The sequence below is a fragment of the Narcine bancroftii genome, chromosome 6 (genome assembly GCF_036971445.1).
Source record: "Narcine bancroftii isolate sNarBan1 chromosome 6, sNarBan1.hap1, whole genome shotgun sequence".
NCBI lineage: Eukaryota > Metazoa > Chordata > Chondrichthyes > Torpediniformes > Narcinidae > Narcine > Narcine bancroftii.
In genome coordinates, this window is record NC_091474.1 from 214,716,685 (window position 1) to 214,788,773 (window position 72,089).

The following is a 72,089-nucleotide window of genomic DNA, read 5'->3' on the forward strand; positions in this document are numbered from 1 at the left end:
GAGATAGCAGTGGCTTAAATTGGATAGGTTCCAAAAGGAATTCCAAAAAATAATGATTATACCAATTTGGCTCAATGCAGGCAGAGAACTAACAATTGGGTTGGAGCTGCCCATTGGTCCTATTGTGATCACACAGACCCCCCCTCTGAGAATCTACTTATCCCAATATTTCAGCTCTTTCCCAATACCCAAATTTTAAAGGGCTCTTTCTGCCACGCTTCTCGTCAGAGGAGTTCAGAATGTTATCACTTTCTGCAGATTATAATTCTCCCACGCATCATCTGAATATCATAGGGGCTGCCATCCTGGATGCTGCCATTGACAGGAACTAGCAGCGCTACATGCAAGTCGTGTGTACCGCCATTTTGGCCATCTTCTTTGGAACTCAGCAGCACTGCATGCAGCTGCCAACTTCTGAATCAGCATGCGACCTCTCTGCCAAAGAGACAAGCAATGTTCCAACACTGGCCTCCATCACACTTGATCTTTTGCTTATCACTTTGAATCCAACATTTCCTCACAATATTGGAGATGGCCATCCAGTCCAAATCCTACCAACGTTCAGATCAAAAACTCCAAAAGACTGAAGTTGAATGAACTGATAGGCTTTTATTAGCTTGAGAACAAAAGCACATCCATGCTGCTCAACTATTATTGATGGTGCCTCAATTTTATTAGCTTTAGTTTTATAATGGAGCAGGTCCTGAAGAGAGAGAAGCTGGAACTTGACCCTCATTCACCTGAGGCATCTACCAACTTCAAACTCTGGCTGTGCTGTTTTGAGGCATTCCTGCAGCCATTTTCAGTCACTGTGTGGTCAGAGACTGACAAATTACAGGTACTGCTCTCTCGAGTTGGCACCTTGGTATACTCAATGATCAGGGATGCCATGTTGTATCAGGAAGCTTTGGACATTGTAAAGGGCCAAAAGCTACAAAAGATTAACGAAATCTATGCCAAGCATCCTCTGGTGACCCGAAAGCAGCAACCGAAGGAGTCAAACGCCGAGTTCCTCCGGGACCTGTGAATCCTTGGAAGGGCCTTTGAATGCAGGGCCATGACGACTGTGGAGTACACAGAGGACCTGATCAGGGATGCCTATGTTGCAGGGATCAGGTTGAACTACACTCGCTAAAGATTATTGGAACAATTGGAGCTCAGTCTGGGGAGCACAGTTAAGCTGGCAGGTATGCTGGAAATCTCCCTCCAGAATATGGAGGCCTACTCAGTCAACAATGTGGCCATCTCATGGTTTCCCCGGGAGCCACCATCTTGGGATATGCCGCCACCCCCTTGCCCAACCATGACGGCAATACTTCACAAATGCCTTCAATCGCCATCCCCAGGTGGAGTCAGCGACCCAACCATAGCCACTGTTCTCTGGGAGCACCCAACTGTGCAAGCACCAATGGAAATGCTGCCCAGCAAAAGACACTGTCTGCTCCAGCTGTGGGAAGAAGGGGCACTATGCCAAGGGGTGTCGATCTAAACCCCTTCCCAGAAGCGTTGTGTGAATATCATGGGGGCTGCCATCCTAGATGCTGCCATCGAGGGGAACTAGCAGCACCACATGCGAGTTGTGGGTACCACCATTTTGGCCACCTTCTTTGGAATTCAGCAGTACCGCATGCAGTTGCCAACTTCTGAATTAGCATGCGACCTCTCTGACAAACAATGTTCCAACACTGGCCTCCATCACACTTGACCAGGACAGCCCACATCAGATCAGCTCGCCAGGTCAATGATGGGCATTCAGATAAACAGCCAGGTGATGAGTTGCCTATTCAATAGCACGAGCACAGAGAATTTCAATCATACCGACATGGTGCAGCGCTGCTCCCTCTTGGTATGGCCAGTAAATCAAAAGATCTCCTTGGCCTGAAGGTCACATACAGCAGATGTCCGTGGCTACTGCGTCGTGTCTGTGACCATGCTGGGTACAGACTATAAAGACTTTAAACTTTTGGTGATGTTGCACCTCTGCACTGCTGTACTACTAGGACTTAATTTTCAATATCACATTAAAAGCATGGCAATGGAGTTCATCCACACCTCACTGTAACTAGCAGTTCTCAAATTGCCCACTATGTTTTCCCTTCTCTTCAGCCTTCTTCCCCCATCGCACACAGCCAGTAGCCCAGTCATTCATGGTCCACGCTCAAAATCACCCATCCACCGTTGTTCTCCAATCTCACCCCCGACTATAAACCCGTCACCACCAAAAGTAGGAGATACAGTGCTGGGGTCATGGCCTTTATTTGGGCAGAGGTGCAGCGGTTACTTAATGAGGGAATCATTGAGCCCAGCACCAGTGGTGTTAGTGAGGAATGGGGAGGAGAACAGGACAGTCATCGACTACAGTCACATCATTATTAGGTACACAAAACTTGAAACATTCTCCCTCCCTGGTAATATCCAATATGATGAACCAATTCACACAATATTGGGTCTTTTCTTTAAACCATCAACCAGAAATCCTCATATCATCAGCTCCCTATCTGCCAAGAGGACTAGCAATACACTGGGTTCAAGGTGGGTGGCCATCTCTATCACTTCTTGCAGGTCCCCTTCGGTGTCTCCAATGGAATCTCAGTCTTCCAGTGGGAGATGGGGCCCCTTGGTAGATAAGTACATGCTTCAGGCCACATTAGACAATGTCACCACCTGCTGCCATGACCCGCAGGATCATGATTCCAACCTTCAAAAATTCCTCTAAATAGCCAAGCTCCTCTATCTCACACGCAATAAGGCCAAATGTGTATTTCGCTCAACCCAACTTGCCATCCTTGTCTGCGTTGTTGAGAACAGAGTCATTGGTCCAGACCCTGACCACATGCTCCCAGTCCTAAAACTTCTCCTTTCCCATAGCCTAAGGCCCTAATAAGGTGCCTGGGCCTTTTTTCTTATTTATGCCCAGTGGGTCCCTAACTATGAAGACCCACCCACTAACTATAAGGCCCACCCCTTATTCAAACCCATTTCTTTCCCTCTGATGCCAAAGGCCCATACAGCCTTAAGCCGCATCAAGACAGATATTGCCAAGGCCACAATGCATGCGGTGGATCCATCCCATTCCAGGTAGAAAGTATTGCATTAGTTTTCATTCTGTCTGCTACCCTTAACCAGGCAGGCAGACCTGTTGCTTTCTTTTCCCGTACCCTCCAAGCCCCCGAAATTCAACACTCCTCTGTCGAGAAGGAGGCTCAAGCCATTGTCGAGGCAGTGCGGCACTGGAGACACTAGCTGGCCAGTAAACGATTCACCCTGCTAACTGACCAAAGGGCCTTTGCGTTCACGTTCAATAATCAGCAGAGGGGTAAAATCAAGAACGACAAGATATTGAGGTGGAGAATTGAACAGTTCACCTACAATTACAATATCCTGTACCAGCCCCATGAAATTCTGACGCCCTATCTCGCAGGACCTGTGCCAGTGCAGATTGACCGCTTACAAGCCTTTCCCTTCACAATGATCACTGTCACTCCGGAGTTACCAGGTTCTTCCACTACTTCAAAGCTCACAACCTGCCATACTCCATTGAAGAGATCAGGTCAATGACCAAAAGCTGCCAGATCTGCATGGAGAGCAAATTACACTTATCCCGGGCACTCAGAGTTCAGATGATAAAGGCCACTCACCCCTTTGAACACCCGAGTGTCGACTTCAAAGGGCCCCTGCCCTCCACGGACTGCAATGTGTACTTCCTCAATGTTATTGATGAGTATCCCCATTTTCTGTTTGCCATTCCCTGCTCTGACATGACAGTTGCCACAGTCAGCAAGGTCCTGCATAGTTTCTTCACTCCATTCAGCTTTCCCAGCTATGTTCATGGCAACCAGAGGTCCTCTTTAAGTACTGCTGGCAAGAGATTCTCCACTCCACTAGGTCTCTCCTATGTGCTGCCATGAATGCCTCACCGCATGAACACGTTTTCCTTTCCTAAGAAATCTGAGACTGGGACTACGCTGCCAGCATGGCTGACATCCCCGGGGATGGTCCTACTCCAGACACATGTGAGGAACCATAAATCCAACCCTTTGGTTGAAAGGGTCCACCTCCATGCAAACCTCTAATATGTCTACGTGGCATACCCTGATGGGGATGAGGACACTGTCTCTGTTAAGGATTTGACACTCTCAGAGCCCCTGGATCACTCCACACCACTCTTGCCCCTACCCACTCATGATGCACCAGGACCAAAGCATATAACCTCATCCTCAACAGAGGACATGCCAGACTCGTCACCGTGTACCCAACAGCCCAATGCTGACGGTTGCACACAAGCACCCTAGATTGCCCAGGTCCCCATCACTACGCTGCAACTGCAACCCTAATTACGACGGTCACAGCGATAAACCAGACTACCTAAAAGACTTGATTTCCAACTGCGTCATCACCACTTAACCCCACCAAATTCTTTTTTTTTAAAAAAGCAAGGAGTAAATGTGGTAAAACACTTCATGTATGTTTGTCTGTTTGAGCACATCCATTGGCTGATTGTGCCTGTGGCTGCTCCCACAGGCTCCAGAATGTTCCACAGCACCTGCCCAGTGCAAAATAGTCGAGCAACATGGATGTGCTTTTTTTCTAAAGCTAATAAAATCCTATAATTTCATTCAACTTCAGTATCACCCTGTGACCTGTTTTCTCTCTCTCTCTCTCTCAGAATAAATTCATCAATTAACCCATTAGCACATCTTTTTGATCTGGGAGGAAATCCAAGCACCCAGAAGAAACCTGCATAGCCGAAAATGTGCAAACTACACGTCAAGAGTAAACCCATGCTGCTGGAACAGTAACCGAAGGTGGTGGTGGGAGGTGGTGTGGGGGGGGGGGGTGCGGGTGTGCAGTATAGCTCTTTGCTGGATCACTGTGGCATCACATGTGCTCCTGGCCTTCGAACACTCCACTCATGATTACATCTGCTGTCAACTTACAGTATCTGAATGTCTCAATAATCACACTCTCAAAAGGCAGTAGAATAAAATTGCTGTGTCCAAAGTGGCGTTTTAAAGACCTCAATTCAATAGCAGATGTCCAGTGATTGTCTAAATTATCAAAAAACACATTCCATCAACTGTACCACCACAGCCAGACACTACCAATGCAATCACCACCACCACTTTAATCCTATTCTCAAAAGATGTTTCATGGCCTCTTTTTTTGCCCTCCTGTTTCCTTTATACTCCCCAAAGAAATCATTCCCTGAAAGGAGAAGTTGGACAAACTTGAATTGCTTTCTTATTTGTGGAGTGTTCAATGGTAATAGAGGTTAATAAAATTATGGGAGGCATAGATAAGTTAGGCAGAATTTATTTCCCAGGATGCAAGTGTCAGTACTAGGAGGTATATATTTCATATAAGAAAGGAAAAATTAAAGGGATTTATGAGGCTTTTTTTTTAAACACAGTAATACACACTGCCAGGGAAGATGGTGGGAGCAGATATGATCGCAAAGGTTGTGCGGCATTTAGACAAGCACATGATCAGGAAGGAATAGTGGGATATGGGTAAATGGACTGCTCTTTCTGGATATGGTGGACTGAAGGGCCTATTCTTGAGCTGTGAGGTACTTGCTCCACTTTCTATGTTCAATGTCATGCTGCAGCCAAAGACCATTCTCCTTGCTATTACAACAACAAATTCTGTGTCTTTTAAAAACTTATTGATCATACCTCTTGAATTCACATCAAAGTCACGAACATCAAGGTCCCACTTTGGTTTCTTTTGGGTGGTACACCACTGGTCACAGATTTCAAACCAAGAAGGCAAACCTCCACCTCCACTCTCTGCAGTAATGCCTGAGGCATCTCACTGTTCACGTTGCCAAGTTGACAATGGTCTGTGCTTTCTGTCTCTGTTTTCCATCTATGAACCAATCCTCAAACCATACCTCTATATTGGCACAATTTCTCATTTAGTTTCTTGTGTGTCAAGGCCTTCTAAAGTTCCAAATATATCACATTGTGTAGTGTGCCCTTATCTACTCAGCTAAATAAAAACTCTAAAATAATCTTACAGATATGACAATAACTACTGTACTTTTTGTTATTCCATGTTAATTCTGACTAACCTTATTATGTTTGGAGAGGTTTGGTATGACACCAGAAATCCTGGTAAATTTCTACAGATATGTGGTGGAATGTGTTCATCATGATCTGGTATGGGGACATTAATATACCTGAGCATAAAGCCCTCCAAAAGGTAGTGGACACAGCCCAGGCCAACACAAGAAAAACTCTCCTCAATGTTAAGTAGATCTACAGGGAATTACTGTTTTCGGAGTACAGCAGCAATCATCAAAGACCCACACCACCCAACACCCACTCTGTTCCCACTGCTCTCATCAGGAAAGAGGTATAGGTGCCACAAGGGTCAGAAACAGCTCCTCAATAACAAACTCAATCAGAGACTCATTTAAGGATTCTTACTAGTGTACTTTATTGATTTTCTTTTTATTCTCTCTTTATCGCACAGTTTACATTCATCCTATGTTTCACATGTATACACTCTGTACAGTACATTTTGCACTACCAATTCTTGTGTGCCTTCAGGTAAAAAAAATCTCAGGGTTGTATGTGTTGTCATGTATGTACTCTGACATTAAATCAGAAATCTGATTTTCTAAGTGTACAATACTACTGGTTTGATCATTGATTTGGGCAATTTTTCCCATGGCTTTCAGGGAATTAGCATAATTAAGATAATTGTTTTGCACCAAGAGGGTAATGGAGGACAGGAAATCAATGTATAAAAGACACATTGAGGCAAATCAGTATAATTAAGAAGTACCCACCTGTGTATTTAAGGAGCCTTTCGCTCCAGGACTATGTTCCCGCTGCTTGAATTTAATGCTGATAAGTGTGAGGTGCTTCATTTTGGTAAGAAGAATCAGAACAGGACATACGTGGTAAATGGGAGAGCATTGATGAATGCAGAAGAGCAGAAAGATTTAGGAGTAACGGTACATCGTTCCCTGAAGGTAGAAACTCACGTGAATAGGGTGGTGAAGAAGGCTTTTAGTATGCTGGCCTTTATCAATCATTGAATGGAATATAGGAGTTGGGAGGTAATGTTGAGATTGTATAAGACGTTGGTGCGGCCTAATTTGGAGTTCTGTGTGCAGTTCTGGTCGCCTAATTATAGGAAGGATATAAACAGAGTGGAGAGAGTGCAGAGAAGGTTTACCAGAATGTTACCTGGGTTTAAGGATCTAGAGTATAGGGAGAGATTGGACAGATTAGGTCTTTATTCTTTGGAGCGTAGAAGGTTGAGAGGGGATTTGATAGAAGTATTTAAGATTATGAAAGGGATAGACAGAGTGGATGTGGATAGACTATTTCCGTTAAAAGGAGGAAAGATTAAAACAAGAGGACATGAGTTAAGAATTAAGGGCAGAGGTTTAGAGGTAACATGAGGGGGAACTTCTTTACTCAGAGAGTGGTAGCCGTGTGGAATGAGCTTCCGGGAGAAATAGTGGCAGCGGAGTCAATAGTATTATTTAAGAAAAGGTTGGACAGGTATATGGATGAGAAGAAGATGGAGGGTTATGGGCATTGTGCAGGGAAGTGGGACTAGAGAGGGGTGTTTGGTTTGGTGCGGACTAGAAGGGCCTAATGGCCTGTTTCCGTGCTGTAATTGTTATGTTGAAAGTGGGATTAGGCCCAGCTCAATCTATTTCCAGCAGGACAGACATAATGGGCTAAAAGGTCACCTCCTGATTTATTTTTCTCGGATTCTGATCCGTTCTGGCCTATGTGGATATTCTGGCAGACAACCTTTTTGGTCTGAACCAAGTGATCTTTTAGAATTTGCAATTCAGAAAATAAATGAGCAATTCTACGAATTAATGTTGTTATATATTACTCAGTTTCCAATTCGTATGAATTTGCTGTCTTCTACTGGTTATTAGTGGCTGTTCGTCTGCATTCACAATTATTTATTTGTATAAAGCGAAGATTACCAAGATATTATATTTAGAGCCTGACCTCCTACTACTACATAATAGAGAGGCAGACTTTAAATGAACATGGATCTGATATGATGAGAAACCCAATCTGAAATGCATAGTTTCTTAGTGAGGACATTCAATCAAAAATGGAAAGGTTTCAGGAAAGGACCTGATAGCATGACTCAGGAGAGAATCTTGCTTCTGAACATTTTTTTCTATCCTACAGTCATGCCTCAGTCTGTGCCACCATTTTACTTTTCAAATTATTGGAGATTAATTTGGAACAAATCTGTTTCTGCATTACTTTAATTTTTAGGAAACCCTGCATGTAGTGAAGGTTAGATAACATATTGCACAAGCTTGACCTTACTTCTTGTGTCCTTTTCCTGGATTTTTTATGGAACTGTAAAACAGTTAAAATCAGTTGCTGCACTGCAGGGACATCTAATTCACTGGTCCATTTGGGTGAATTTTTGGGCAAAAGGATGACCTCTCCATCGATTCCCATGCTGAGAAAGGCATCAGCACCATTCAACTTTGAGTGTTATGGTCAACTGTCACTGAAACACGTGGCAAATGCGAAGTGAACTTGTTTCTGCCTGGCTGAGAGATTTCAATGTGTCCCATGGCCTTTCTCTAGCTTCTTCAGTTAGATTGTCAATTTGGTGGAAAATTATGGATTTTATTTTTGTGTGGACCATTCTCAGTTCAGTTTCACTCAATCATTTAATTTAAGGCACTCACAGCTGCCAGACAAAAGATACTTTCATTTATTTGCAGTTGGTGTCACCATCAAGTACTCTTGGGTCAACTACATTACAGCAAACTGCAGAAGGGAAGCTCCCTCCACTTCATCCTTGCATAAATGTCAAAGGAAGAACCACGGATACGTGCATTGGCATTACTTGTTTAACTCAGTGTAGGAGAAGACACCTCGCCAATCATTTTCCAGCTGCTGGCTCTCTGCAGTGAATGTCAGCCACAGAAAGCATACATTAGAAATTTCAGTACACAAGCCAAAACAGCCATGAAACGAGATCTGTCAATAAACAAAGAGATGATACCTGTTCTTACTATAGCTGGCCTGCACCTCAGCAGCACATTGTCACTTTTCTTCACCACTGAACGGTAAGCATTTTAACATGCACGGCAAGAGGCAGAGCAAGTCTGAGGCTACATCTGATAAGGAGCAAAGCTGCTTTTGACCTTTGGCCCCTCATTTCTGCTCTGCCGTTAAAATAAGATCATGTCTGATCATTTACTTCAATGTCACTTGCCTGCAGTAAAACCCCAAATTCCTTGCTCTCTGCAGTAACTCACAATATATCAATATCTTCCTTGAATGCACCAAGACACTGAGCCTTCATCACTTCTAAAGAACATAAAAGAGTACAGCTCAGTGCAGCCCCTTCGGCCCATGATGTTGTGCCGACCTACATACATCTATTCCACCATAATGGCTCTCTATGTTTTTCATAATCTCATACATTACCATTATGTTGGCTCTCACCCTTCGTCACTCAAAAGAGAGAAGTCCAAGCTTGAATAAACTTTCTTCATAAGAGATGTTCTCCAATCCAGGCAACATCACGGTAAATTCTCTTCTCAAAAGCTTCCACATCCCTCTTATAATGAGGCAACCAGAACTGAATCAGAACTTATTGCCATGAACAAGTCATGGGATTTGGTGTTTTGTGGCAACATCATGGTGCAAACATTCATATAAATCACCTTACAACAGGGAATAGTGCACAAAAAGTAAGGCAGTGTCTTTGGTTCATTGATTATTCAGGAATCCGATGGCAGCGGGGAACAAGCTGTCCTTGTGCCACTGAGTGTTGTTCTTTAGGCTCCTGTACTTTTTCCCCAATAGTAGCAGAGTTAACAGGGCATGGCTTGGGTGATGGGATCTTTGAGGATAGAGGCTGCTTTTTTTTTTAAGACACCACCTCTTGTAGATGTCCTCGATTGAGTGAAGTCTGGTTCCTGTGACATTGCAGGCTGAGTTAACAAACCTCTGGAGTTTTTTTAATTATCCTGAGAGTTGGTGCCAGACAGTGATTCAACCAGCCAGAATGTTCTCCACGCTTCACCTACCGAATCTCCTCCTGAAGTCCACAATCATCTCATTGGTTTTGCAGATGTTGAGTGCAAGGTTGTTGGTGTGACACCACTCAATGAGCTGATCTATCTCCCTCCTGTATGGGTCCTCATTGCCGTTTATGATTCTGCCAACAACTGTGGTGTCGTCAGCTAACTTGAAGATACCATTGAATTGTTCCTGGCCACGCAAATCACAGATGCATAATAAGTAGAGGAGTGGGGTGCACCTGTGTTGATAATCAGTGAGGAGGAGAAGTTGTTTCCAATTTGTACTGTCTGTGGTCTTCTGATAAGAAAGTCAAGGATCCAGTTGCAGAAAGGGGGAGCAGAGGTCCAAAGTTTGTAGCTTCTTTACCAGCACTGAGGGAATAATGGTGTTGAAGGCTGAGCTGTAGTTGATGAAGAGCAGCCGTATGTATGAGTTGCTGTTTTTGAGGTGATCCGGGGCTGAGGGGAGAACCAGCGATATTGCATCTGCTGTGGAGCAATGTTGATGATAGGCAAATTGAGTGGGTCCTGACCTTTGCTTAGGTACGTGTTAATTCTGGCCATTACCAACTTATCAAAGCATTTCATCACAGTAGTAGAATACAATACTCTTAAGTAGTCTACTATTGGACAGAAAATTCCACAGAATCCTTGCCATCTGGTTAAAGAATGCATCCTAATTTTAAGACGATGTTCTCTAGTTTTTGATTATCCAAGCCAAGGGAAACATAAATTACACATAATCTATTCACCCCAATAAGATTTATGACCAACCATCTTCAACCTGAAAATTTCACTCAATTTCTATTTCCACAGATGCTAACTGGCCTTCTGGATGTTTTCAACATTCTGTGCTTTTCATAACCATATAACCATTTACAGAGTGGAAACAGGCCATGTTGGCCTTTCGAGTCCACACCAGTTCACTGATTTCAGTTCACTTCAGGCATTGGTCCCGGTAGATCTTCATTCAATAACGATGGACGAATTCAATGCAGGTGGAATCAGTCGTAGAAATGTTTGTGAAACATGCAGTTCAATACTTCATAGCTACTCTTCGAAAATTGAATATTCTGGTCCTTCCCCCATTTCACCTGCCACCTGGCTCTCTGCCTCACAGACAATCCTGAGTTCATCCAACTCCAGCTCCAAATCCTTAAAACGCTGCAGCTGAAAAAGTTGCCCACAAGTGTAGTATCCAGAAAAGGATTCTATATTTTTCAGTGTGATTTGCTTCCCATCATTCGCCAAACCTGTCATCCCCAGAATCAGGCTGATCAATTCTCACTGTTCTACATCTATTAAGGATGTATCATTACTTAGGTGGGAGGACTAGACCTGTGCACAATAGTCCAGGTATTGTCTTAACAAAGCCTTATACAATTTAAATGAAATGTCTTTGCTCTGGTACTTAAATATTCCAAAGAAGGTCTTCCCAATTGCTTGAGTAGCTTCATGTTAACTCTCAGTGATTTGTCTATCAGTAGTGGTCCAGAAAACAGTAACTCATACATACAGAGCTGTGGTCATCCCTTCTCTCCTATATGGACGTGAGACCTGAACTCTGTACTGATGTCACATCAAACAACTGGAGAAATTCTTCGATCCATCCTTGGCATTCATTGGCAATACCGTGTCTCCACCCTGAGGGTCTTGGGTTGCACAAAGTCCACTAGCATTGAGTGCCTGATTAGAGCTCAGATGCAGTGGGTGGACACGTCATCAGAACAGGCGACCACCCTATATCTTGTCAGCTGCTCTATAGTGAACTGAAGACCAGACGGAGACCTCAATTTCATCTATGAAGCACTATAAAGATGCTGTGAAGAAATTCTTACACCACTGTAACATTCAGCCTGGCGAACGAGAAACGCGGCTCCTGACAGATCCCATTGGCACTGCCAGAAAAGTAGCAGAAAATTGTGAATGGCACCACAAAGCAGCAGCCACATTTATTACAAAAACGGTCATCCAGTGCTCCCATTGTGCTAAACTCTGTGCTTCCACACTGGGACTGCAAAGTCACCTTCACATCCACAGATGAACTGCACAACAACGTGTCTTCTTCAAGCTGAAGGACTACCAATAGGGTGCAGAGAGTAGATATGCTGTCTCACAGCTCTAGCAACTTTGATTCATTCCTAATTTCCCATGCTGCTTGCATGGTTTGTATATTTGCCTTGTGGCTGTATAGGTTTTCACTACTGCTCCAGTTTCCTTCCACATCCCAAAGGCATGTGGCTTGGTAGGTTAATCAACCAATAGAAAAGGTAAAAGTGGGTGATAAAATCTGCAGCGTAGGAAACCATGGTAGCAGAACAGGCAGCAGCTTGGGTCTCCATGGCTGAAGGTCTCACACTAGGCCACAGGCTACTGCCAACCAGCCTCAGGCACTGACGGCCTCCTAACACTTCTAGGGTTTGAAACTAATGGTTAAGGAGAGGCAACCTACATACCTGGAGCTTGGGTTCAGCATTAGAAAGGACAAGAGCCCTTGTGGTTGCGACAATGGTGGGGGCATAGGAGGTAGCACCATCAAAAGAGGCCAAAGGATCCATGAACACAATATCTCTGAAGGAACTCACTTTTGCTTCTCTTTCTTGTTTTGGTAATGGAGCTACATTAATAGTGCCTCTTGTGTGCCTTCATAGGGGAAACAAAGTAACGGTTTTTTTGTATTTTGTGTATATATCAATGAAAGACTAGCAACAGTGATGAAGTGTTTTGAAAGGCTGGTGGTAAAGGATTTCAGCTCCTGTTTGAGCTGCAACCTTTCATATCAATGGTGGACGCCATCATACCTGCTCTACACAAAGACATGGAACACGTGGACAGCAAAGATGCATACACAAGGATGCTCTTTATCGAATGCAGTTCAGCATTTAATACCATCATCCCCTCAAAACTGATATGCAAACTCCAAATCATGAAATTCAACACCCCACTGTGTAATTGGATCCTTCATTTCCTCACCTAATGAGAAATGGTAAGAAATGGTACTCCACAATCACCCTTAGAAATAGACTACTCGTTCTACACAAGGATACATGATTCACTTTCAAAGATTAATCTATTTGTAATGTTTGCCCAGTTACAAAGAAGAGTGGTAAAAACAGAGTATTTGGCAAGACTTCACTTGCCGTTAACTATTACAATAATGGAAAAGCAAAAAGGTATATATAGATTGCACCTTAATGCTACATTATTAAAGAGGAATGATTATTGTGAATTTATTAAGAGACAGATAGAAATATTTTGTGAAAACTATCTTCCTTCCACTGACAAAGGTTTACTAATATGGGATACACTTAAAGCTTATTTGAGGGGACAAATTATTTCTTATACTAAAAATCTTGAGAGAATATGGAAGAGATTTAAAAGGGTGAGAGAAGGATATTAAAAAAATTGGAAAAGGATATCAGATATTAGGAACGCAAGAAAAATATAGATTATTACAATACACCACAAACATACAAAATAGAAAAAAAATGATTTTAAAAATTAAACAAAAATATTATGAACTAGGGGAATGGGCACACAATGTGTAATCTTGGCAGGTTAAAGCAGAGGAGTCATTCAGAATGATAAATGCCATAGAAACTGAAGCTGACACTATAACATAAAATCAAAAAGACATAAATAATACAGATTATAATGATATAAATAATACTATATAAATCAGATTTAGTAGGAGATGAAAACAAGATAGAAGAATTTTTAACAAATGCTGAACTTTCTAAAGTAGAAGAGAGAGAAAGAGATTACTTAGATGCACCATCTACAAGAAACAGAGAAATCTCTGAGTACTTTACAAAGTAATAAGTCCCCAGGGGAAGATAGGTTCCCTCCAGTGTTCTATAGACAATTTAAAGATTTGTTTATGCCTCTGTTGGAGACACAACCCCTCCCAGACACTTTTTCAACTGCCATAATTACAGTGTTACTGAAGAAAGGAAGAGAGCCATTGAAAAACCTTATCATACAGACCAATATCACTTCTGAATGCTAACTACAAAATTCTAGCAGACACTAGCCAACATACTGGATGAGTATTTACCAAAATTATACATCCAGATCAGATGGAATTTGTTAAAGGATCAAATAGTCTAGGTAGATTATTCAATATAATATACATGGCAAAATCAAGGTTGAATCCAAACATAATTAATTATTTATATGCAGAAAAGGCATTTTACCGACTAGAATGATTTTTCTTATATAAAACAGTGGAAAAATTTGATATAGGTAGAAAATTTATAAATTGGAATAAAACTCTATCATAAGCCACAAACTAAAATTATAACTAATAACCAAATGTCATCTACTTTTCCCTTGAGTAGATCAAGTAGAACATGGGTGTCCTTTATCATCAATATTCTTCATCCTAGCTATTGAACCTCTGGTAGAGATTATAAGAAGAGATCTGGATATTAAGGGCTTCAAAGTTGGACAGGAAGAACATAAAATATATTTATTTTCTGTTGATGTGCTATTATATATGTCTGACTCAGCTAAATCATTGATAAGATTCCAAACAATATGAGAAAAATATGGAAGAATATTGGGATATAAAATAAATATGGATAAAAGTGAAATAATTATGAAATATACCAAAAAGGTAGTAGATTTAAATGGACAAAATTTAATTAAATACTTAGGAATAATGACAGATAATAATTTGCAGAATTTATATAAGCTTATTTATACCCCTCTATTAGAAAAAATAGCAAATGATTTACAGAACTGGGAAGATCTGCCAATTACAATAATAGGAAAGGTAAATTGTATGAAAATGAAGGTAATACCAAGACTACAAAATTTCTTTCAATCGTTGCCTATTGCATTAAAATTTTCTTTAATTTATTACTTAATTGTATAAGACGATTCCTATGAAATAACAAAGTAGCAGGAATTGGACTGGAAAAGTTAACATGGTACTATAAATTGGGAGGTCTTAGACTCCAAGATTTTATATCAGAACAAGCAAGATTTCTATCATCTTTCTCAAAGAAAATAATCCTCCTTTGTGGATTCAAATGGGATAGAATTTGATCAAAGAAGAGGCTATGAAGAACTATTTATAGGTAGAATGCTGTCAATAACAAAAAAAAAGACAATCCTATATTAATACACATGATTAGAATATGGCAAGGAATAAATGAAGGTATTGGGGGAAAAAAAAGCAGGATTGTCACTGAAAACACCATTAGGTAAAATGTACTACTGCTTATTAATCAGGGTAACAAAATATTGAATTGATGAAATGACAAAGGAAAAAGATACATTGGTTTTGTGATTATGGAAGGATCTCGTGTCTTTTGAACAATTAAGAAATAAGTATAGAGTAACTAATGGGACATTCTTTTGCTTTCTCTAGTTAATATTGTTAAGGGAATGATGGAGACCAAGCTTGGCCCCACCTGAAATTAATGAGATGGAATGAATGATTTGGCTGGGGAACACACCTGAATTTATATCTAAGATGTATATTGCTCTCCAAAATGAAAGTGCAAAACCAGGTTTACAGAGATTGAGAGAGAGAGACGGGAGTCAGCTTTAGGAGTTATAATAATGGAAATATGCTAGTATGATTGGTGTTTGGATAGCATGGCGTCAATTATAAATGCAAGATTAATGCAATATAATTTTCTACACCAATTATACCTCACACCACAGAAATTAAATAAATCAAAATCGGAGATGTGTTTTAGATGTGAAATAGAAATTGGAACTTTTGTACATGCTTCATGGTCATGCATTAAAATGAGACTTTCTACCCAATTGGGTCCACAGAGTCGCGTGATTTTAGGTGTCTGTGGAACCGCTCCACCAGGCTGTTTGACAGGGTGTGGTATGCAGTTGTTTGGTGTAGCTGGGTTGTTAGGAGCTGGGCCATCATGAACCACAGTGTAGAGGTGAACTGCACACCGCTGTCTGAAATGATGTATGCAGGGAGGCTAAATCTCGACACCTAGGTTGTGATCAGAGTCCTGGCACATGTCTCTTATTGCCATGTCACTGATGGGAATAGCTTCCACCATCTTGTGAATCTGTCCACCATCGGTACATCACCCCTCTTGAAAAAAGGTAGTGAGCCAACAATGTCCACTTGTGCACATGCTTGAACTTTTTGTGCATTAGCTGGAAGGGTGGCAGTGCCTCTAGACATTAGAGGTTTGGCAGTGTGTGTACATCCTGGCCCAATGCCCGACCTATTGGCATGAAACACTCCATGATTAGTTGGGTGGTCAACCGGATAGAAGTGTTGGCCAAACCATAAGGCATTGAAAACTTGATGCTTCCAGATAGTTGGTAATGATGGATCGTGGTTTCCCTGTGGAGGTGTTGCAGAGGATTTTGCTACTGTTGGGTATGTCCTTGAGGTGGAGGCCAGTGAGTGTGGTTCTGTATGCCGGTATTTTACTGTCCTCCAGCTAGCAGTTCGAAATCCACTCCTGGGGCCAGGGCTTGCACCAAATGGATGGATGTTCTTGACAGTGCATCCGCCAACACATTGTTCTTCCCTGAGACATGTGGTGGTGAATTCGGACACATAGGGCAGGTGGCGCTCTTGGCAGGCTGACCAAGGGTAGGACACTTTTGAAAATGCTAAGGTGAGGGGCTTGTGATCTGTGAAGATCGTGAACTCTCTCCCTTCTAGGAAATACCTGAATGCCACACTGCCAGGTACAGGGCTAGTAGTTCCTTGTCGATCGCATTGTAATTGACTTCCAGAGGCCGCAGGTGTCAACTGAAGAAGGTGAGTGACTTCCATTGTTTTTCAATTAATTGCATGAGTACACCATCAACTGCCATTTCAGAGGTGTCTACTGTGAGGGCCATAACGGCATCCATACGGGGGTGGACTAGGAATACGTCCTTGGCCTGGTTAAACACCACTGTCAGCTCTTCTATCCAACCAACTTCTTTGGCTTTACTGGCCATCAATCCAAAAAGTGGGCACATATTCAGACCATTGAGGGAATGAACCAGTGGTAGAAGTTAACCAGCCCAACAAATTCTTGCAGTCCTCCACTTTCCCTGGCAGGGGAACAGCTCTTTGACAGTTGATCTGGTGTCCCAAGAAGTCAATGGTGGACAGGCAGAACTGGCATTTGGTGAGGTTGACTGCCAATCCATAGTCTCTGAGGCAGCGGCAGAGGATGTTCATATGGCCCAGATGCTCCTGGCGGGAGTGGCTGGCTACCAGGATATCATCCAAGTAGATGAAAAGAAAATCCAAGTCATGCCCCACCACGTCAAAGAGGCAAACGCCATCCTCAGGAATTCAAACAGGCTGAACAGAGTTACGAAGGCCATCTTCGGGATGGACTGGGACCTGGTGATACCCACACACCAGATCTATCTTGGAGAAGATGCACATTAGCTGTGAAGTCTTGGATGCGTGGGACTGGGTATCTATTGGAGACAGTTGCATCATTCAACCTCATAACATCACCACACGGCCTTAATCCTCCCATATACTTTGGCACTAAATGGAGCAGGCAGGCCCATGGGCTGTCTGAGCACTGTATGATCCCCATCTCCTCTATCTTGTTAAACTCCTATCTCATGAGCCAGAGTTTGTCTGGTGGCAGGCCCTGGATTGCAGGGAGTATCCTTGTGTGAGGATGTGGTGTGTCATGTTATGTTTGGGGACTGCCGTAGAAAACTGCGGCACAATAACACTCTGGAGAACTCATCTGAGCATGTGATGTAGTCAAGGTGCGGAGCTGACAATTTTGCTTCCCTAAGGGGGAAGGTTTGGAAAGTCATGGCATCGACTCCATCCCTTCGGGTCCACCAGCAAACCATGCACTTGGAGGAAGTTTGCCCCCCCCCCCCAGCAATGGCTATGTCCATGTGAATTGGCTGGAACAGAATTGTAAGGGGACAGTCTGTGTGCTGTAAGTGCGAACAGTGCTGCCATTAGTAGCTGTGAGCTCTGGCATGGCCAATCAGGTTTTGGTATCGTGGTTCGGTGAGGTAGGACGCTGATCTTGGCTCCCATGTCTACCTGGAATCTGCACCCAGAGTATGTCCCAGATGTACAGGAGGCTATCACGCTAGCTAGCTGCTGTAGCCATTAGTGAGTGCTGGCCTTATTGTTTCCTTGAAACGAGCATGGAGGTCAGCATTGACCAGCCCTGGATCCCAATCTTTGATAGTAAAAACACTAAGATTCGGAACTGGTCTCCTTACTTGGTGCAGGTGTTGTGCTCTTAGCTGATGGAGTGCGGTGTGGAAGGGCCTTTGGCCATGACCAAGCACTAATTCCAACACTGACCCTGCTGTTTCGTTTGACACCACAAAATGTCCATGGAAGCAGCCATTTTTCACAGGTTGGAGAAATCCTTGTTTGCTAGGAGGTGGATGTCCTCCACCATCTGCTCTAAAAAGAGTTGTTCAAATATTAAACATGGCTTATGACCATCTGTTAGTGCCAGCATATCATTCATCAGGGCTGATGGGACCCCAATCACCTAGGCTGTCCATCAGTAGCAGTCATGCAGCCCATTTGTGGTGTGAGATGCTGAATGTGCCAATAGGGCCTTAAGTGCCTCACATAACTGCCATTCTCTGAAGGCTGCTGTAGAAAAGCCATCATGCGGTCTGCAGTTTCCTGGTTGAGCATGACCACTATGTTGTAAAATCAGGTCTCATATGAGACAATGTTCCTGACCCAGAACTAGGCCTCTGCCTGCTGGACTCAGGAGAGGAGCTGAGTGGTCCAGAAAGCCAGCAGTTTCTGCGAAACTGTGTTTTGAAAAGTTGAGTCGCTCACATTGTCCATGCTGATGGAGTTGTTTACTTTGGGTCTAAATGCCATTGAACCGCCAGGGTCACCAATGTGGCTGGTAAGCCGCTAAACCAAAAGAAACATGCCAAGACTGCCAAGCTTCAGGGTAACTACTGGTTTCAAATCGCACGCTTGAAAGGTCCACTCGGCCCCAGAGTCCTCAGCGCCCTAGTGGGGCAGATATGTCACCAACTTCCAGGCTGCTGATTTTCCCCACTCAGAGTGACTCTATAGCTGCCACTGGCTGCAGATTTACCCATGGTTGCTGGCACCAGTTCACTCATCATGCAGGTGAGCCACTAAACTATTTTTAAAAAGATGCTGAGAAAGTGTTTGATCAGATGGAATGGAAGTATCTATATGCTATCTTTAAAAAAATTTAATTTTGGTCCAGACATCATTAAATGGATTGAATTATTATATTCATGCCCTACAGCTTCAATTTGTTCTAATTTACAACAATCAAAAATATTTAGGCTTAATATGGACCATTAAGTCCTTTGCTTTTTGATATAGTACTGGAAACTTTTAGTGTTGCTCTTTGACAGTGTAGGGAATTCAAAGGTATAGCTAGATGTGGAATTGAACATAAAATCTCTTTATGCAGATGATTTATTGCTTTTTATTTCAAATCCTGAGATTTCTACACCAAATATATTAACTTTGTTTGCCCAATTTAGCCAGTTTTTGTATTATAAATTAAATTTACATAAGAGTAAACTTTTACCCTTAAAAGGATCTCTTGCAAGCTATTCTAATTTCCTGTTTAAAACAGTAAAATATCAATCCCAATATTTAGGAATTATAATGATGAAAAGTTATAAAAAATTTGTGAAAGAATTTTTTGGTATTACTCAAAAAGATTAAACTACTATTAATTGGAATGGTCACCCTTATCTATAACAATGATGGGTTGTACTAATTCAATTAAAATGAACGTTTTGCCTAAATTTCTGCATCTTTTTCAAGCTTTACCAATTTTTATTCCCAATTGTTTTTTAAGCTCATTAGATTCAGTTATTTCTACTTAAACATGGCAGGGAAAACAACTATGTATAAATAAAGCCCATTTTCAAAAGACTAAAAGGTATGTAGGATTATCACTTCCAGATTTTAGTTTCTATTGTTGGGCGATTAACAAATGTAATTGACTTTTATTATTACATTTTGATAAGTTAGTGAATCACATCTCATGGGTAAAAATGGAACTGAAGTTTTCAAAAACACATCCATGTTGGCAATTTTAGGATCTTTTTTACCATTTAACTTTTCTAAACTAACACATAATCCATTAATAAGAAATAGGTTGGGAATATGGGCTCAATTTAGGAAATTCTTTGGGTTTAATAGTTTTTTTATAGCTAGTCTCATTATAGATAATCATCTTTTTCAGTCATCTCTGCTGGACGTAAGTTTTAAGGAATGGTATAGATTAGGGATCCAAAGTTATAAGGATCTTTTTATTTGAGAAAATTTTGCCTCTTTTGAACAATTTTCAGCCAAATTTAATCTTCCTAACAGAAATATTTTAGATATTTACAAGTTGATCAGTCCAAACTTTCTGATTTTCCTTGAATCTCAAATACATGATTCATTTTTTAAATTAGGTTTTTTTACCCACAGTGGATTAATATCATATGTTTATAATGATTTATTGGATTTAAGGTCAGAATCAATTGCTGGGATTGGGAACAAGATTTGAATGTAACATTTTCCAATGAAGATTAGTTCTCTACTCCCAGCTTGATTAATAATTCTTCATTTTGCTTATTACAATTTAAGATGATACATCGAGCACACATGTCCAATCTTAAATTATCTTGTTTGTATACAGATATTTATCCATTATGTGAGAAGTGTAACATTTTGAAGCTTAATTGATCCATATGATTTGGGAGTGCCCATATTTGGAGAGAATTTGGAAAGATATTTTCCAAACTTTATCAATGATTTTTAAGATCAAAATAGAACCATGTCCATTAAATGCTTTTTTTTAGTGTTTCAGGTGAGCAGATATACCTCTGTCTACAACTCAGGAGAAAGTTTTAGCATTTACCATGCTGATAGACAGCCAAGCAATTTTATTGAAATGGAAAGGTGACTCTTTACCTAGCCATACACAGTAGTTATATGATGTAATGTTCTTTATAAGATTGGAGAAAATTAGATAAAACATTAAAGATAGAAAGTTTCAATTTGAAAAGACGTGAGGCCCATTCATAGAATTGTATCATGATTGGAAGATTTGAGAATTTAGAGTGTTCCGAAAATTCACTGTCCAATGTCTGGAGATTGCTATCAGATCCACAATTTGTTTTTCTTTTCAAAGGTAACCTTGATTAGAAGGAAGGAGATTACATTTTTAGGTTTTTTTTTAATTTTTAAAATTTTTTTATCTTTTTTTTTACTTGGTTATCATAAATTAATTCAATAACTTGTTTCTCATAAGGGTTCAGGAACTGTCTAATGTGGTTCCATCTGGGTTTTTTTGTGCTTGTATGTATATGTTGTTATGGGCCCAGAGGACCCTAAAACCCAGCAGCAATAGATATTCACCAAGACAAATGGTTACTTAAACAAAAATTGCTTTTAATTATCTTTAAACATGAAAACAGGATCAAACTTTAACTTATTACTATTAACTTAAGCCCCTTCTAATTCTACTCACACATGTTTGTAATGTGCGTATAAATTCAGAAAAGTTGTTTAATTCATAGTCCAATCTCACTCCACCAAGTTCACTAGTGGCAGGCAATTCTTATACTGTGCACAGAATTTAACATTTATAAATCTTCACCAGGCTTTGGTGCCTGAAAGGTAAATGGTTACTGCTCAGGAAGTTCTTGTCAATTTTCAGAGAGAGATTTGTTACCCATTGGACACCCACAATTGATTCCTTCTGATCAGCCATTTCAGTGCCTTGCTGAAGAAACTTGCCCCATCAGGGTTTTCCAGATGATAATCTCTTTCTTTCATGTCACCAGAGTTCCTTTTCTGTTTCCCTTAATTCAAGTTGAAACATTATACAGCCATCCATTTCTATTGTATGGACCACAAGGGCTTTGACCAGACTGAACTAAGAACTCACAACCAAAATGGTAGGTTTTCCACAAGCTTGCCAGCTTGTCCTGTTCCAGTTCCAGCTGCTGCTGCTGAACTGTAGAACTGAATTTTCTATCTCTCTCTATCTCACTCTCTCTCAGAGAAAACCACATGACCCTCTTAGAACAGCCAACAGCTCTGGTCCTAATCTTCAGAGTTTGTTAATCTGTTGCTTTCCAAAAAAATAATCCATAAATCCACAGCATGTCCAATTAACACCTCCTTGTGGAGTCCTTATAGGCATTCTTCAAAGTATTTGCAAAGGCGCTTGGAGCCTCAATGGTCTGGTTTGAGCAGAGTTCTGGCATTTTAAATGAGATTTGATTGAAGTTTTTGTATGTGACCTATCCTAAAAAAAACCTGCCACAATTTATCTCCTTTAAAACATATCTATAAACACAATATAAAATGTGACATAATCTGTCACAATGTGATGACTTGTTATGTGTTTTCCTTCAAATTTTGTTTGTCAGTTTATATGTTAAACTCATTAAAAATATTTAATAGGAAGGGAAACCCAGAGGTGTATGATCCAGTGATCCTTGTGGGATCAGAGATGGAGAGGGAAAGCAAATTTAACTTCTTAAGAGTCACTATCTCAGAGGATCTTTCCTGAGCCCAACATGCTAATGGCTTCATGAAGAAAGCACAGTAGCTCCTCTTCTTCCTCAGGAGTTTGCAGAGATTTGGTATGGCATTGGGAACACTGGCAAATTTCTACAGATGTGTAGTAGAAAATGTGCTGCACGGCTGCATCACAGTCTGGTATAGGGACACCAATACCCCTATGCATAAAGCCCTGTAAATGACAGTGGACACAGCCTAGGACATTACAGACAAATCCCTTCCCACCATCGAGAACATCTATGGAGAATGTTGTCATCGGACAGCAGCAAAAATCAAGGATCCACACTCTTTTCTCACTGCTACCACCAGGAAAGAGGTATTGGTGTCACACGACTTGCACCACCAGGTTCAGGAACAGCTGCTACCCCTCCACCATTAGACTCCTCAATAACAAACTCAATCAGGGACTCATTTAAGGCTCTTACTTTTGCTTTTTATTGTTTGGGTTTTTTTTTTCCTCGGTACTGCACAGTTGTTTACATTTTTTATTTGTTTACGTTGTGTACAAATTTATTTTCTGCACTACCATTAAGTAGTAATTTTGCCTGGCCATCAGGAAAAAGAACCTTAGGGTTGTATGTGATGTCATGTATGTACTCTGACAATAAATCTGAATGGAATGCTGAATTTGCATTAGTGTGAATTGATGTTTTATATTCAACGAAGTCTCAAGGTCATGCTGCAGAACAATGACTACAAGCTCAAGTACAAAGGACCCAGGTTCCTTTGACCACCAATACCTTTCAATCTCCCGCCACAAAACAAAATTATGCATTTCTATTTTTTTCTCAAGAAGCAGAGAATCACAAATATTTCATCTACTATGTTATGGTCAATTCATGTTGTTCATCCATATCCCTCTAAAATTTTCCTGTGTCCTCCTCACTGCTTCCACTGCCACTCATCTTTGTGCCATCAGTGAAAATCATTACACTCGATCTCCTCATTTACAACATTGATTGAACTGCAAGGCCCCTGACCTCAAACTCCATGGCATCCCAGATGACAAAACCAAAAGTGTTCTCTTTTATTCCTTACACTATTTTCTGTGCCTTGAATCTTGAATCTGCTCCAATACCTTGCATTCCAATTTTACTTTAGTTTCTTGTATTGCACATTATTGGACTAGTTCTCCCTTGTCTCTTCTGTGAACCTGAACCTCATTAAAACTCCAAAATGTCAAACATGATTTCTTCTTTGTAAACTGATGTTGACCCTAATTCAATTATTATTTATAATACTATTGGGACATTTTCCCTTCCAATATGATCAGGTTAATTGCTCTATTCCTCCGTTTACTTTCTCCTTCATCTATTAAACAGAATGGTTGTCTTTGCTACTTTCTACTTTGTGCAAAGTTTTCTATAATTATGTAAATCTGAAAGGTAACAACTAATGCAGCGCAATCTGTATGGCCAACCCCTTCAAATGTCAAGATTATAAATCATCAAGTCCTTGCAAGCTATTCTCTGTGTTAAATCCTTAGCTCTGACATCTCCCCTAAATGTTCTTCTACTCATCTTAAACAAATGCTTTCTGGTATTTGCTACTCGTGTGAAAGGTGCTGACCCTCTACCCTATAAATGCCCATTGTAGTCTTACATACTGTAATTCTACTCAGTCACCTACATCACTCTAAAACATTCATGACAGAAGAAACATATCTCTGTCCAAATTGAGTTCAAATCCATTTTAGTGATCAATCTGCATTTGGGTTCAACTTTAATGTCTCATGAAGGTATCTGCATTGCTGGGGGCGGGGGGGGGGGGAGGTGGGGGGTTGAATGCAGATGAATTTATGAAAAGGCTGCATGCAAATCACATTGCCTTTACAGAAGTTTTGATTTTATAAAAATGCAATGCAGAATAAGATGGCCACAAAGATAATTATTCACAATAAAATTCAAAGTATAAGTAGCTCATTGACATGTAAAAGTAACCTTTCCTTTAAATGGCAGGAATCCAGCCCACAGATATATATTACCAAAGATCAGCCAAGCATAATTATGCTAATAATTGTTCTCAAATATGTTCAAGTACATTGCACAATATTCAATTGGATGTTCTCCACATCATAACAGTTTGAATGATTCCTAGGAGAATTGTACTAATCCTTTAATCCAAATTCTCCAGGTTTAGAAACATGTCCATAACCAATAGCTTTGACAAGAAAGGCTTTCTGTTTTACTGGGCAATCTATTACATTACTCAATTAGTCCTGGGAGGGGGTGAAGTCTACAATAAAAATTGTGATGTTACACACAACTATAGAGGTAAAAATTTGGAGAGATGGATAAGGACTTGCAAAGAGAAATAAAGAATATTTTGATGGTCCAGTAAGCAGCTGATGGAGCTGCCTTCTTACTTCTGGGACCAAGATTGGATCCTGATCTCCATCGCTCTCTGGATGGATTTTATACATTCTCCTGTGATCACATGGATCCCAACATGTTCTTTTGATTCAGTCGGTAAATTGGCACTATAAATTTCCTCCAATGTGTAAATGATTGGTGGATCCTAGAGTTTGTTGGGGGGGGGGGGGTACAGTTAATGGAAATGCAGGGAGGATAAAAATCAGTGTTCAATGGTATGCTTAGTCTCAGTGTTCAGAGGACTGAGCATTCTCAACGTATGAGAAATAATCATACAGAGATACAGCACAGAAACAATCTCTTCTGTTCAACAAGAGTGCTCTACCCATCAACCAACCATTTTACATTGCCTTTACCGCACCAGTGATCAAGACCAGGGATCAAGTCCTGCACAGTCTGTCTCTAAGGAGTTTGTACATTCTCCCCACGTCTGCATAGGTTTTCCCTAGGGGCTTCAGTTTTCTCCCACCATTCAATTGAGCGTCACGGACTCTGGGCTGAAATGGCCTGTTACCATGCTCTATGTCTAAATTTTTAAAATATATATAGAAGAGAAATTGATAATATCATTAATAAAATTATGCTACTGGTGTACAACAAACTCAGTCATTGAAATAATCCTTTTTTCTTTGTAAGCTTCAATTTGCTTTTAATATATGTCAATGTTCTGTTAATGCACCACAGCAAGGAATTTCACAGAAATGTTTGTATGTTATTTACTTAACACATTTTTGACCTTGAGAGTGATCAAAAAATGTATTAAATAATTCATGGGAAAGCTGGGAAAAAATGAGGAATTATCCTGAATTAATCAGTGCGCTATTTACATCAACACTGAGTGAATCAGAGAAAACTAGTGTTTTTCAGTCCTGATAGCACATCTGTTATTGTTTTAAATGCCTTTCTTTAGAAATCTACAGAAATCACAAGCAACATTCTTTGTCGGAAATTGCAATACATTTCAACAAAACCAGTCTCCAGTGAGCAAGCACAAGATTAGTGAAATCAGAGCTTCAAACTTGAACCATCTGTATATAAAACATCTCATGCCAGCATAGAAAGCGATACTTATAGATGACTGCAAGGTAGTTCAACAATATTTCAACAGTTACAGGAAGACAAGACTTGCATGTGCATAGTGCTGTTCACATTCTCAGACTATCCCAAATCAAGTGCCAAAGTGTTGGCACAATAGTAATGCAAGAAACATAGACGTCAATTATCTCCAGGCATGATCCCATAAAAGAAATACGATAGCAGACAGATAATCTGAAGTTAACTGAGGATAAATATTGGCAGGACATAAGGAATAATTTCCTTGTTCTTTTCAGAAGTACTGTGGATTTTTTTTTCTTGGGTTTGAGACCATAAGCATGATTTCATTTAATGTTTCACCTGAACTGCGAAATCACTCCCTAACTACTGCAACAGACTGATGCTTTGGGCTCACATCTCTACATTAGGTGGAGAGCCTAATGATTATTGGGTGATAATTTAGGGGATCGTTATGGTGGTGTGAGAATTTATTGTCATATACATATGTAAAATGCACCCGAATGTTTACTTGCTGCAGATACATCAACAGCAAGACTATGTTAAGATATAATTATGCAGAATTAGATCGAAAAGAGCTGATAAACATGAAAGGATAAATAAATATTCACAATTTTGGTTTGTGCAAAAAGAAACTAATGCTTCAGAAGTGCAGAGTACTTTTTGGTTAGCTAATAACCCACCAATTAGTATTCAATGGTGTCACAAGACTAGTTTATGGTTAGCTAATTAACCGATGATCAGCATTCACTGGTTTCACATGTCATAAACAATAGTTCTCTGCTCAGTATGAATAGTTTATATTCTGCTTCGGTCACCTTTAACAAATTGAATAAATATTGAATTTTCCAATTTACCCACTTCTTCAACACACACCCATCCACCAAACTTTGTGCACCCATCCCTCCACTACTACCATGAGCCCATCATCCCTTCACCATCCAGTTCTACCAATTATTTATGAACCACTAAACCATCCTCCCTACAGACCTGCAATCTTTCCCCTTCCTTCACAGCACTGGTGCAGAGTCGCAAAACAAAATGTCAATGTCTACTCTTCCTCCACTGATCTGATTGACCTCCAGAGTTCTTCCAACATTTGATTATTGTTTCAGATTTCAGCATCTGTTGTATTTTGTCAACATACGGTTCTCCACTCACTGAAGAAAGGGAATCTGCAGTCAGTACTCAGACTGGCCTATATGGGACTACGATAAAGTGGTTAATTCAGCTATCTGAAATAACCTAAGTCAGTCAAGGATCACCTGAGATGAACTGAATTGAGGTCTCCTCAACCCACCCATTTCTCACCAAGAAAAGCTTTAACATTGCAACTCAGGTGCAAGAATGCTACCAGCTGAGAGATACGTAGCCTCAGTGGGGGGTTCAGACATTAATGTTTGACGCAAGTTATTTGTACTCTTTATAGGAGGGGAACTGATAAGAGATTTTGTAGCAAGCAAATTATTTATTATCTGAGAAACCTCAGTAGCAAATACCATCAGTCTCTGAAAGAGGAACCAAAGAGAAGGATCCTGAAAATCTATATAACTGCATTTTGTCAGGCTTGGAAAACAGTAACTAATCCTTGAGAAATACTGCTCACAAATGACGAAATGGCTGAAGAGGATTATGTTCAAGTTTGTGGTCATATTATATTTGATACAGTGAAAAGGGTTCTTCATCGAGCAGTCTAGCAAGTCAACTCTAACATCCATACTGGCATCCAAAGTCGACGAGCAAGAGTACAATTACAGAGAATAATACTGCAGTGAAAATGATCAATTACTGTACTGCAAGAGCAGCATAGGAGCACTGATGAGGTTCATTCAAGAGCCTGATGGCCATGGGGAAGAAACTTTCTTCAAGCCTGTTAGAGCACAATTTCACACTCTTGAACCTTATACCTGATAGGAAGGGGGAAAAGAGAGTAGGTCCAGGGTGTGATGGATCTTTCAGTAGATTAGCTGCCTTTTTTATGCAGCAGGACGTGCAGGTGAGTTGATGGAGGGGGGAATTGAATGATGTTTGGAACTGCATTCATCACCTTCCAGTTTTGAGCAGAGCAGCTCCCATAAAATGATGCATCTAGCTGGTAAGCTTTTGTTGGTGGACCTGAAGAAGTTGTTGAGGGGCAAAGGGGACATGGCAAAATTTCTTAGCCATCCTAAAAAGTCGAGGCATTGATCTGCTTTCTCGACTGTCACATCAACGTGGTTAGTGAAGCTATCTATATTATTGCCAAGGAGTAGATATTAGATCATATATTGGAAATTCTGCAACATAACTCCTGCAAAAAAATTGAAAAATTAGCTCCACTTAGAATAGCAATATGGTGCTCATTTATGACCCTAATGTTCATTTGTCTGAGCATCTTCCTCCAGCATAAAAATCTCACTGATCTGAAAGTTATCACTTTTCACCCCTAATTCCATCTTGCTCATTCAGTGCTACTTAAAGAATCATCATAAATTGCATTCAAGATCTGTGATCTCCTGCAGCCTCAAACAAACCCTGATATGTGTGCCAGGAATACTTTTCCTGTGGGAGGTCAAGTTCACAGTCACAATCAGCTTCCTAGCCTCAGGATTGTTCAGGATGCACCTGATCTCCACCATATTATTTTGTTGTTCAGCACTGAATTATAAAGGTCATCAAAACTCCATACTCAAGTAAAAATAGCGTTGTGTTTTACATTCAGCTGAAAGGAGCATGTGGCGTGGGCAGAGTGATTTGCCTGCATTGCAGGTTTTCCCAGGGTACAGGCATTCACTGTTTGACTCATATTCATTCAATTATTCCTGGCAACTTCCTTCTAGGAGCCCCTATCTGTGGTCCTGGAGGATCTCCAATGCATAAAGAACGTGCCTTCTGTGAGTACTGTGTAGAAAACTTTGCCCACCATCCAGGTAGCCTCTCCTAGTACTGAAGCATTCCATTGTTTGACCAGTTTACCCAATTACAGAATAATTCTTCAATATATATTGTGGAATTTTGGATAGTGAAATATTTTAAATTCAATATTATAAAAGTATTGTGATCAAGTACCCCTTTGGCCTGCACTTGGATCATTCCGTTTTCTCAGCACCAACCCAATTTGGCCAGCCAAAGGCAATTCAGCACATCTGCACATTATCTACACATCACAAACATTCAATTCATTACCTTTAACACATTGGGTTTAATAACCCACCATCCCCCTTCTTAGCTTGTCTTACTTAATCAAAGACATCTGTTATGACATTACTGAAGGCATTGGTTGTTGTCGACAATCTACTCCCCATGGTCCTCATGCCCTTTATTCAATGGAATTTTTGAATGAGCGTATACAGCATTTGCCTGATTCTCCCCTCACAACTCTTGGAGCAGTTGCAACCTTCATTGCATTGAGATGACTGGACCACAGACCCTTTAGTCAAACATCAGATATACCGGGGAGGGGGTGTGGGGTGCAACTAGATCTGTTGGGCAATTCCTCATTACTGAAATCAGCACCCAGAGCCTTTATTGTATTGAGTGCACTCAGCAGTAGTAATATGAAACATAAGATGAGTTAGGTGGACACTATAGTTCATCAAGTTGACATCTGGAGGAGAATGTGTAAGATTTACTGGGGAATTTTTGCCTGAAAATGCTTTTCAATTATCCAACTTTAATGTAGCAGTAGTGTGGCTGGGCTTCAGTAAAACTGAGGAAAGGATATTTGATTTTTTTTGAATATTTTATGTTTTATTTTTCACAAAAAATAACAATTATAAAATGTCAACAAATAAAATTTTACATAAAGCAAAAAGACATACCAAAAAAACAAGCTCTAGCCCCTTTCTCCAGCACCCCCCCCCCCCCACCCACCCTTTCACCTTTATTAAATATTCCTTCATACACCATTAGAGGGTCACAGTTTGAATTAACCTCAGAATTTAGGAAGAGATCACTTTTGATTTAAGCAGCATTATTGAAGATGAGCACCGGCATTGTTCAAAGTATGGTTGCCATATTTTCAAATACCTATCATATTTATTCCTTAAATTGTGTTTTTTTTCCCATTGGTATACAACTATCTATCAGTTATCTACCTTGCCAAGGTAACTGGAGAGCCTGACCTCCACGTGACTGCAATTCACCGCGATTTTAACAAACAAAATTTGAAATTGTTCGAGATGTTTGCTTATATCTATAAGATTTCTTAATAAATAAAGTTCTGGATCCACCAGGAAGATCACCCTCGTAGTTCTTGTTAATACTTCAGAAATTTCTTGCCAAGTGTCTGACCTTCATATATGTCTGAACAAATGTTCCTTCTATTTCACATCTGAAGCACATTTCTGATATTTCTGGCCTAGATTTGTTCAACCTCTGTGGAGTAAGATATAGTTGGTGTAAAAAAATTATATTGAACTAACCCATATCTTGCATTAATAGTTGAAGTTAAACTATCCAAGCACCTCTCAGACCAGGATTGTTCTGGTATTGCAACACCCAAGTCAGACTCCCACCTCTCCCTCTACAGGCCAGGTTTAACATTTTTTTTGAACTTAAGAACAAAATATATTCTAGTAATAAATTTGTGTATATTTCCCATCCAAAGTGTCTGTTCCATTTCACTAACTCCTGGAGTCAATGCCTATCCCCATTTTTCCCTCAAGAAAGCTCTCAGTTAGAGAAAACATTGAAAGGTTCCATTAGGTACATCAGAGATCTGTCTCATTTGTTCAAATGACATCAGAACACCATCTTTGTAATAATCTACTATACAATGTATACATTTTTGTAACCATATGTTTAAAATTCTTTTACCCATATTCATAGGCACACAAAACTCAAAACGGTCAACCAGTTTACCTATCTTGGCTGCACCATTTCATCGGATGCTAGGATTGACAACGCGATAGACAACAGACTCGTCAAGGCAAATAGCGCCTTTGGAAGACAACACAAAAGAGTCTGGAAAAACAACCAACTGAAAAACCTCAAAGATTAGTGTATACAGAGCCGTTGTCATACCCACACTCCTGTTCGGCTCCGAATCATGGGTCCACTACCAGCATCACCTATGGCTCCTAGAACGCTTCCACCAGCGTTGTCTCCGCGCCATCCTCAACATTCATTGGAGCGACTTCATCACCAACATCGAAGTTCTAGAGATGGCAGAGGCCGACAGCATCAAATCCACGCTGATGAAGATCCAACTGCACTGGGTAAGTCACGTCTCCAGAATGGAGGACCATAGCCTTCCCAAGATCGTGTTCTATGGCGAGCTCTCCACTGGCCACCGAGACAGAAGTGCACCAAAGAAGAGGTACAAGGACTGCCTAAAGAAATCTCTTGGTGCCTGCCACATTGACCACTGCCAGTGGGCTGATATCGCCTCAAACCGTGCATCTTGGCGCCTCACAGTTCGGCGGGCAGCAACCTCCTTTGAAGAAGACCGCACAGCCCACCTCACTGACAAAAGATAAAGGAGGAAAAACCCAACACCCAACCCCAACCAACCAATTTTCCCTTGCAACCGCTGCAACTGTGTCTGCCTGTCCCGCATCGGACTTGTCTGCCACAAACGAGCCTGCAGCTGATGTGAACATTACCCCTCCATTAATCTTCATCCGCGAAGCCAAGCCAAAGAAGAAACATTATTACATAACAGAGCTCTTAGTGAAAACCCCACTTTTCTCTTGATATATTCATTAATTTTCTGCCATATTTTTACCATGTGTATAAAATAAATCAATAAAAAAAAGACAAACAATCTTAAGGTTCCACTTGTAGATAAAATCTTTAGCTATTTCTTTGTTCATTTAACGTAGCCCCATACAAACCCAATTTGGCATCTTCCCTTCAAAAAAGATGCCAATTTTTTTTTAATCTGGAAGTCTCAGCCCCCCTAATTTATAATCCCAGGTTAGTTTTTTTTTCAATGCAATTCTGGGCACTTTGTTATTCCATAGGAATTATCTTACTTAATAGTTTAACAATTTAAAGAAAGTATTAGGCAAAGTTATTGGATGTGATTGGAACAAGAATTGAACTCTCGTCATCCCTTTAATTTTCGCACAACTCACTCTTCCCCTTATTGTTAATGGTAAATCCTTCCACCTTTGTAAATCCTGTTCTATTTTACTAAGAAGAAGCTTATACAGATTGTGTAAATTATCATCCGTTACCACTCCCAAATGTTTAATTCCATCTGTTTTCCATTCAAACCTACTACTTCGTTTATATCAATCATAATTATGATTTGTTAAGGGTACTATTTCACTTTTATCCATATTAGTTTTGTAACCAGACACTACCATATTTTCTAAGAATCTCCTGTAACTTTCCAGGGATTCTTCCAGATCTGTCAAATACAATAATACATCATCTGCAGATAGACTGATTTTATGCTCATCCTGACTGACCATGAAGCCCTTAATCTCAGGATCTCTTCTAATAATTTCAGCTAGAGGTTCAATTTCCATTATGAACAGTGCCAGGGAAAGAGGACATCCTTGCCTACTTGATCTACTCAAAGGGAATATCTTCAACATTTGACTATTCCTGATTATCCTGGCCTGTGGAATGTGATAAAGTGCCTTGATCCAATTAATAAATCCCCTTCCTATACCAAATTTCTCCAAAGTTTTAAACAAAAAGGACCACTCTAACTGGTTGAATGCCATTTCTGCATCAAAAGAAACTGTTATATAAACACAGTCTGGCTAAATAATTCACTGAATGTCTACCCTTTACAAATCATTCCTGACCTGGATCTATTAATATCCGTTTATATTACCCTAGCCTATTAGCTCGTGCCTTTGCTACAATAGTCAGCATTGAGAAGAGAAATTGGTCAATATGATGATGTTTTTAATAGGTCTTTTGAAAAAGACTCCAGAAGTGTCCATGTCTCCACCACTCAGTCCAATACATCGAAACTCATTCTCTCCCAGAGATTTGTTAGCCTGTGAAGTATTCAGTGTTTTCTCAATCTCCTCCCTTGTAAAGGCAGCATCCAATTCATTTCTTTCATTTTCATCATATTTAGGTAGTGAAACCCCTTCTAAAAAAACTTCCATATTTCATTTTCATCCCCCGGTATATCCGATTTATAAACCTAAGTTTAGTATTGTCAAAAGGAATGATTTATTTCTTTCTGATTATATGCAACTACATTAGCATTCTTCTGTATTGCATTTATCACCCTTGTTGACTCTTCTGCCTTTAATTGCCATGCAAGCTCTTTGTGAGCCCATTCCCCAGTTCATAATATTTCTGTCTATTCTTAAGTATTGTTTTTTTCCACTATGTTTGTCAGGTATTATATTTTATTTATTTTCCATTATTCAATATTTATCCTGTACCTTTGTTCTCTGATATTTTTATTATTCTAATTTCTCTTTCAAAATTATTTAATTCTCATGTTATATTCCCTCTTCACATTTTTTTGTAAATGAAATAATCTGACCTCTCAGAGAAGCCTTCATTATATCCCATATTAAAAAGCTATTATCTATTGAATCCAGGTTTGTTTTACAAAAGATTTATATTTGTCGCCAATTAAATTGTTTAAAATACTCTTGTTTTAACATTATAGGATTCAGACGCCTTCGATAAGCACTTTCTTGTTTCTCTGCTATTGAAATAGCCAGCATTTCTGAGTGGTCAGAAAGTAACCTTGATAAATATTCTAATTTCATTACCTTATCTTTTAATCCTGCTGACAGTAAAAAAAATATAAATCTAATCTCGCGTGTGAGTCATGCACCCTTGAGTAGAAAGAATAGTCGCTCTCCATTGGGTTAAGCTGCTTCCATATGTTAATTAAGTTTAAATGCTTCATATAGGATATTGTCATTTTTACAGCCCGAGCCACTGTTCTTGCAGATTTTTCCAATATTGGATCCTAGCAGAGATTATAATGTCCTAATAAAATATTTTGTCTCCCTTCAGAAGTTTTTAGAAATATACCCTTCATAAAGGTTTCATCATCGTAGTTTGGAACATAACTGTTTATAAGCATCCATAATTCTGAATAAATCTTACAATTTACCATCACATATCCCTCTACTTGATCTTTTGATATATTCTCTATAGTAACTGGAATATTTTAATTTTTAAAATCGCACCCTCCCTTTTGCCATAGAATTGAACAACAAAGAAAACCTGCCACACCCATCCTCATTTTATCTTGTCATTTTCCATTTTAGTAAGATGTTTCCTGTAAAAAGACCACACGTCTTAATTTTTTTAAAGTTGGCTAATACCTTATTCTGCTTAATTTGTTAAAATTGAAACATAAACTTTAATGTCTTATCCATGTTGATGTCCAGACAAATATTGCACAGTAATATAGTCACAATAATTAAATAATTTCATGATCTCCTCCTTTCAATAAAAAGTGCAAAGCGCCTGTTCTGACGGTGATGTAAACAAGAAGCCCTGTGGAAAAAGCCTGTGAAATCCTCTAGGGATGGAAAAGAAGATGACCCCACCCTAAAACCCCATCTTTAAAACAAACTTCCCTCCTGACGCCATTACTCCCACCCTTAGACCCAAGTTATGACCTGCATTACTCAACATTGAACATTTCCATGAAGTATAAGAAATATTAACTTTGCTTAATAAATGTCAAATGACTAAAAAAAATCTTTACTTAGTGCACAAAAAAAACCATCTTATTAAATCTTTCTTCGTGTCATTTTTCTTAAAGTCCACGAGCAAATTCTTCTGCTTCTTACTTTGTCTTGAAAAAACTGCCAATACCTCTAACTGTAGAATCGCCGCATAAACCGCATAACTCTTCGCCCTGAGTTGCCGCTTGACCTCGTCAAATTCTTTTCTTTTTTTACAACTGCTGGACTGAAATCTTGGAAGAACATGGCCTCCCAACCATTCCATGTCAGTTGGAATTATTCTTAATGCTCTTAAGGTTGCTTCCCTATCCCTGAAGCTCAACAGCCTCATCAGGACTGGTCGAGGATGCATATTTTCATTTCTTCTAGGTCCAAATGTTCGATGGGTTCTTTTAATCTGTACTTGTCTGCCAAGTGACTCATCGTGAAGTACCTAGGGAATCCAGGATTCAAAGAATTTAACTGCATCTCTTTCTTTAACACCTAAACCAATTATGCGTTCATTGTTTCATCTGCTAAGGTTCTCCAATATGATCAATCTTATCAAGGAGCATTTGTTTATCCATCGCCCACTGTTTTGCTTGGTCATGCAGTTCTTTCATTTTCTCATGCTTTCCCAAGTCTCTCTCAGCATTATTCATTCATTCCATTAAATCAGTAATTGACTCATCCATGTCCTTGATTGAGTCTGTTAATTCTTTTATCACTCCTTCCACTTTTGCAAACCGCAATCCTGTGGCTTCCATCCCTGCTAGGATTGTCTGTAATTCTTGAACAGAGGTTACTGAAGTAGAGGCAGCTCCTGTTGGACTATCAGTCGATGTTGCAAGTGAACTCGGAGCTTCTCTTGTCTTTTTTTTACTTTTTCTCCAATCATCTTTGTTTATGGTCACTTCCAGTAAGCCTTTGCAGTGGGAAAAAAAACCAAAAAAATTACTTTTGAGTCATCTTTTTAAAACTCTTCACGGAGAGCTCAGCCAAAGCATGTCTGCTTAGTCTCATCACATGGCTCCATCCCCAGGAGGGTGTATGTTTTAAGATTTTTCTCTTGTTAGTTGTTTAGACCAGCACTTCTTTCTAAATGTAGGAGCTTCTCTTTGATCCATTGGCTTGAGACTACATAATGCAGTCTGGCTGTTGTCTGGTCATTTAAAACACAGGCCATCTGGTGTAGTGGCTTGAAAAGGTCAATATTTAATCCAGGTCTGCAGCTCCTCCTTGCGTGCTACTCATTCAATCAATGTTGACCGACCAATTGTATGGTAAATATGTATCAAAGAGTATGCTAGACCATTAAAGCAGGAAAAATCTGTATGCAAGATCTTTCATGGACTTAGGTCATCCAAAAATACATTTTAGCCAATGAAGTTATTTTGGATTATGGTAATGTAGGAAAAGCATGATCTAACTTTCACAAAGGAGTTCCCAAATCTCTTATGCCTGAACGAATCGCATTAACTGATATTTAAGTATTGGGCATCAGGGATACCCTTTATTTCTTTGAAATAGTGCCACGTGACTTGTTAAACCAACCTGGGAGGATACATTGGCTTAATTTGTCATCTCACGTGAAAGACGGCACCTCCTTCAGTCAGAATTAGCCTAGAGAAGAGTTTGGAGCCGAATTTGAAACCGCATTCTTCTGACTTAGAGTCAAGATGCTTCTAATTCAGCCACAATATACCATCAAAGTTGCAGCTGTTAAATAATTCTGACTGCAATAAAAGTTTGCAGTCTTGAACCATCAAGACTGGCCCACTTAGCATGGCCATTCTGTAAGTGGGATGTTGGGCAAGAATTGCTGTGAAAGTAAAATTCTTGCAACCCTGCAGATCCTTTATGCATCTTGTTCATATATATCATTCTTCCGAGTATTGTATGCGATATACGGAGATGGAGTTGCTCACATTTTTTTGCCATTAGTATTTTGGACAGAGTTCAGTTAGAGAGCAGGTTATGCACATGCATTCGCCTGAACACTGGTCATAATGATTGTGATTTTTACAAGCTGTTATGGTTTACATTCTGAGGTGTATAATTTCCAAATATTTGGTGGGGGTGGGGAGGTTGCAGCTGCAAACTAAAGTTACCCAGCTCTATTGCTCAAGCAATATGTCTTCACCTCCAAATGGGTAAAGTGCCCCATACCTGACATTTCAATTTACTCACATCAGGCCCTCTTCTGGTTTGAATGAGGCTGCCAGTTTACTGCTAGGCTACAGGTGCTTTGTGTTGTACTCATGCCAGCTAACAACTAAAATGAGATTGCATTGACCCTCAACTTTTTCATTTGGGCTGCTTTCAAATCTAGACTCAAGCATCCTGAACTTTCAACATCAATCATAAAATGGCAGCAATTTCAGAAACCTTTTAAAAGGATGCATTAAACTTCTGATACGGGGCTGGAAAAATTACAACCCCTGGGCTTTTTTACAAATTGTCCAATACTTCTTTCTGTTTTCATTCATGTAAATGAGATATTACAGCTGTTCTCAGGCTCAATTACAAACACAGTCTGTACTGGAAGGGTCTGTTCATGGTTCACTAACAAAAAGGAAGGAAAATTACAGTTCTGTAACTGAAGACCAGCCTGACATGGGAACTTCAACTATTAATAGACCACTAAAAAGATTATAGTACAGAACCTGGTCTGAGGAAATTACTACCAAATGTGAGCAAACCACTAATCTATGGCTCTGAATGATTTACAGATCGGGAAGCTCAGGGAGAAAAAAAATATTCCAAACAATAGGAGGGATGCAAAGTTTTATGGTCCTGGAAATTTGCATCCTTTGATTTCCAACTCTGGGTGTCCAAATTTTAGTTGCAGATTCACCATAAATGTAATTTAAATAATTTGATGTCAATAATCTACAATTAAAAGGCTGTAGGGAATTATATTTGGTGTTCTCCTGGTGGATTCAGCCGCTTCATTCAGGTAACTTTGAACCCTTTCTTTAAAATGTTCTCAATACAACCACCATAATGCCAATTATGTGCCAAATGCTCCCAGATTTTTAAAAAACTTTTGAAATTACATTCCAATAAAATTATTCTGCATATAAGGAACCAGTCTTGTCAAAAATCTACCAAACAGACCCATTCCTGTATTTTGCATACTAGTCCTTCAGTATTTTTTTAAAATGGAAATCCAATTCTGTTTTGAAAGTTAATATTTAATCTATTCTGATCACCATTTCAAGCTGTAGAATTAACATTGAACTGCTTTTTTTGTTGAACATATTATGAAATCTTGTTTTATTACAGATGCATAATTCATTTGCAATATCTACTATCTAAAGAATTTAGCAGCTTATTTATTTGAATACCCCTTGTTGAAGTAGTAAACAGTATTAATTATAAAACATATACAAATGTTGAATATTTCAACTGTGTTGTGAAAGAATAAAATGTAATTTGGATCTTAAAGGGCATTTTATAACAATGTGTTACAACATGAAGAACATTATTCTTGGAATTAGAAAGTAGAGAGCATCAACTCAGTGAGAAAGATCTCATTAAATATTTATTGCCTGGAAAATCTAGAATTATAAATTCCTTTCTAAAGCTGAGAGGTTACCAAGATACAATTGAATTGGTTTAAAACTAGTACAACATTTACAGTAAAATTTTGTCATAACGACATCAGAACACATTAATATGGAAAACGAACATGAGAGATTTGTTCTGAGGCAAAATATTTTCAAAAAGCACAGAAGCAAATATAAACAATTCATTGATCCACCAAACCATATCTAGCAATGAATTGTCAACAAATCTACATACCAAGCAATCAACTCAAGGCCAATTTTTTAGTAAAATAGCTTGAGGTAAATGTTTGAAGATGAAACTAAATTTTTTAAAAATAATCTATTTATGGGAGAATTCATAATTATAAAAGATTACTGCATAAGAAGTTGCCTTCCTTCTGTTGTGTTTTAATATAAGTATTTTTATCACTATGTATGTTATTTCATTTCAAATTCCAATTAGAGTTCAATGTAGAAAAGTAAATAAGCACTATTACCCCTTATCAAACTTTGTTGTTAGAGTAAATAATCACCCATTAAGAAATCCTGTCAAATTAGCATTCCATTTGTTCAACTAATGTAGCTGAACACTTTGAGGAATGATTGATGTATGCTAAAACTTCAGAGATGTGGATAGTGAGAAAGTTGAAACATTCCCTCATCCATCCCCCTGCATCTTCAGTGTCAGAGATTTCTCCACATGTGAGCATATCCAATTTTATTGCTGCAAATTATGCTATTAAACTTCTCTGCCTCTCTGGGTCAGATCTAGTTGACTGATTCCCTGCTGACATTGTGGCCTGTGTTCCACATGTCTGTATTTTTCTGATCCTTTTTCAGACAGCAAAGATTGTTATTCAAAAAGCAGCCTTACTTGCAATGATGTAGTTTGTAGATTGACACAGCACAGTGAAGTTCCCTTGAAGATGTGCATATAGCCTTCAATAACAGTCAAACTCTATTGCCAGAAATAAAAACTGAGTGAGATTTGTAACCAATAAAATTAAAGTAAAAGTTAAAAAAAACAATTTCTGTATTACAGTTAACTATCATAACCTTGAAGTGTAAAAATGAATTAAAAGAAGTTGAATACTTTTGTTTAAAGAAACCAACTTTAAATTGCCATCTAATCCATTGCCCGATAATTTCCAATGTCGTTTTGGGGTTTTCTTGAAAATTTTATTTAATCATCATATATAACTCAAAATAACAAACAATAATAAATCACCATATTACAATGTTAACAAATATATTCTGAAAATATATTGAAAAAAACTAAAAGTATATCTAATCCTAACGAGAAACTAAAAACAAAATCTAAACTAAAAACTAAAAACCCTCTAAAACCCTCCCCTAAAACTTAATCTAATCCCATAACTAACATACCTAATATCATTACTACATATTGATTGATTCAGATTGCATCAGATGACACGCAAGGATCCAAAGATATTATAAAATTATTATTCATTCAGGGAAAACTTCACTAGTCAGAATTTTTTTTAAGTAAATTATAATTTTAAGGTCATAATTCTAGCACATGGGTTCCAAGTTTGTAGCCCTCAAACTATAGGGTTTTTTTTCTAAAGGAATACAGCTTTGAATCTTGGCATGCCACCTTTCTAATGTTAATGAAACATCTGATTTTTATGTTACAGCAATACATTTTTTTGCTATTAATAAAAATAACTTAAATTTTAATTGAGAATCTGACAAAGATAATTTAGAAGCAATACTTTCAAAATTTCGTAACATCAATAATTCAGGGTTTGATGGAAAAAAAATCACTCCAGTTATTCATTGAAAAAACTTATTAACAGAAACCCAGAAAGAATGAACCTTCCAACAAGACCATGTGGAAAAAAATGAAAAAAGTTCCAATATCTTTTCCACATCTAAAGCATTGATCTGATAAATTTGATCTCCATCTACTCAATTTTTGAGATGCAATATATAATTGATGTAAATTATAATGAAATAATCTATATCTTACATTAATAGAATTAAATAACTTATTTGCATAAATTTTGCCAATCCTTCAGATCTATTACCATATCTAGATCTTGTTCCCACCTTTCTTTTGAATTAAAGAAACCTGTTCTTGTAATAAAATATACACAATTGAAATAAATTTTTTAGTCATTCCATCAACTATAATTTCCTCCAAATTTGAAAGATCTTTTAAAACCATATCAGATTCAATTTTCTCTCTTAAATAGGCTCTTAACTGAAAATAACAATAATGAATTACGAGGAATACCATATTTAATTTTTAAATGATCAAAAGACAGTCTACAATTATCATAATCTCCCATTTTATAATTCCTTTATTGCTCCATATATTTTTTTAAGTTATCTTTTGAAAAAGTTAATAAAGGATTAGTTCATGGTGTTTTTAAAGAAAGAATTTTCCATCAATTTCTAACTTAACGTTGTTCCAAATATTAAGCAAATGTTTAAATATTGGAGCATCCTTATCTCATATAGACTTTTACTCCCATTTATAAATTAAACTTCTCTGGTATAATTTTAACAGAATCCCAGTTACTGAGCAAGAGGGAAATGTTTTCAATGTGGAGTAGGACTCCAAAAACTCTGCGTGAAGAAGATGAGACAAGTACATAAGAAGGATTTAAAGGCAAGGGAAAGACTTTGAATAAGTAAATGGATAAAATTGAGACCAAAATTGCTAAATTTTCTAATGCATGGGAACGTAACTGTAGAACTAAAACAAGTTAGAATTGATATGACTAAATTGATAAACAATGTTTAAGTAAGGGTTGATAAATTGGAAGAAACAAATTAAAATGACCATGAAGAAGTAAAACATATTGCAGAAAGATCAAATATCAATGAAGATTCAATTACTGCTTTAGTTTCTACAAATGAAAAATTGCTTGAGAAAGTTGATATTTTAGAAAATTACAGTAGAAGGAATAATCTTGAAGTTGTTGGGATGTTTGAAGGCAAAGAAGGTCAAGACATGATTCAATTTTTTTCAAGAATGGATACTGGAAATATTTGGAGAAAATCATTTTGAAGACAGAATATTGATTGAGAGAGCCCATAGAGCTCCGAGACCAAAACTGGGTCCAAAACAAAGGCCTCAATTCTATTTTGATAAACATTTTTAAATATCAAGATAGAGAGAAGATACTTGGTTAGTGGTGAAAAGAGCCAAAGACTGCGATCCTTTGAATTATGAAGGGGATAAGATTTTCTTTTATCCATATTTGAGTCAAACTCAACAGAATGTTTTTCACCAATTATGTTCAGGCCAAAGAATATGTTAAAGACTTGTCCGAGGTTCAAACATCTGTACTTGCTAAAATGAATTTTTGATGTATAAAAAGGGGGTGTACTCCCCTTTTTCTTCCTTTTTATTGATGAAGAGATTTTATGTGGGGAAGTATTGTTGTTTTAATGGAAAGCTATTTTGTCGCCCAAGGTGTTTGTTGATTTCTGGCGACTAAGTGTTTCATGTCTTGACCATGACCCATAAAATGGAAGGTGGTAATGTTAATATCTCTGGCATTTTTTTAAGGGGGGTTCTTTTTTTTGTATATTATTTTTTTAAACAATTTTTTTTATTTTGAATAAATGTAATGATTGTGCATTGTGGATGCTGACACCTAGGACCAGATTAATTTGTAGGAATTCTTCCTGGATAGGAGTGATTGATAGGGATTTCTTGAAATGTATAGATAAAAATAATGTTAATATTTTGAGTTTTAATATTAACAGGATTAAGAGGCCCATAATAAGTAAGAAGATTTTACCTCATACTAAGAAATTAGGAATAGATATTGCCTTTTTATAAGAGACTAATTTAACTGAAAATTAACATTTGAAATTGAAAAGATAGGTCAGATAGTTTTTTTAAATATACATTCAATCCTAAAGCTAGAGGAATGGCAATTTTATTGAAGAAATATTTAGGAGTTAAAATCCAAAGTGTAACTAGAGATCAAGCAGGAAGGTATATAATGGTAAATTGCCAGATAGTTTCTGTGAGTGGACTTTACTAAATATTGATGCACCTAATACAGATGATCAACAATTTATACAAGATACTTTTTTTAATTTAGTAGATGTACATGAAAATGTTTTAGTGATGATTTTAATTTTTGTTTGGAACCTTTGTTAGATAGATCATTGAGAACTATAGTTAAGTCAAAGGAGAATAAAATATTGCTATCCTGAATGAAAGGCTTTAATTGATATATAGAAAAGGATGCACCCTAATGACAGGGATTATTCTTTTTATTCTAGTAGATCTGATATATACTTTTTCTTGCTTTTTGCTTAAAATAAATCAAGAGATCTGCATGTTCTTAATTAATCTTGTAGTATAAAAGAAAAAGAAAAGGAGAAAGAAGAAGAAAGAAAGACCCCCACAAAGGCATAAAGTATTATTGTTGCATCTCTAAACCCTTGATTTTTACGGGTCTTGGTCGAAACCACACTAAAACTCATGACTCCGCTGTAGTTAGCTCCATACTCCCAACTAACTCATTCAAAATGCAATACAGTCTCTTATTGCATTATATCGATACATTCTTATTTATTCATGGATCTTTTGGGTATATATAGATCACTTGTAGGTTAAAAGCCTTCTCCCCCATTAAACTCTCAAAATTATTCCAAATTATATCAAACACCATTCATCATTCAGTGATATATTCCATTCAAGTATCAACCACTCTCTCTTTCAGGGAATGAATCTGCATACACCTTTGCCTCATTTGATTCCATTAGAAAAAAAACTTTTTCCCATCAGGAACAAAAACTTTTAAAACAGCCATATACCTCAAGACAAAGGCATAACCTTTTTTCCACAACACATTTTTAACAGCATTGAATTATTTTCTCTTTTTCAACAACTCAAAACTTATGTCATGGTAAAAGAAAATCTTATTTGCATTATAAATCAATGAAGATGGTTTTTCTTTTGCTTGCTTGGCTGCCAGTTCCAGAATCTTATCTTTCATTTCATAACAAAGAAATTGAATTAATATTGAATGAGGTCTTTGATCTACTTGTAGCTTTGGATAAAATGTTCTATGAGCTTTATCAATCTCAATATCACCTTGAAATTCTGCCCCCCCCCCCCCAAGGATACATTACCCCATAAGAGATACGTTATTATTATATGAGTGGAAGAGGAGGATGGATGGACCAAGGATTAATAAAAATCTGATGGTGAGTAGATTGAATTTTATGAGTTTTAATATAAATGAAATACAGAACCCAATTTAAAAAAAAATGGATAGGGCTTTTTTAAACAAGAAATGCATGACAGAAAAGGATCATGTAAAGTTAAAAAGAGACAGGGTTGGAATGGTATTGGCATCATTTAATTCAAAACCTAAAGATGTGGCAATATTAATGCATAAATATTTACCAGTTAAAATACTAGATACAACCATAGACACAGCAAGAAGGTATATAATGGTTAATTATCAAATTTATTCAGAAATTTGTACATTATTGAATTTGTATAAATTTTCCATTATCTACACTAGATGTATACAAAATATTTTTATGCACCAGAAAAATTTTATATGATTTGGAAACCATATAGATTTTGTTGATAAAATTCCATCAATATTGTCCACTAAACCTGCTCCTCCCAATTAATTTGTTCAAGATAGAATTAATGTTCAAAATATAAAGAATGATAAAAAGAAAGTAGACCTAAATAATTTTATATTTCCTTTTGGGGAGGGGAGGGATGGGGATAAAATTAAATTATATCATTTTGCATTGTTTTATTATAATGCATTCTTCAAGATGAAGAATATATTTTTGTAATTGATGCAAATGGAAAAATAAAATTTTCAAATAAACTGTCTTTATGCAATTAACAAATGCTAAAGGGAAAAAAATCTATTAGGAGGTGATTTTAATTTTAATTTGATTCTAAATTGGATAGATCTAGTGATAAAATTATAAAAAATAGGGTGACCAAAACTATAATGGGTTTAATGGAAGATGTACGACTTAGATATCTGGAAAAGAATTCATCTGGTTTTTTTTTTTTCTTGAGCTACCCCTATTAAACTCATAAATGTTAATGTATTATCAATGGATCTCTTATTTTTAATAAAACCAGTCTGATCCATATTTAATAATTTTGGTAAATATATAGTTAATCTATTTGCTAATAATTTAGCTACAATTTTATAATTTGTATTCAATAATGATATGGGTCTATCTTTTCTTTGGCTTGGCTTCGCGGACGAAGATTTATGGAGGGGGAAAAATGTCCACGTCAGCTGCAGGCTCGTTGGTGGCTGACAAGTCCGATGCGGGACAGGCAGACACGGTTGCAGCGGTTGCAGGGGAAAATTGGTTGGTTGGGGTTGGGTGTTGGGTTTTTCCTCCTTTGCCTTTTGTCAGTGAGGTGGGCTCTGCGGTCTTCTTCAAAGGAGGTTGCTGCCCGCCAAACTGTGAGGCGCCAAGATGCACGGTTTGAGGCGATATCAGCCCACTGGCGGTGGTCAATGTGGCAGGCACCAAGAGATTTCTTTAGGCAGTCCTTGTACCTTTTCTTTGGTTCACCTCTGTCACGGTGGCCAGTGGAGAGCCTGCCATATAACACGATCTTGGGAAGGCGATGGTCCTCCATTCTGGAGACGTGACCCACCCAGCGCAGCTGGATCTTCAGCAGCGTGGACTCGATGTAAAAGATCTTTTCCTTTTTTTTGGAGTTACTGTTATTAATGCAGTTTTAAAAGATTCTGGCAAATCATGTACCTCTCTCATTTGATCCAAACCACCCATTACTACAGGAATTAATAATTATTTTAATTCTTTGTAAAACTCCTTTAGACAAAATATATTCTCTTATAGATATGTTTTTAGTTTCTGCACAACTTCAATCTAGAGTTCAACAGATTGAATATCAAATGAGAATTTCATCTGATCATTCATCATTAATTCTTTCAATTTTATTGGAGGAAGAACAGAATATAGGTTATAAATTTAATATGATATTGTTAAAGAGGAGAAATTTTTGTGAATTTATGATACAGTAGATAATTTTTTTTAGAAACTAATGGAAATTCAGTCATTAAGTTTATAATATGGGATACTATGAAGGCTTACTTTAGAGGTCAAATAATAAATTTTATTTCAAAGATAAATAAAGAATATATGAAAGAAGTAGACCAATTGGAATAGGAAATATTAAATCTGGAGAAGGAAATGATGAGGAAAATAATTTATTAGAATCAAAAAAGTTAAGATTTAACAATACAAACTTAGAGTAGAAAGAGATATAATAAGAGCATGACAGAGATATTATGAACCAGAAGAGCCCATAAAAAGTTTTAGTTTGGCAGTTAAAAGTGGAGCAAGTTTCTAGAACAATAATTGCAACAAATAAATTGGTCAAATCACTTACAAGACACAGAAAATAAATAATATTGAAAAATTTTATTAAAAAATTGTATCAATCAGAATCTCTGAAAGATGAAAAAAGATAGAGGAATATTTACAGCAAGTTAATTTACCCAAGTTGGATAAAGATGAAAAATTAAAGCTATCTAACACTTTTCCTGAGATAGAAGTATGAGATTTTGATGTCATTACAAAATAAAGTTCTGGGAGAAGATGGTTTTCCTCTGGAGTTTTACAAAGAATTATTAATTCCTGTAGTAATGGGTGGTTTGGATCAAATGAGAGAGGTACATGATTTGCCAGAATCTTTTAAAACTGCATTAATAACAGTTACTCCAAAAAAGGGAAAAGATCTTTTACAACTTTCTTATGGACCCATATCATTATTGAATACAAATTATAAAATTGTAGCTAAGTTATTAGCAAATAGATTAACTATTTATTTACCAAAATTATTAAATATGGATCAGACTGGTTTTATTAAAAATAAGAGATCCATTGATAATACATTAACATTTATGAGTTTAATAGGGGTAGCTCAGGGAAAAAAGAAACCAGCAGGTAGCAGTTGTGTTAGATGCAGAAAATTTATTTGATAAATTAGAGTGAGATTTTTTTTATTTAAAGTATTAAACACATTTGAAATTCAAAATGCCTTTATAAAATGGATAAGAGCACTATATAATCAGCTGAAAGCTAAAGTAGTTACTAATGGGCAAATATCAAAACCTTTTCGGGTAGAAAGATCATCTCGACAAGGTTGTCTGTATTCACAATTTTTGTTTGCTTTAGCTATAAAGCTTTGGTGGAATCAATTAGAAGGGACAAAGAATTCAAATGTTTTGAGATAGTCAATAAAGAACATAGTTTATTTCCAGATAATGTTATAGTTTATTTTTAAAAAAGCAGAAATATCATTGAATAAATTAAATGTAAAATTAGCAGAATATGGTTTAGTATTGGGCTATAACATTAATATTGATAAAGTGATGGTTAATATGGATTATATGCTAAGTATGAAAATTACCAAATTTAAATGGCAAACAGAAGCAGTTAAATATCTAGGAATAAAAATTGAAATAAATTTAAACAATTTATTTAAATTAAATTATTTACCATTATTAAAAAATACAAGATGATTTAAAAAGATGGAGAGATTTGCCAATAACTTTAATAGGGTGTCTTCAAAATTATTTAAATAGTGTTAAAATGAATATTTTTCCAAGAATACAATATTTGTTTCAATCATTACCCATTCCTATAATCAGATAAATATTTTTGAGATTTAATTAAAACTGTAAGAGTTTATTTGAAAAGTTAAATGCGAAGAGCAGCTTTGGAGAAATTATCTTGGAAATTTGAACAAGGTGGATTAAGATAACAATTTTTTAAAAATTATTACAAAGCAGCTCAATCAAGATTCTTATCATCCTGCTATAAAAATGGTGATAAAGCACCGTGGGTTCCAATTGAAATGAATAAAATTGAAGAAACTATTTCAGAAAATGTTTAGTATAAATAGAATAGTGAATTATTGAAGGTGAGAATAGAAGTACCAATTTTAAAACATTTACTGAAGGTATGGAATGGAATTCATATAGAGCAAGGAATGTTTTAAAAAACTTTATTTATTTGAAGAATCATTAATAGTAATACAAAATACATTCCATAAAGAAAATTTTATATGAATATATATTAAAAAAATAAAATAAATAAAGAAAGTCTCCCCACCCACCCCACCCTATCCAATCACCCAGCTCTGAAGGAGAGCTAAAAACATAAACAGACACTAAAAATATATAATAAATCAAAATATATCTAAATCCATATATTCCAAATATGATAGCCACTTATTAACAAGAATAATTGTCATGTAGATTATATGTAATTGTTTTCCATAATAATACAAGCTTTCAATTCATTATGCCATTGCATTATATTAATCACTATATTATCTTTCCATGTACTTGCTACATATTTTCAAGCTACAGACAATACTAAATATATAAATGCAATTTGAAATTTATCCAACCCTAATCCCCTTAAAGGAATCATATAACCCATTTAAAAAATAGTAACTTTAAATTATATAATTTTCCCAAAATTAACTTAATTTCATCCCAGAATGGTTGTACATGCACACAATACCAAACAGCATGTAAGAAAGTTCCAGTATATACACCACATCTAAAACAAGAATCCAAATTACTAAATTTTTTCAATTTCTCTGGTGTTAAATACAACTGATGTAGAAAATTATAATTAACCATTCCATACTGCACATTGGTCAATTTAGTAACACTATCATGACACGTATCTGCCCAATAATCTTCAGGAAAAACAAAAGCTAAATCATTTTCCCATTTAAGCTTAGACTTCTCCCATTCCGACTTATCTATATTGAAATGGAATACTTGGTACATAACAGAAATATAACCCCTTTTTGGTATAGAAGAAATCAAAGACTTAAATTCCATCAATACAGGAAAAATCATCTCTCTACCATACATATCTTTCACCAAATATCGAAGTTGATAATAAACAAATAAAGAATTTTCAGCAATATCAAAACGCTCTTTCAACTGATTGAAAGAAAGAAACTGACCTTCTACAAAACAAGCCTGTAAAGTTTTTATACCCTTAGAATCCCAGCTCCTTAAATGACTATTAAACTTTGAACAAGAAATAAGCTGATTATTATATAATGGAGTTAAAATTGACAATTTACCTTTTGATCCTAAAATCTTTTTTTTATCAATAATCTTAATAGATGTTTTAATATCGACATATTATATTCCCTCAACAAATTTACATTCCATCAAAATATAAATTGATACACCTTGACTTCAGAAATATAGGCCATCTCAACTTTATCCCAACTTGAGGGCTGGTCCAAATCCATCAATCTACTAATAAATTTCAAATGGGCTGCTTCATAGTAATTTTGAAAATGAGATAATTGAATCCCACCTAACACATATTTCCAAGTTTATTTAATGCTACCCGTGGTAACTTACCTTTCCATAAAAATTCTCTCAACTTTATTTAAAACATGAAAGAATCTCTTTGAAAGAGAACATGGTATTGATTTAAATAAATATTGAATACGAGGAAAAATATTCATCTTATTAACTCAACCAATTAAAGTTAACTGAAGATCTTTCCACTTAATTAAATCTGCTTTAATCTTTTTAATAATGGAACATTATTTAACTTGTATAAAGATTGATACTCAGTATTTACAATTATTCCTAAGTATTTAATTTTTTCAGACCATTTCAGTTTTTTAATATTTTTATACTCTGAATAATCTCCTTCTCCAACTGATAAAATTTCACTCTTATCCCAAAAGGGCCAAATTTAAATTTCTCCAATACTTTAAATAAAAAATCCCATTCAACCCTATCAAAGGCTTTTTCCGCATCAAGCACAATCACCATTGGGTGGTTGGTCTGCTGTCGATATGAAATGACCAAACTAATCAATTGAAGAATATTATCTGAAGCATTTATATTTTTAATAAAACCTGTTTGATCAACATGTATCAATTTGGGTAAATACATTTTTGCTATTATTTTATAATCAACATTCAATAAAGAAATAGGTCTATATGAAGACACTTTTAATGGGTCTCTATCTTTTTTATGAATTACAGCTCTAGAGCAAGATTCTGATAACTCATACTGTTCAGTCACTTGTTGTAATACCTCCCCAACACCGAAGATAAATCTTCATAAAAAGTTTTATAAAATTCCACCAAAAACCCAGCATCGCCTGGTGACTTCCCATTGGGCATTTCCAACATAGCCGCCTTAATCCCTAATTCTGTAAATGGAGCTTCCAGATCCATAACATCCTCCTCTTCTAATGCTGATAACGTTAACTCAGATAAATAAGAATCAATAGAACCACTATCCTGTTTCCCCTCAGAAGTATATTTTTTAATATAAAATGAATAAAACCAGTCATTAATTTCCTGAGGTTTATAGGTAACTGCTGAATTCTTTTTTACAGCATTAATAATCCGTGAAGCCTGTTCGTTCTTTAACATCCATATGTGCCCTCTCACCCAACTCATAATAATGCTGCTTAGATAGATTAATTAAACATTCATATTGACAAGTCTGCAACGTATTATAATGTAATTTCAATTTAGTCAAAGCCACTTGTTTTTATCTTCTGTCACTTCCTTCTCCGATTCACCAATTTGCTTTTCTAATTCAAAGCTTTCTGCCATATACTGCTTCTTAATTTTAGTGGTATAACTAATAATCTGTCCTCTTATATAAGATTTTAACGCATCCCATAACACAAAACAACATTTTACTGAATTAACATTTTCAGACAAAAAAAGGTAATCTGTTCTTTAACAAATTGGCTGCTCACATTCGGGACTTGGTAGATAAAATTCATAAATCAAGTGACCAGCTCCCCCCAGCACAACACCTCATGGGAAAAGAGGTGGCCGTTTGTATCACTGGGGGAGGGAAGTGGTGAGCAACTATCATCCACTGGTCAAGTGCACTCATTCTCACTGCTGTTTGTACATTATTTTGTGCTTGTAAAATTATCAAGAGCACATCTGCCTTTCTTTAGTCCTATATAGTCACATATAGCTTTAGCCTTAGAAATAGTTAAGGGTAAGACTTCCATTGATATATTACTTTCTTTGCATTGTATTTCATGTAATAATTGATTAGTGGTGTGACTTCAGAGGGGTGGACTGCATTGTGAAGGGTTGTGGCAGTCATGTGACAGCATTGCCCACTATGTAGTCAGAAGAGACAGCACTTGCTAATCAAGGTTTTGCCCCACCCCACCCATTTGAGCACACCTTGCTGTTAGCCAATCTAAATTCATTTGTACTTGGCCTTGGACCATTGACCTTTGTAATTAGCTTAATCTCACTGGCACTGAGCCACTGTAACCCTGTAAATGACCTGGGCTGGACCCTTCAGCACTATAAAAGGCACCACATGTGCTCAGTTCTCTCTCTTTTGCCATCTGCAAGGGAACACCCTGCTGAGAGCTATGGAATGGTGCTGGAGAAACTGTTGGTGAGCTGTGCTCTGAATAGGGTTGAGAGCTTTGTGATTATTGTTCCTAATAGTATAGAGCCATGCCTGCACAGAGTCAACAGATGGCAGGTATCGTATCGACTTTTCCGTTGGTCATATGTGTGCATACTTTGTTCCCAGGTGATTTTCCCACATTTGTTATTAATTGAGCGTGTGTTTTATTGCCAATCCAACTTTTCCATTGGCTGCTCTAATGTATGTGCGTGTGGCCATTTTCCCACATTTGCCTCCTATAAATAACATCCTTTACTAGCAAAACAGTCTCCAGAGTCCTTGCCTTTGAGACCTACCAAATCAGTTTCCTCACTTACAACAATGTCTAACTGGAAAAATCCAGACAGAAATGTTGGGAATCTCAGTAAATGTGGACTCCACTATTAGACTCCATACAGACATCTTTGCTGGATTCTATATAGACTCCAGCACCAGACTTTATTTAGTTTCTGTTTAGATGTCACCACCTAAATGCTTCTTAAAGTTAGGTTTCTGAGAAATTAGCCACCTCTGTTAATAACCTATTACATGCTTTGTGAATACATTTGTTTGGTGGAACCTAGATATTTGCTGTACTATTTCTGATCAAATGCATATTGGCAGATACAAGTTAAGGTCCTCTGGATATGCATTTGCTTCATAAATAAAGCGTTAAATTTTTTTGGCAAATAGAACCTTAGAACCATAGAATATTACAGCACAAAAACAGGCCCCTATGCATCTGTGCTGAACTATTATTCTACTGAGTCCCACTGATCTCCATCCCAACCATAGCCCTCCATAGCTCTCCCATCCACATTCACCACTTCAGCTGGCAGCTCATTCAATATTCTCACCATTCTCTGTGTAAAGTAGTCCCCCTGATGTTCCCCCTAAACCTTTCCCCTTTCACCCTTAACCCATATCCTCTAGTTTAAATTTCACCTATCCTCAATGGAAAAAGCTTACCAACATTTACTCTATCTCCATCATAATTTTAATACCTCTATCAAATCTCCCCTCATTCTCTACACTCCAGGAAATAAAGTCCTTACCTGTTTAACTTTTCCCTGTAACTCTGTTCCTCAAGTCCAGGCAACATTCTAATAAATCTTCTCTGCACTCTTTCAGTCTTATTGATATCCTTCCTGCAGTTAGGTGACCAAATCAGCACATAATACTTCAAATTTGGCCTCACCAATATCTTATACAACTTTGCCATAGCATTCAAACTCTTATACTCAGTGCTTTAGTTTATGAAGGCCAATATGCCAGAAGCTCTCTTTTATGATGCCACTTTCATCACATTATGTATCTGCATTCTCAGGTCCCTCTGTTCTACCACATTTCTCAGTACCCTACTATACATGTCCTTTCTTGGTTTGTCCTTCCAAAATGCAACACCTCACACTTGTCTGCCTTAAATTCTATCTGCTATTTTTCAGACCACTTTTCCAGCTGGTCCAGCTCCCTCTGCAATCTTTGAAAGCCTTCCTCACTGCCCACAACATTTTCAATCTTTGTGTCAGCTGCAAAATTGCTCATCCAATTTACCACCTTATCATTCAGATATAGATGACAAACAATGGTCCCAGCCCTGATCCCTGAGGCACACCACTAGTCACTGGCCTCCAGTCTGAGAAGAAGTAATTCACTACCACTGATTGGCTTCTCCCATGTAGCAAATGTTGAAACCAGTTAAATACCTCCCCATGAATACCAAGCGCCTGAACCTTTCTGACTAACTTGCATTTTGGACCTTGTCAAAGGCCTCACTACAGTCCATGTAGGAAACATCCACAGCCTTTCCTTCATCAACTTTCTGGGAACTTCCTTGGGGAAAAAAAAACTATATGTTTGGTTAAACATGATCTACCACACACAAAGCCATTTTGACTATACGTAATCAGTCCCTGGCTATCCTGATCCATAAGTCACCTTCCAATAACTAACCTACTACTAACATCAGGCTCACCGGCCTATAATTTCCTGGGGTGACTTTGGAGCCTTTTTTTAAAAAAACGGGACAACACGAACTACCTTCCAATCATCCGGCACCACACTTGTGGCTAAGGGCATTTTTCTGCCAGAGCCCTTTCAATTTCTTCAGTAGCCTTCCTCAAAGTCCAAGAGAATATTTTTTAATCAGGCCCTGGGGATTTATCCACCTGTATTTGCTTTAAGGCAGCAAGCACCTCCTCCTCTTTAATCTGTATAGATTCCATGACCTCACTGCTTGTTTTCCTTAGACTCTGTGCCAGTTTCCCAAGTAAATACTATGGCAAAAAAATCCATTCCAAATCTCCCCCATCTCTTCTGGCTCCATATACAGTCAGTCACTCAGATCTTCAAGGGGACCAATTTTGTGTCTTACTATCCTTTTGCTCTTAATATACCTGTTGAAAGGATTTTCCTTCATATTGATTACTTTCTTGGGGCTTTTTTTTTGCATTGTACAAGCACCTTTGATGCACCATCACTGACTCCAAAAGACTGAAGTTGAACAAACTGATAGGCTTTTATTGTCTGAAGAACAAAAGCTGTTCGACTGGGGAGGGGGGGCTGTGGAACAGTCACCTTTATTCAGTAGCTTGTAGGAGGGGCCACAGTTACAATCGGCCAATGTGTGTGTGTCCAAACATAAATATATACTTACAGTGGTTTACCACACACCTCATTTGCTTGGTGTTACCTTTGCCCACTATACACCTCTTTCTTCTTCCAAACCAGATCCCCAATATCCCTCAAAAACCAAGGGTCCCTCTGCCTGTTTTATTTTGGTTCAATCTTAGCTGGGACTTACAAACTCTGCTCTCAAAAATTCACCTTTGTAGGTCTTCCATCTACCTTGCACATCCTTGCCATAAAACTTATGGAAGGCATTATTTCTTAACAAATCCTGGTTAATTTTTCAAACAATAATCCGAGTAGGATTTGTACATTATATGCATGATTGAATGCACGTTGAGTTCAATTCGGAAGGGAACAAAGAGTACAAAGAATAAGTATTGGGAGTCAGCACAAATATTGACATTCATTTGCTAAATGCATGATAATAAAGTGTCAATGTTTTTAAAAATTCATAAAATGAACAAAGATTTGTATGATGGAATCCAGAAAACTGCTTCCTCAAATGTTGTCTTTGGCCATTTATCATTTATAGCAGTGTAATTGTTTTTATTATTATCATTCTCCTTCTGTTGTAATGAAGATGTATTTATAATTTTGCAGATTGAATTAAACACAGCTTTTCCTCCATAATAATGATTAAACACCAATTAAGGAGAGGAGCTGATTAAAGTAAGCCAAATTGTCATGTTCCCTCTTTCTGTGTGCTAAATAGGTTCACCATAACTCACATTTGAAGTAGGATTTAATACCTCCCTTGCTATTAGACTAATGCTCCATATAAATTCTCTATCTACATGTGTATCTGCTTTAATTTATAGGACTATAAAGATTTGTCAATAGATTAAAAAGCCTTGTCTAGAAAATTTTGGAGTTACAAGTAATGCATCACATTTAAAAATGATTATATCAAGTAGGTTCAAAACAACTGAATTAGAAAATAGCAAAATATTGGTATATGGAATTATATTAATTAGTTTATCCAAGCAAAATTGTCTTCTGTGTGTATTCAGTCAGTACAGAGTTCCCAGAAACTGTAAGAAATGCAAAAGAAAGAATTCCATAAAGCACAAAGTAAAAACAAAAGGAACTGGACTGAAACAGGCCCTTTGGCCTAACTCATCTGTTGACCAAGTAGTCTCTCTAAGTTCATCCCATTTCCCTGCATTTGAGCCTTATCCCTCTGAATTAAATTTAATATAAATTTACATTTATTTGTCACAAAATACCCAGAATAGAGAGAAGGGTTCATCTGCGAACAGATCAGCAAGTTATCCCTAACATTGTACCCAGCTGTGAATAGAGCACAAATATACAGAAAGATTAATTATCAGTAAGGGTGGCATGAGAACCCCATTATGGAGTTTATTCAGGTGCCTGATGGTTCCAGGAAAGAAACCAACTTTAAACCTGCTGGCATGGATTTTCACACTCCAACCTTCCACCTGATGGGAAATAATAAAGAAAGTATGTCTGAGGTGTGATGGTCCTTTACTATGTTAGCTGCTTTCCCCAGGCAGCAGGAGATGTGGATGGAGTCCATGGAGAGGAAGGAATTTTTTTGTTACATTCTGAGCTATATTCAGCACCTTCTATTCCAATCAGATCTCTACCTTAAATGGATGGCCACATTTTTAAAGAATACATAGTTTTAAGTTTGGTGCAATCATTGATTTTACACTGGTGTCAGCAGTGGAAATACACTAAAGGCTTATTTAACCCCTTCAGAATTCTTCAGAATTATACTGGGGAATAAACAGGAAAGAGAACTACATCATATGAATCTTTCACTTAACCCTTGCAGCAATTTAATCCATGAAATTTGTTTCTACTGATAGAGAATTTGGCTAATTAAGTTTAATTTATGTTTAAAACCGATGAAGGCATGGTGCCAAATTAGATAAGAGAAACAAAATCACTCATTTACATTTAATAAGAGTAAGGGCAGAAAGGGAAACCAAAGATTATCTATATTCTTATTTCTTTGTTGCTCAGTTTTGGTACTTGTATGTTTTTCCACTTTATAAAGGTGTGTTCTCTGAGTATGAAATTTCAGATTAAACATCTATAACAACAATTAATTACATGCACAGCTCTAAAATGTCTTCGTCAGTTTAAGAATCCTGCATTGTCATACCTTTCTCCAACTCTATGTTCTGCCACTTGGCACACATTCTTCAGCTCCAAATAAGGGCAAAATTTTGCACGTGGTTAACATAGCCATTAGTACAATGCTATTAAACGCCAGTGACCCAGGCTTGAATCCAGTGCGGACTGTAAAGAGTTTGTACATTCTCCCTGTGACCAAATGGATGTCCTTGTTTCCATCCGTCCCCCCTTCAAAAATGTACAGGTACCGTAGGTAAATTGGTCTATTCAGGGTGGGGGGGGGGGGGGTGCTCCGACCATGCTGTTGGTCTAAATGTTTTACATTTAAATTTTTTTTTTAAAAAAAGAAAGTTAAAACAAGTGATACAACTAAGAAGTTTTGTCATGAGGCCCTTTGCATCTTGGATTGTACTTTTAAGTTGAAACACTAGCCAATATCCTACAGATAACTAAAAGATGTCAAGGGCAAATTCGCAGATATTTGTGAAGAAGTTTCCAAAACTTTATCATATATTCAGACAGACACAATTGATATTTAATTCACAAGGATTCTCCTAATCACCTACTGCATCTTGGTGGGAAATCCAGAAAAAACATGGTGCAGAGTCCATGCCATCACCTTAGGAAGGAAGGTGCAATGAATTGGCAGGGATTGTGAGGGGGGAGGGAAAAACACAAAAATTCCACCATAAGACTTCTCACAGGAAATACTGATAGGACAATTGCAAAACTAAATAGTCTTATGGAATTTTCTAAATTAATGAGGCAAAATTAAATAATTTAACTTTTTTAAATTAAATATTTAAAGTAATAATGGATCATACTGCTATTTTAAATACAGATCAATACCACATTATTACTTAGAGCTTTTGTAACCACAGTAAAGCATTTGTTTAAATAAAGCTCAGCCAAATATACTTGGGAATGTTTAATCTCAGATTCACTTACTACAGTAATTTTAATATTTATTATAATAGTATGCATTCAAAAAGGCGATCTAAATTATTTTACTACTTAATTAATGGTAGAATGCACCATTTATAATTTTAATTTTCCACATTCTAATCCATCTCAGAGTTTGTGGATCATTTTCATATCCCTTAATGCTGGAATGTCAGAGCAAAATTGGCTGACAGCACCAGGTGCACATACAGGGGGAGCCTCACAGAAGAACAGGTACCTATACCTTAATAACCATTAACACATTAAGGATCCACTTATATCAACATATGTATATAATGTGTTTAAGATGCCCCTCTAAAGAGAGGTCAAACTTAAATTGCTGTCCATGTCTGTGTTACATATTATGTTTTATTAACAGCAACCTCTATACTTCGAAGCAAAATTCTATGATCCTAAGAGACAAATATAAGAAAGCCACAAGGCAGATGGATAAAACAATAAATGTCATATATATTACATGCAGAAACAGTACCAAAAATGATCATGATCATGTGGAAATGTACACCTGACAAAGTATTCTCTTGAATTTAGTTTACATTTACACACAATAACTTGCATTTTTAAAAAGGTACTCATAGCAGCAGTTCTGCGTGCCTTGTTTTTAAGCCATTCCTGAGCAAATCACTTTAAAACCTACACCCACAAACTCCGTACATTAGGACTGAACCCCAACCTTGCAACTCTTCTCCAGTGGCCCACCAGCAAATCTGAGGTTTACTGCTCTCTTGCAGGATTGAAAGTTGTTGCCTAATTTTAGGAATGATCTTTCTCCAGTTGAAAATGTTATTGAGGGTGCCTGACACTTTAAGAAGAAATTCTGCCTGGCCCTCAAGTAAAAGAATCTTAGGATTGTATGTGATTTCATGTAAGTACTCTGACAATAAATCTGAACTTTGAAACCTACATAAGCCATTAATTTCTGCAGCAGATTTTTATTTACCACCTTGAAAGGAGGACATGTGCACATTACTGAGAGATACTTCTTGTATTGGAATATTAGGATGTTGAATCCAAAATATGTGCTATTTTCCTCTGGTTGCATGAACATAAGGAATATGAAAAATAGATAAAGAGGCAAAGACCCTGAAATTGATTCAACTCATCTGGAGAGTATTAATGTCTTACTTCCTTGGAGTTCACTTAACTAGTGGCCTACCATGGACACTCAACTTCTCACTTGTCAGGAAGGTGCAACAGTGATTGCACTTCCTGAGCTGACTGAAGTAGGTAAGGCTACTGCCTGCCATTATGTCAACCTTCTACAGGAGCACTATTGGGAACATCCTGGTTAGCTGCATCAGAGTGGGGTATGGCTGCTGCAGAGAAATGGATAGGAGGTCAATACACAGGATCATAAGAATGACAGAAAGGATCACTGGAGACTCCCTCCATCTATTAACATGATCTATCATGATTGTTGTCTGAAGAGGGCACGCAAAATCATCTGCTCCCATCAGAAAAGAGACACAGGAGGATCAGAGCCAGCACCACCAGACTGAGGAACAGCTTCTTCCCACGGGCAGTGAGAATGGTGAATGACCACACTAACCATCTGAGACTCTCAAATTCACAAAACAATATTTACATATGTGAATACTTGTCCTGCGTATATATTATTTGTATGTGTGTTATGTCTGATTGTGTGTCTGCATGTTTTGCATCAAGGACCAGAGAACAGGGGGCGTGGCAAGATGGCGTAAGGAACAGACGTGCCTTCCAGTCCTCTCCTGACTCTTTGTTATTGTTTTGTCTATAAGTGCCTGTTAAAACTTTTTAAAAGTTTAGAAATAGTTAGAGGTGTTGAATTAGTCTCTAATGGTACAACTGTTGAAAAGAAGTAAAAAAACACGGCAACAGATCATTAAGAAATTGCATTTTCCGAAGTTATCTGAGCCTACCTGTTTACAAGAAGCCAGGACTCAGCGTGGAATGGATCCAGGAATGGCAACGGAGCCCCGCTCTTTGTCGGCAGGGCTCTTTAAAGATGGCACCCGGCAGCCCTTGGAACAAAGGGCTGGCCAGGCGCGAGCGCGTGAATCAGCGCCCGCTGTGAGCGCTGCCAGTGAGTCTTTGACAGCTAGAACAGCTGGGACGCTGCCAGCTGAAACCCAACCTTGAAAAGACACTTACCGATTGATGTAGCGGTGGCGCTGCGAAATGCACCTCCTGTAATGAAGACTTCAACAGACATCGATGTAATGAAGGCATTTGATATAATATGGGTTAAGGACAACCCTGGCCAACAGTCTCCAGGCACTGCTGAGGAGGCTGTGACAGGGGTTTCCACACGCAGTCACACTATAAGAAAAGCAGTTAAACCAAAGGAAATAGAAGACCCTTTTGCTATACAGAAACAACAAGATCCTACTGTGCCTGAATCTATTCCAGTAGATATGCTTATTAAAAAATCTTGAATCTAAATTATCCTCTACAATAAAGGAAATAGGTAAGGCTTTAGTTCAGGTTAATACAAAGCTTAATACCTTGGTGGACATTAATACTCAACAGATGGTTGATTATGGAGCTTTTAAGCTTGAAACGAGTGAAAGACTTGATGGTTATGATCAAGGCATAGTTGAGGTACGAGATCAAATACAAGATGTAAATAAAACAATTGAAATTTTACAACTTCAGAATAAAAATTTGGTGAGAAAGGTTGATTATTTGGAGAATCAATCTAGACGGAATAATATAAAAATTGTTGGTTTGCCAGAAGATATGGAAGGATCAGATCCAAGAAAATTCTTCACTGAATGGATTCCACAAGTGTTAGGACAAGATAAGTTTCTGGAAGGCATAATATTGGAACATGCTCATAGAGCTTTGAGAAGAAAGCCTTTTCCAGGACAAAATCCAAGACCTGTTTTGGTTCGTTGTTTAAATTATTATGATAGAGAGACAATTTTACGTGTGGCTATAAGAAATGCACAACAAAGAGGATCTCCCCTGATGGTTCAGAATAATCGTGTTTTTTTTCTATCCGGATTTGAGTCAAGAAGTTGTGTCTCAATGACGTGAATTTAATTCTGTGAAAGAAGTGTTGTGGGAAAAAAGGATATAAAGCAACATTTAGATATCCTGCAGTATTGAAGATTTTTCAAGATGGCTATTAACCAAAATTTTTTTATAATCCTAAGGAAGGTATGGACTTTGCTCAATTACTGTCAATTACGCAATTTCAGGAACGACGTAGACCACCACGGTCTCCAAGGAGAGTGGAGACGCAAGATGGGAACCGAATTTCAAGAAGAAATGGAAGCAATGGTGGTCGGAGTGACAAAGTTGATTTATAAAAAAAAAAAAATTCTGAGAAGATTTCAGATAATGATGATAGTTTAATGTGAAATGAGAGTTGGGAGAGGGAGCTGGGTGGGCATCATTTTCCAGAAGTTATCAGCTACGTGTGAGTTATCTCACACCCAATATTTTGTGGGAGTTACCGTATTGAGCGGTTGAGACAGGAGGAGGTGGTTGTAACCTCCTACCTGTTCTTTTTTTTAAATTAATTTTTGGATTAAGGAGTGAAGTTTTTTTTAATATTTTTAAAAATTTTTCTTGTAGTTTTAGGAGGGGATAAGGGAAGGGGGTGTTTTTTCTTTTTTTTTTCTTTTTTCTTTTTTTTCTCTTTTTTTGTGTTATTGTAAGTAATGTCTAAACTTAAGTTTGCCTCTCTTAATGTTCAGGGTTTAAATAATCCTATTAAATGTAAGAAAGTACTTGCTTACTTAAAAAAATTAAAAGTTGATGTGGCTTTTTTGCAGGAAACTCATTTAACAGATAAGGAACATTTGAAACTTAAACGTGAATGGGTTGGACAAGTTTTTTATTCTTCATTTAATTCAAAGGTGAAAGGAGTGGCAATTCTGGTGCAGAAGAATTTACCATTTCAGTTACAGAATGAAGAGAAAAATGGAGGAAGATTATTAAAATTGAACTGTACAATTTTTTTTCGAAACTTTATTTATTAATTTTAACATATAAAGAAAATAAGTAATTCACATACAGAAAAAATACAAAATAAAGTAATACAAGTACAAAGTAACATAGTTAATACAATACCAATCTCAGCATCTCCCCCTAACAACTAAAAACTAAGACTAAAAAAACCTATTTTTAACCCCTAAACCCCCCCTCCCCACCCCACAATAAAGAGTGAAGAATTAATATTATTAGTATAATTTAAAAAAAAATAAAAAATATATATCTTAAAAAAAAGATCGGTATATATAAAAAAACAAAAAAAATATCAATTAAGTATTAATTATTAATCCAAAAAAAATTATTATATAAGAATATATATGAAAAAACAAAAACAAAAAGAACTTAAACAAAAAAAACCAACTAATAATAAAAAAACTTTAAAAAAAAGAAAAAAAGAAAAAAAAGAAAACATATATATAGAAAAAATATATAATAAAAAAAAAGTTTTTTATAGAAAAAAAATGATTAATTCAAACTTATTTAAATTGTATATAATCAATGAATGGGGTCGACTTTACCTCACAAAAAGACATCTTATCTTGTATAGAAAAAGATATTCTTACCATAACCAAACAAAACTTCATCTCTGAATACCACCGATCTAAAGACAATACATTTCTATTCTTCCAAGTAATCGCTATACCACTGCCAGCGCTAAGTAAATAAAAGAGATCTGGTAATTATCTAATTCTAAATCAATCAATGGTTGCATATTCCCTAATAAAAATATATCAGGGTCTAATACAATATGAAGATTATATAGATTATTAAATACAGATTGAATACCTTTCCAAAATTGTTGTAACCGATCACACAACCAAACAGCATGTAAAAAAAAGTACCAGAAACCTGATCACAATGAAAACAAAGATCTGACTTACTAAAACCAAATGTGTTTAATTTTTCGGGTGTTAAATATAATTGATGTACAAAACTATAATTAATCATCGCCAATCTAACATTAATCAATTTTTGAACACTATTACGGCAGATTTCAGACCAATCTTCTTCAGTTATTGTTAAACTTAAATCTTTTTCCCATTTCATTTTATCTTTATCCCAATCTATTTTACTTTCACTTTCCAACAAAATACGATACAAACCTGATATATAACCCTTTTCTGGAAATGAGAGCACATATTTCTCAAAATCAGTTTCAGACAGTAAATTCATTTGACGACCGCATACCTGTTTTACAAAAGATCTTAACTGATAATACACAAATATAGAATAACCACTTATATCAAATCTCTTTTGCAATTCTACAAAAGAACAAAAATTACCTTCTAAAAAACAGTCAGATAAATTATGTATTCCTTTCTCCTCCCATTGTTTCAAAATAGTATTAGATACTGTGAAAGGAACAAGTTGATTATTATATAATGGTAATCTTCCCGAACTGCACAATTCTTAATGAGGCTTGGACTTTGCTTGATGTTTATGCTCCAAATGTTGAAGATACAGCTTTTATTGTAGATGTGTCTTTATTACTTGGACAAATAAATTCCAATGTGATGATTGGGGGAGATTTAAATGTGGTATTGGAGCCTTTATTGGACAAGTATCCAAGAGTAATTAAGAAATCTAAGATGGCAGTACAAGTGACTAATATGATGAAAGATTTGAACTTAGTTGATATTTGGCGAAGACTTAATCCTACAGAGAAAGATTTTTCTTTTTATTCTTCACGACATAATTCCTTTTCAAGAATTGATTATTTTTTAATTTCAACACATTTGCAGGATAAGGTTATATCTCTGGATTATAAGGCAAGGCTGGTTTCAGATCATTCATTATTATTATTAGAATATCAGAGTTCACAAGATGTTCAGAGAACCCCAAGATGGAGATTTAATACTATGCTATTACAAAAACCAGAATTTATTAGTTACTTAAAAAAACAAATTGAGGTTTTTATTAGTAATAATGCTAATTCTGTTTCTAGTCATTCTGTTTTATGGGATGCAATGAAAGCTTTTTTTACAAGGTCAAATTATTAGCTACGCATCTAAAGTAAAGAAAGAGAGAATTAGAGAGATTGAAGATTTAGAGAAAAAGATAACTGTTAGCGAAAAAGAATTTCAAAAAATGCTACTGAAATGCAAAAGAATCAGTTAACTAATTTAAAATTAAAGTATAATGAATTACAAACATATCGATTTGAATGTTTAATGAATCGAACTAAACATAAGTTTTATGAATGGGGTGAGAAAGCTCATAAAGTTTTATCATGGCAGTTAAAAAAAGAACAATTATCTAGGATTATACCAGCAATTAGAAAAAAATCGGGTATTACTTTTAGACAAAAAGAAATGAATAAGGAATTTTGTAATTTTTATAAAAAACTATATACATCTGAGTGTAAAGATGTAAATGAAGATGCAATAGATTCTTTTTTGAAAAATATTAACTTACCACAGTTGAATCAAGAAGATAGACAAGAGTTGGATAAATCTTTTACAGAGAATGAAATTGAAATTGCTATAAGAGATATGCCAAATGGAAAGGTGCCTGGTGAAGACGGGTTCTCTATAGAATTTTATAAAACTTTTTATGTTGATATATCTTCTATTTATAAGAATGTAATACAGCAAATTTATAAAACTTTTCAATTACCTGAATCTTGTTCTAATGCAATAATTACGATTATACCAAAAAAAGATAAAGATCCTTTACAGGTTTCTTCTTATCGACCAATATCGTTGTTAAATGTAGATTATAAAATTGTGGCTAAAGTTACGGCTAATAGATTGCCTAAAATAATACATAAAGATCAAACAGGATTTATAAAAAATAGATATGCGTCTGATAATATTTTGCGATTAATTATTTTGATAAATAAATTTAAATCTCAAATGAATCATCCAAATAGTGGTCTCATTAGATGCAGAAAAGACTTTTGATAGAGAGGAATGGAAGTTTTTATTTAAAGTACTTGAGAAATTTTGTTTTGGTTCTTCATTTATTGGATTGATAAAGGCTTTATATAATAGTCCGAAGGCTAGAGTTGCTACTAATGGACAGATTTCAGAATCTTTTGATTTAACAAGGTCTACTAGACAAGGATGTCCATTGTCACCTGCTTTATTTGCTATAGTTATTGAACCTTTGGCACAGTTAATACGTCAAAATGAAAATATTAAGGGTATGAGAGTTTTGAATGAGGAATATAAGATTAATTTATTTGCAGATGATGTTTTATTATATCTGGTAGATCCTGATATTTCCTTACCAGCAATTCAAGAATCTTTAGAAATTTATGGTCAATTATCTGGTTATAAGGTAAATTGGGCTAAAAGTGAAATTTTGTCAATTTGTAAAAATGATTATTCGATTTATAAAAATATTACGAAATTGAAGTGGACAAAACAAATTAAATATTTGGAAATTAACATTAATGCAGAATATTAAGACCTATATTCAATTAATTACCTTCCTTTAATAAAAAAGATTAAATTAGATTTGATTAGGTGGAAGGACTTACCTTTAGGTTTATTGGGGAGGATTAATACTATAAAAATGAATATTTTTCCTCAGATGCAATATTTGTTTCAATCAATTCCTTATTTTTTTTAAATTTTTTTAAGGATTTATATAAAGTAGTTAGAGAATTTTTATGGAAGGGAAAATTTCCGAGGGTAGCAATGAAAAAATTGATGTGGAACTTTCAATTTGGAGGTTTGAGATTACCTAATTTTAAATATTATTATGAGGCAGCTCAATTTAAATTTATTAGTGCATTAATGAATATGGAGGATCCACCCAGTTGGGCAAAGAAAGAACTGGCAGTTATTTTAGAAAAATCTCCACATGAATTTTTGTTTCGATGGAATAAAAATTTGTTATGAATTTATGATGTACCAATATTGAAACATTTATTGAATTATGGACCAGTAAACTTGATAAAATGGGGCTTAAAAATAAATGGTCTGGGCAATTGCCATTATATAATAATCAACTTGTTCCTTTTACGGTCTCCAATATCACTTTGAAACAATGGGAAAGGAAAGGAATAAAATAATTTATCTGATTTTTTTTTGAAGGACATTTTTGTTCTTTTGAGGAATTACAAAAGACATTTGGTATTAGTTGAAATTCTGTATTTGTGTATTATCCATTAAGATCATTTGTAAAACAGATATGTGGTCGTCAAATGACTTTATTGCCTGAAACTAGTTTTGAGAAATATGTACTTTCAATACCAGAAAAGGGATATATATCTGATTTGTATTGTATTTTACAAGAAACTGAAAGTAAGAAAGATTGGGACAAAGATAAGTTGAAATGGGGAAAAGATTTAGGTTCTACAATAGCTGAAGAAGCTTGGATGGAAATTTGTCAAAATAGTATTCGGAAATTGATTAATGCTAGATTAGCGATGATTAATTATAATTTTATACATCAATTATATCTAACACCAGAAAAATTTAAAAAATTTGGTCTTAGTAAGTCAGATTGTTGTTTTCATTGTGATCAGATAGCTAGTACTTTTTTTACATACTGTTTGGTCTTGTGACCAACTGCAACAGTTTTGGAAAGGTATTCAATCTATACTTAATAGACTTTATAATATTTGTGTTGTATTAGATCCTGATATATTTTTATTAGGGAATATGCAATCATTAATTGATTTAGGATTAAATGATTATCAGATTTCTTTTATCTATTTAGCTTTAGCAGTGGCCAAGAAATGTATAGCGTCTACTTGGAAAGATAGAAATATACTAACTTTGGATAGGTGATATTTAGAGATGAAGTCTTGTTTAATTATGGAAAGGATATCTTTTTCAATTCAAGATAAGATGTCTTTTTATAAGTTGAAGTGGACTCCATTTGTTAAGTATATGCAATTAAGTTTGATTTAAGTATGTTCTTAGATGTGATATTTTAGATATGATAAATCATTTTTTAATATTATTTTTATTTGTCATTTTTTTGTGTGTGTTTTTTTAATATATGATATTATTGATTTTACTAATTCTTCACTCCTTATTTTGGGGAGGGGAAGGGTGGTTTTTTTTATATAGATTTTTTTAGTTCTTATATATGTAGGGGGGTTAGGTTGAATTAAGTTAGGTTATTAATGTTGTACTGTAATTATATTATTTTATTTTATATTTTTTCTTTAATGTAATTTTTTTTATTCCTGTGATAAAATCTTTAAATAAAGTTTTAAAAAAAAGACCAGAGAACAGTGTTGTCCTGTTGTACTTGTGCAATCAGATGACAGTGAACTAGACTTGACTTGCTTTATCATGGTACATGCATGTAAAGCCTCACTTTTAACTGTGTCATCCATGCTATCGGTGATGAGCTATTCAAAGTCCAGACCCATTGCTGTTACAACCTTTATTGGATTTAGTCTGAGTAAACATTAGCACAGGAAGATCAAATAAAAATCTTCCGACACACAAAAAATGGTTTATACCATTTCAATACAGTATAAAAGTTCCTCAACATGGTTATCCAACTGCACTAAAACCAACAAGGTCGGGTCAGATGCAGCAATGAGCTCTCTGAACCCTTCTCCATTAACAATGGCGTGAAGCAAGGTTGTGTTCTCGCACCAACCCTCTTTTCAATCTTCTTCAGCATGATGCTGAACCAAGCCATGAAAGACCCCAACAATGAAGACGCTGTTTACATCCGATAGCGCACGGATGGCAGTCTCTTCAATCTGAGGCGCCTGCAAGCTCATACCAAGACACAAGAGAAACTTGCCCGTGAACTACTCTTTGCAGACGATGCCGCTTTAGTTGCCCATTCAGAGCCAGCTCTTCAGCGCTTGACGTCCTGTTTTGCGGAAACTGCCAAAATGTTTGGCCTGGAAGTCAGCCTGAAGAAAACTGAGGTCCTCCATCAGCCAGCTCCCCACCATGACTACCAGCCCCCCCACATCTCCGTCGGGCACACAAAACTCAAAACGGTCAACCAGTTTACCTATCTCGGCTGCACCATTTCATCAGATGCAAGGATCGACAACGAGATAGACAACAGACTCGCCAAGGCAAATAGTGCCTTTGGAAGACTACACAAAAGAGTCTGGAAAAACAACCAACTGAAAAACCTCACAAAGATAAGCGTATACAGAGCTGTTGTCATACCCACACTCCTGTTCAGCTCCGAATCATGGGTCCTCTACCGGCATCACCTACGGCTCCTAGAACGCTTCCACCAGCGTTGTCTCCGCTCCATCCTCAACACTCATTGGAGCGCTTTCATCCCTAACGTCGAAGTACTCGAGATGGCAGAGGTCGACAGCATCGAGTCCACGCTGCTGAAGATCCAGCTGCGCTGGGTGGGTCGCGTCTCCAGAATGGAGGACCATCGCCTTCCCAAGATCGTGTTATATGGCGAGCTCTCCACTGGCCACCGTGACAGAGGTGCACCAAAGAAAAGGTACAAGGACTGCCTAAAGAAATCTCTTGGTGCCTGCCACATTGACCACCGCCAGTGGGCTGATATCGCCTCAAACCGTGCATCTTGGTGCCTCACAGTTCGGCGGGCAGCAACCTCCTTTGAAGAAGACCGCAGAGCCCACCTCACTGACAAAAGGCAAAGGAGGAAAAACCCAACACCCAACCCCAACCAACCAATTTTCCCCTGCAACCGCTGCAACCGTGTCTGCCTGTCCCGCATTGGACTTGTCAGCCACAAACGAGCCTGCAGCTGACGTGGACATTTACCCCCTCCATAAATCTTCGTCCGCGAAGCCAAGCCAAAGAAATCATATTACTTGGTAGGTGACTGAAGGCCTATTAAATGTGACAGTGTAGGTGGCTAGGTGGTCATTTGGGATATCTTGTGATTCAATGGATTGAAATGGATGGCATAATGGTGTCAAATAACTTTGCTCTAAAATTTCTGTTAGTCCTAATGATGGATAATTAACTTGTTTCCTTTTATCAATGACGATTTTCAGCCACCTGTTACAATCCACATCTCCTTATTTACTTTGAGCTCCTTTTTCCTAATCTTATCAATTATGTCATGGCTTGGAGTTTTGATATGTCTTTCAAGAATAGGATTGGGGACCCTGATGTTTCATGGTCATGAGACATTTTTTTTCTGTCCTGATATTGAACAAATGCATCTATATTCATGTACACATTGAGAAACCAATAATATATTAAATAAACTCTAATCATCTTGACAGGCACATCAAACCTACAAGCAATACCTACAGAATTTTTCCATGTCCCTGCAAAGACTTTGCCATCCCCAAGCTACCAGAGGGACGTTATCATGTTATGCCTTCCTTGATGGATCACCTGTGTCATGTAATTTTTATTTTTATCAGTTTTGTTATTTTCTGTCTAATGCAGGGGTGGCCAAACTTGCTTAATGTAAGAGCCACAAATGATAAAGCTCAGATGCTTGAGAGCTGCAGGACAAAAACAAAATTCACACATACGTTTTTATTGTTACATACAAAAAATGTATATAAATTTTAAGAAATGCAATATTAAATGCAATAATATTTATTCATGCTTGCAGGTTTTAAACTGTTAATTTGTATTAGTTTCAATAATCACAAAGACACAAATATATAAAAAAGGTAAATCAAAAAATTGAGAGATATTTTAATCTGATTTCCACCTTAAAAATTAGTCTTATTATAATCATATTTTTTAATGACTAAAATATAATGCTACAAATATCAGGCTATTAAAGACACGAGTTGGGTGGGCGAGGGGGAGAGACCATCAGCGCGAGTCAGGGGGGGTGAGGGGAAGAGACTAGCAGCACGCCACATATTAAAAGTCAAAGAGCCGCATGTGGCTCGTGAGCCATGGTTTGACACCCCTGGTCTAATGCTTACTTGGCTCACAACTACTCCTTGCACACTGAAGCTCCTTGATAAAATGTTTTGCCACCTAAGCCCCCTCCCCCCACCCCCCACCAGCCATGATCTGAGTTGAGAACAGCATTCTTCTCTTTATTTCCTCTCCTACTACTATGGCAATCTGGTATGTGGTTTCCTAGTTATGTGCCATCAAGACCCATCCAGGTAATGTCCTAAACCTTCCTAGTCTTTCTACTGGAGTACATAACATTTCTGGAGAATCTCTACAGGTAATCCATAAGAAGCAAAGCCTGTTTATGGTTTGGAGTGAGCCCTTCTTCAGGAGTGCTGAAAATCAGACAGGCTCCTGAATAAAAAGGTGGGGGAGAGGGGAAAGTGGTGGAAAGCAGGCTAGGTGGATATAGGGGGCGAGGATGGAAAAGAAAGCTGAGAACTGTTGAAGGGAGAAGGCAGGTGGCTATGAAGGTCTTTATCCTGCTTTTTTTCCATCTAATAATTATGTATCTCCTTTGACAGTGATCAGGGCTGGAGATTCAAACCCCACTCTGTCTATAAGGAGCTTGTACGTTCTCCCCACATCTTCATGGATTTTCCTCAGGGGGTCTGGTCTCCTCCAACAGTTCAAAACATACAAAGGGTTGTAGGACAATTAGGTGTAATTGGGCAGCAAGGGCTCATGGGCCAAAATGACCGTTAACATTGCTGTATGTCTAAATTAAGTCAGTCGGTTAATTGGGCCCTGTCATTAGTGTGTTCAGGAAACATCAGTTTTTGGAGGAACTCTGTGGGTAGAAATGATCAGTCAATATTTCATGTCAGACCCTTTACTGAGTCATTGAGAATGTAGACGACTAATGGAATATGAGGGGAGCTCATGGAAATATGGAGAGAATAAAACAGGATTAATACAAATGGATGTTAGATGGTTGACACATGGACCAAAGGTTATTTACATGTTGTGTGTCTCTAAGTAAAGAGTGAACTAATGACATTGAGATTGGAAGATCAGAATGTCATCACTAAGTTTATTCTGATCAAATAAAAATTATTTTCAATTAATTCTAATTTCCCCATTTGTTATCCACACTCATTTTTTCCACTTACAACTACAATCACTCCACAGCAGGCGCCCTCAGCTCTGGATAGACTAAACAGCAGCAACACATATATCAGGCTGCTTTTCATGGACTACCGCTCAACTTTCAACACCATCACACACTCAGGACTGGTCAGCAAGCTTCAAAACCTGGGCTTCTGTAATTCCTTCTGGAACCAGTTTCTAGAGTTCCTCATCAGAGAGCCACAGTCAGTATGAATCAAAAATATCTCCTCCTCACTGATTATCCACACGGGCATCCTTCAAAGAATGCTTGCTTAGCCCACTGGCTCAACACCCATGACTGTGTAACCAGGCACTATTCAAATGCTATCCACAAATCACAGACAGTAGTGAGGAGGTTTGCAGGAATGGGATAGATTGGTTCAGTGGTGTCACAACAACGTTGCACTCAACATTAGCAAAACAAAGAAACTGATTGTGAACTTCAGGAAGGGAAAATAAGGAGAACACAATTTAATTTTTCACCCATAATGCTGTTGCAAATCAACCAATTTCACGGCTATCAAGAAAGAAAATGGAATGCTGACCTTCATTGCTGGAGGAATTGAATTTAGGAGTAGGGAGGTTATGATGCAACCGTACAAGGGACTGGTGAGGCTGCATCTGGAATATTGTGTTCAGTCCTGTCTCCTTGAGAAATGATGGACTGGCTTCAGAGGTGGTGCAGGAGAGGTTCACCAGGTTGATTCCAGAGATGAGGGGGTTAGCCTGAGGAGAGATAGAGTCATCTGGGATTGTACTTGCTAGAATCTAAGAATGAGAGGGTATCTTATTGATATGTATAAAATTGTGAAAGGCATAGATAAGATAGAGGTAGGCAAGTTGTTTTCACTGCTGGCGGAGACTAGAACTAAGGGACACAGCCTCAAGATTCAAGGTAGTGGATTTAGGACAGAGATGAGGAGGAACTGCTTTTCCCCATTGAAGCAGTAGGACTGCCTCAGTGAATATATTTCAGACAAAGTTGGATAGATTTTTACATAGTTGGGGAATTAATGGATATGTGGAGAAGGGAATGGTGCAGCAGGCTTGATGGGCTGGATGGCCGACTCCTGCTCCTATTTCTTATATTTTTATAATAAATTCTGAATCTGATTCTGATGTACATTATCTCCCTTTCCTTTAAGGGGAACATTGTTCCTGCTCTTTTTCTACATAAACCTTTATGTAGAGAATTTTTAATTTGTAACTATTCAACTTTGGACCTGAACACGATATACAAACATCTCAGAAACTGGCTTCAACCCATTTTCTAGCATATCCATTGAGATGGACCAAAGGCATCAAGAATACTTTCTACTAAAAACTCAATGCTGGAGAAACCAGGCAGTTCAAACAGTGTCCTTTCTATAGCAAAGATAAAAATACATAATTAATGATTCTGGCTTGAACCCTTTGTCAAGATGTTTTACAGGAGTACTTCCTCCCTTGCTGCCTGGGCAACCAGCAAGCCTGTACTGATTATATAAGCACTTCATGGAGGTAAACAGGACAGTACCAACTGCTGCATCCTTCCATGCTTTAAGATTGTTAGTGGCATTATTCAAGTTAATGGGAGAAATTATCTGCCAAAGGTAAGCAGATTTTTAAAATGTAATTCTATTAATATAGTGTATATGCTTTAAAAAATTTTAAGCACCTGTGTACTTCATGGAGTTCAACTTGAATGAGTTTTGAAAAATTCAATGATATCACTATCATAGGTCATGAGAAGTGGAAAGAACATCCTTCCATTGAGGAGAAGAAGAAGAGATGATCCTACAGGACGGTGTCCACGGCAACAGATCAGTGAGGGGCTCAGTGGCTGAAGGACCCTCACAGGCTTCAGATGGTCAGCAACTTGCAGTTCAAGAACTCAAGGATTGTGAGGATCCAAGAAGGGCTCTCTGGGGGCCTCAGGCACTGAAGGCTTCCTGATCATGTTGGAATTTTGGATCTTGAGCTCGGGCTGCCAATGGAAGTGTAGAGGAGTGAGATAGATCAACTGGTTTAGTGGTGTCACAACAACAACTCACACTCAAAGTTAGCCAAACTAAGGAAGTACAGAAGCCTGATGGTGAACACCAAAGGTACAAATACAGATTTCTGAATGGACGATGAACCACAGGCACTACCTCACTTTTTCTTCTTTGCATTAATTAATTTATTCTTTATCAAATGTCATTTACAATAACCTGCTGCAAAAGAATGAATTTCATGGCATGTTCACGATAATATATTCTGATTCTGATATATGGGATCGAATAGGGGTCTATGCGGTTCCAGAGGCTGCAAGAGTGCTGGAGGCAAATCCACGGACACTCAGTGTCTCTGAAGGGACTCTCTTTTGCTAGTCTTTTTCTCTTACTGCAAAGGGTGCCAAGCAATGCTATGCGACTATTTGTCTGCCCAGAGCAAGCAGAAAGAAATTGCATGTAATATTACAATTTCTGTATTATTACATGACAAAGGAATCTATAATCTTGAATTTTTTAACCAGTTGGTGAGCCAGGAGTGGATGAAACCTGTTCTGTGAGAACTCCAAATGCTTACACAGATACAACCTCGAGGGTGCACTCCATCACTGGATAGCTCTGGGCTTGGGAGGAGGGGGTGGTTGTCCCAGCAGGTTCTACATCCAACATCATGTTTAATCAACTGCAAGCCCTGGGGCAGACTGCCAGCAATTTCCAGTCAACAGAAAATATTCCCATTATCTCATTTTTCATGAATAAAATTACCCTGAGAATTTGGACAATTCTGACATTTTGTTTCATTATCAAATGTTCTTTGGTTTTAATCCAGCTAAGTTCTATTGTCTTGCATTTGGGAAGTTCAAAATTGATCACTTTTCCACCAGCAATATTTAGAAAATCTGGAGTGAACTCTCGATGTGCAATGCTTGCATT